Source organism: Dipodomys merriami, unplaced genomic scaffold (genome assembly GCF_024711535.1).
Source record: "Dipodomys merriami isolate MVZ:Mamm:240054 unplaced genomic scaffold, mDipMer1.0.p SCAF_3, whole genome shotgun sequence".
NCBI lineage: Eukaryota > Metazoa > Chordata > Mammalia > Rodentia > Heteromyidae > Dipodomys > Dipodomys merriami.
In genome coordinates, this window is record NW_027204492.1 from 33,040,539 (window position 1) to 33,112,627 (window position 72,089).

Consider the following 72,089-nt stretch of genomic DNA (forward strand, 5'->3'; position numbering starts at 1 on the left):
ATTTGAACTAGAAGTAGCCACTGTCTCTTTTCTTTCCAGCCCAAGCATTATTGATTTATATTTTCAGTTCAACATTTATATTTGAATATTTTCTTTATGAGTTTAGGATGCTTTCTGAAGTTTAGAGGTTCTTGAGTGAAAGGACTTCATGCATCATACTAAATGTTAAGAATAGTAATATGCAATATTAGTTTGTTGTCTAGGAGCCATTGACTATACTATATAGCTAAAGTGTGTAACAAACTAGACTATTCAAAGTTTGTATAGGGAAACTCTGATATTTCCACAATGACAAACTTAACTAATGCTGCATATCCCAGAAAGTATCCCATACTTAATCAGTGAAAGATGGGACTTTGGATAGAGTATTGGATCATGACAGCTTCAAATTTATGAGTTGTTTAATTCATTCATGGATAAATCAATCCAGAGGTTATAGAAACAGTGGCTTCATTATTAAAGTTAACTATTTTTGTCTAGTTTACTTAATCTCACCATGTGGTACCACACACTGATTTGGAATATCACCATGTGGTACCACACACTGATTTGGAATCTCTACCAGAAAGAATCTTTTTTCTTTTCTTTTCTTTTTTTTTTTTTTTTTTGGTCAGTCATGGAGCTTGGACTCTGGGCCTGGGCACTGTCCCTCAGCTCTTCAGCTCAAGGCTAACTCTCTACCACTTGAGCCACAGCACCACTTCTGGTTTTCTAGTGGTTTATTGGAGATAAGAGTCTCAGACTTTCTTGCCTGTGCTCACTTTGAAACGCGATCCTCGGATCTCAGCCTCTTGAGTGGCTAGGATTACAGGCATGAGCTACCAGAGCCTGGATCTACCAGCAAGAATCTTACCAGGTACATCTACTCTACTTTGAACTCTCCAGCCTTCAGAGTTAGAAGGGTTTGACAATTATTTTTATGAATTATGTAGTCAACGTGTTAAAGACTACCTAAGTCCTATTACATAACAACAGAAAATAGACTAAGGCAGTCTTGTGGTATGTCATTACAGTGATTTATGAAAATGAGGCCATTAAGTAGGGTAGGAAATGCAAGAAGAGGCCCAGGGAAATATTAAACTCAAGACCTAAGTCTGAAGTGTTTTTATTCACTATGAAACCATTTTCTTACATGACCATGGAAATGTGAAGCCCTTGCAAATACTTTTTAAGTTGCTTCTAAAAAAACTCACCCACGATAAAGCATTAGAAATGTTTTTAGTGTTTTCCAGGTATCTTACCTTGTTTTTATGCTTATTATGGTTTGAAACTCCTGTCCTAAGTCTCAAAATTTTTAATCCTAAGGTCTGCTCTTGCTCTGATTGTTCATCAAACAGTATTTCCTCTCAGAAATTTAGAACAAAAATTGCGAACAGTGGGTTGACTAGCTTACCAGATCTCTTACCTTTCCTTTTTTCTTTCTATCCTTAGTCCTCTTTGCCACATCAGGCTTCTTTGCCTTACTTCATTTCTAGGCCATTGTTTTATTGCAAGCAAATCACTTAATCTTTCAGTAGATCAATTTCTGTTTATAGGACAAGGATGAAAGGATTACTTCCTTCTGACCTTGAATAGATGGTGTAAGGATTAGTGGAGTAAACCACTAAAAACAGTTGAAATCCTTTAGGGAGAGAAATTCTAGAAGTATAATCCATTTTCCTCATTATTAGGCCTTGGTTGTATTGTAAAAAAAAGCCAACATTCACTTTTACAATCAGATGCAGGTGAGAAGAGTTACCATTTTTAAAGTAGGTATTTTTAAAACATAGTTCACCTATGTTTTTCAGAGTCACAAAATTATACATCTAAAAAAGTTGTCTTAAGTATGTACTTCTTTCGTAGAGTTTATAAAAGTGCTCATGAACTGTGTTTTTAATCATTTCTCTTTACTTTGTTGAAAAGAAAGAGAGGCTATTTTACAATTATGTTAGGTTGTCAGGTCTTACTGTTAAATGAATCAATACTGACATCCATCTTTCTTCTCTAAGATGAGAAGAGATGTTATTTGCAACTAAAGTTAGGAATAAAACCTAACTGGATTTCTGTTGGTGTTATTTTAAAATATTGTAAAAAAATGAATTACATCTTTGACTATATGATAGTCGTCTTCTTAGGGCATAAAGGAAAAGTTTTTTTATGTTTTCATTTGCTTGCTTATAAGTCTGGTTAGAGAAACAGATCAAAAGAAGATAAAAAGAGCTTGGTGGCACCCATGGATTTGGAAGTTATTGAAAAAAATGTTTTAGTTTTGAGATTCTTAATAGCAGAGTCATTCATTAGGAACTATTTATTCAGAAGTAATTATTACCATATGAACTTTACTTTGCTTAATGAAAATAATTTTATGCAGGACAATTGATGCTTTAGCACCTAATACAAACTTGTTGGAATTATTCAATAAATGTCAAGTTAATTTAAATTGCTAATTAACAAAAACAAGTTGTGAAACAGAAGATATTTAGCTCAATTTCCTTATTTTAGGACTGTTCATTCTGTTTGGAAACAGAAGAAAGGAAGTCAGTGATAGAAAAGCGAAAAATATAATTAGTGTTGGAGATGTAGCTCAGAGTTAGAGATGATTGCCCAGAGCATGAAAGACACTTGGGTTCCATCCTTAGCACTGCCAAAAAAGAAATTAAATGACAATAAGAAATATTACTATATTGGTACTTGTAAATCACAGCAATTATGTCACTTTCTATAGAAACATTCAAATTACCAGACCAAAATTTGCTTATTAAGAAAACTCAAGTTGAAAAAAAATCTATTAGTATCACTTTCAAACTTCTGAATTTACCACTGTTCTGGTGCTTATTTTGCATAGTATGTTGTTCACAGAATATTCGTTGCAAAATATTTTAAAGGACACAATATATAAAATATTTTTCTTTTTTTTTTTTTGTCGGTCGTGGGGCTTGAACTCTGGGCCTGGGCGCTGTCCCTCAGCTCTTCAGCTCAAGGTGAGCGCTCTACTACTTGAGCTACAATGCCACTTCCGGTTTTCTGGTGGTTTATTGGAGATAGGAGTCTCACGGTCTCTCCTGCCCGGGCTGGCTTTGAACCTCGATCCTCAGATCTCAGCCTCCTGAGTAGCTAGGATTACAGGCGTGAGCCACCAGCGTCCGGCTTAAAATATTTTTCTTAATACTTACAATTATTAGACACTTTAAAGAACTTTTAGACAAACAAACCAACAACACAACAATGAAGTGATATTTACCAGACACTTTGGGTCTGGTAATGATTTCCATGACAATAGCATTATTTTCTACACTGTAACCACTGATTTATTATGTTACTTTTCATATTTTTCTTTATTCTCAATTTGACAGCTGATTAAGAGCAAGTTTATTCTTCAGATATCATTAAACACATGATAATAACTATCAGTCTGATTTATAGTTGCACCATTCTACCTTCCTTCTTAGAACTTTGCAAACGAAGGATAAAAAAGAAGCAAGAAGTTGAATGGCCAGGTTTCTCTTAGAGAATTACAATATCTCTGTTTGTGACTTAGAACCTATACTTTATAAGTTTCCCATAAGAATCCCCCATTTGTAGGTACTAGAGGTAGAGACTAATATCTTCTCATGTAAGGACAGGCCTAGCAGAAGATAGCTCTGCACTCTTGTTTTCCCAAATACAATTTGACCAAAGAGTTCCTTCCTTAGAGCTATTTTGCATTTGAATTACATTCATACATAATTAGCTTTCATATATTCTATCTCTCTAATCAGGTATTTTGTGGGTCCTGAAACACAGCTGGTATCCTCTGAGGGCTGGTAGAGGCAGTGAAACCACTAATAGAATAAACACAAGATTCTGGCCATGTTAAGTACTGATCCATTAAAAAAATACAGGATTTCTTACATAAGAATAAGCAAGTAATATAAAGATTTATCCGAACATTGTTATGCAAAGAATTTACTTGTAGAATTTTAGTGATGTTATTATAAAAGTTCATTATTATCTAAGAAATTCCTAGGATATTTTGTCTTTCTTGTTCCCTAATTATTTCAAACTTTTCATGTCAATTGTAACTCTTCTATTTGCATTGTAAACATCACTAGCTAACATGTAGTGTGCTTGAAATAAAAATAAGGGAAATTAGTTGCAATTTAGAAACAATAGGAAATGTACTCATTACCTGGCTCATGTAACTGTAACCCTTTTGTACAGAATTTTTACAAAAAAATGTACAAAAAAAAGTAAAATTGGTATATACATATACACATACCGGAGTTCACTCTTTTTTATAAACAAAATCTGTATTACTTGCTGATACTAAATCTGAGCCTAGATAATTAGAACATATAAGGAAATGAATCAAAATAAATGCAAAATCACATAAACAATCTTAGCTGTACATGGAACCCAGACATTTTGTGTCTACAGTATGCTAAGAATGTGCCCCTGTCTCTAATAGTTTCTTATCTTACCTATTTGCTCCTGTTATATATTTTTGTAAGTTTAACCATTGCTCATTCAGTAATTCCTTTTACCCAAACATTTCCTTTGAATCAATGATATGTCAGAAGGAATGAGTTTATCAACTATTCATTATCATAGATACCAAGGGAACATGAGCATATCAAATTCCTGGTCATGAAAAAAATATTTTTCATAGGAAAGAGCATCTGCAGGGAAAAATATTATTTCATATGTTCATGTCAACATGTCAACATGCCTTTTTGACATTTAAATTTATTTTAATTTTGTCTTATTTTTACATCTCCAGTACTTAAAATATATAGTTTATGGTTTAAGTTTTCATTATTGTTATTATTATTTTAATTTTTTGTCTTTTTCGGGTTTTTTTGATATTAGGGATCGAACCCAGACTGTTGCACTTGTTAGGCAAGTGCTTTGCCACCAAGCTACATACCAGCTTCTTCTTGTTATTTCAATGTCGATGTACAGAGGGGTTATTGTAACATTTCTCTCAGTTTTTCCCTCCCAACCTCCCCACAAGTTGTATGATTCATTTTCAACATAATGTCCACTGCTGCATTTCTTCACCATTTGTCCCACCATTTCTGTGGTCCGCCTTTACCTTACCCAAAACAGATGTTTACATATAAGACAAAAGGTACAGAAAACAAAAAAACAACAAAGGGAGAAAAGATAAAGAAAAAACTAACAAAAATAAAGCCCTGAAGTTCAGAATCTAGCATGTGTTCCATGCTGACCAACTATCTCCACATTGCTTACTGTCTAAATTACAAGCAATATGTAAGTTTGAAATTTCTGATTCCCTTTGACTAAATTGTATGCTATGAATGTGTATAGTTTTGTACTATAGTTGTATGCAGGTCTCAAAGAAGAACGTCAATCGGTGATGCTTTTGGTGAGGTTGCTGAGAGTGAATTCTGCCACTGATTCCTCTATAATGAAAAACAATTGTAATGTTTGTGTGTTTTTTCGGGGGGAGGGGGTTGTAGGTCTTGATCTCTGAGCCTGAGTGCTGTCTCTCAGGTCTTCAGCTCAAGGCTCTAACGCAACCGCATCAGCCACAATGCCACTTCCAGTTTTATGGTAGTTATTTGGAGATAAGAGTATTACGGACTTTCCTGCCTGGACTGGCTTTGAATCGTGATCCTCAGATTTCAACCTCCTCAATAGCTAGGATTAGAGACGCCGGTGGGTGTCCAGCAACGAAAATGCTTTTGAAAATATTTAAAATTGATTTGCTTTAGTTAAATTGTGGGAAAAAGGTGAAAAAGTGCAGCAGTGGAACGCACTGGACATTGATGGAAGTGAACTATACAACTCGTGGGTGGAGGAGATGGGAAGGATGGATTGGGAGAGAATGAGGGAACATATTACACTGTGGGAAAGGTACTCATTACCTGACTCATGTTAAATGTAACCCCTCTGTATATTACCTCTATAATAATGATAAAGTAAATTTTAAAAACCACTTAAATATTTAAAAAATGATTCAACATGTCTTGCTGGTTCTGGCAGCTGCAGCAGATGTACTGCAGCTGTTGGAACCATTAAGAAATACCAATATCAATTTCCATGTTTTTTAAGTATTTCAACAAGGCAAATATTTACCTTTTTTCTCTTTTTTCATTGTTACACCCTCCTTTATTTTTCCCCTACCATCAATTTCCTCCTCACTTTCCCGAGCTCCTCCCTCTCCTTTCTGCTCCCCAAACTTTAAATTTCATTTTCAAGATACTATCTTGTACATCTTATTGTTACAATGGGTCATCCTGTATCCTTATTTCAGCATTTTGTTATTTCCCTTCCCCTACCCAAATTAGAAAAATGTATATACAAGATGCAGGACACCAGAATCAAATACAGTGACAACAGGGGATATACTATGGGGGAAAAACATACAAAGAAACAAAAAAAAATCACATAGTACATTACAAAGAACAACAACAAAGATAAAACTTCTTGTGTCCCTATCTTAGGGTTCCTTTCATTTAGCATCAGGTTATATTGTCATATGTACATAGCTTTTGACTTCTTCTGCTTGTCCTAGACATATAGTAGTTATTGCAGATAAGGGAAACCAGGGGACCTATGTTTCTTTGAGTCTGGCTTACTTTATTTAATATAATTTTTCCCTTTTTATTGCCAAAAGATTGAGACAGTGCTGTTTACCATCATAACTTTACGTTCTAGGATAGAAATGATTTTCTCTTTCCATTTGTTAGTGGAGTTCTGTCAAAATATTGCATTGCTTAAATAAAGTAATTATCTAAATAATGACAAATTTTTAAAGCTAGGTTATTCAGAATTGGCCTGTAAGTGAACATCTGCTAAAATTTGACTAAGTTTGAAATATAATTTTGGTCAGTAGTATGTCTTTAAATACCATAAGTACCTCAGAGTATTAGAGCATAAGTGGATATTTTGGAAAAGTTTGATTGACCAATTATATTTTGAGGGACTTGAGATTTTAGTAAAATCTTTAAAACAGTTCTTGTAACTTGGCAAAAATATACTCTCTGAGGGGGTAATGGGTGAACAAGTACAGAAAACTACTCTTTTATGAAGAAAAATTGTCAAACCAGCATAATACTAATTCATTTTTAAGAAATATACAATTTACAATTTCTTTCTTTTTAATCTACAGTGCCAAAAATAGTGAGAAACGAATTATTAGCTTGGAGATCATTGAGCCTAGTCTTTATCTCAGGATCATTCCATTAAACAAAACAAAACAAAACAAAAAACAAATGTTAGAATGGGGAGGAATGGATGTCCCAGGAATTCTGTTTTGAGACATAAAATATTTTAATGTTTTAACCTCATCTTGCCTTGTAAAATAATGAAAATGTTACCAAAGAACAGAAATATTTGCAACTTCTGTCAGGACTATTTCACTACAGAGAAAACTCTTTTGAAGGATACTTTTGTTTGTATCAAATAGGGAGAAATTAAATATTAGAAGTTTTGTAATTTTGCATGGGGAAATCAGAGCCATTCTTTATATGCAAAGTATGAACATTTTAGTTTGGATAATTAGAAGTTTTAGGTTTTGAAAGGAAGAGCAGATGGAGCAGAGGTCATAGAAGCCACAACTCAGCCTTGAATTGCACAGGAAGTTCTCCTAAACTCATTCCCAAACCACAGCAAAACTGAAGAACATTCCGAAGGATCCTCAGTTACTTTAATCTGCAGCAATGAAATGAGTTGTTCTAAAATAATGTCCTCTGAAGCTTCTGTGAATGCCAAGAATGCCTGGAAGGCTTACCAAGTAGGTGAGTCTTAAGATGCTCTATTGGAAATTCCATCTGAACTCGTTTGCTTACTGGATTGCCTGCAGCTACTTTCAGAGTAACAACTGCTAATGGTTTTCTGATTTCCATATTCTGAATAGCTTTCTTAGGAAATTTTAAGCCCCCCAAAAAACTAAAAAAGACTATTACTGGGAAACATTCTCAGCTCTTCTCTGTACAGCACATGAAAGTTTTGAGGGTGCTTGATGCAGTAGTAATAACAGTTTATCTAGCATACTTAAGAAACAGCTGAGGAATTGAAGGTTTCCTAGTTGCTGAGATAGTACCATAATGAAGCAACTTGGCCATCACATAAACAATATTCAATTTGATGTCAAAACATTAACATTAATATTTCAAAACTAAGATTGTTGTGGTACTTGTGACAAATGGAAAATCCTTTTAGTGTTGACAACATCCTTGTGTCCTGCCATGCAAAGGCATATTTTACTGACTACTCATGAGAAGTAGAGATAAAGTTAAGGAAGAGAAAATACTTAAAGGAAAAAACAAGAGCTAAAATGTGGTTCAAGTGGTACAGTGCTTAAATACCATTCATGAGATCCTGGTTCCCTGCTTCAATTCCCAGTACTGAAAGCAAAAATAAAAAAGGGATTAACTCTTAAGCATTCAACAAAATCGTACTGAAATTTCTATACTTTCTATGTCTATGGGAGGAGTATATTTCAAAATCCTCAATGAATGTTTGAACATTATGTATACTAGGTTCTTTTTTCTTTAACTATATACACTTATCCATGATATAGTTCAATTTCTAAATTAGTCACAGCATTAATCAATATAATAGAACCATTATATTTAATAAAAGTTATGTTGATGCTGTCTCCTCTCTCTTTTGAAATATCTCATTATATAATACTCACTTGATTTTAGAGCATGGATAACTGAAACCGTGTAGGTACTAGATTATTTGTTCCAACTGCCAGACTGGAAAAGATTTCCTTTGCTTAATGTTTTGAGTTTCTAAAATGGGAGTGGAGTGCAATCACTCTATTTTTCTTTCTCACTCATGAGTTCATTGACTTGTAAAGAAGGGCAGGTGTTTGGTTGTTTTTTTTTTAAATAACATGTAGTTCCATTCTCTCTGGAAAGGGTCTTTTCTGATTTAAATGCAGAAAGGAGCAATGTTGTTAAGAGGTAAAAGATGTAAGAGAAAGTTTAAAGTTGTGGCAATTGTTGAGACTTAAAGAATTTTTTTCCTTTTGTCTACGTGAGGTTTGAACTTGGGGCCTGGGTGTTGTCCCCTGAGCTCTTTTAGCTCAAGGTTAGTGCTCTACTACTTTGAGCTACAGCACCACTTCTGGTTTTCTGATAGTTAATTGGAGATAGGAGTCTAGGGAAAAATGAGGTGTGGTAAACTTACAGAAAATACAGGGGATATATTCCCTCATGTGCTTCCCTTCAGATTAAGGGAACAAAGTCATTTAGGGGAAAATGTAGATGAATGGATCAAGAAAATGTGACATATATACACAATGGAATTATATATATATATATATATATATATATATATATATATATATATATATAGAGAGAGAGAGAGAGAGAGAGAGAGAGAGAGAGAGAGAGAGAGAGAGAGAGAGAGAATGACATTGCCCCATTTGTTAGGAAATGGAAAGACTTGGAAAAAATTCTATTAAATGAAGTAAGACAGGCCCAAAGAAACATAGTTCCCATGATTTCCCTTATTTGCAATAACTAGTATATGTCTGAGTCAAGCAGAAAAGGTTAGATAAGGTGATGTGATGTTAGGGAAATGAACCCTAAGATATGTATTCGAATGTTTTTTCTTTCATGCGATTGTTTCTAACACATTTATAAGATTATTTCTTTGTTGCCTTGTATGTCCCTCCCCCACGGTATAACCCCTGCTTTCACTGTATTTGATGTCAGTATAATTTGTGGAAGGGAAGGGAAAAAACAAATCGTTTTAATAGGGATACAGGTGGACCCATTGCAACAATGAGATGTACAAGTTGGTATGTCAAAAACGAACTTTACAACTTTGGTGGGGGGGAGGAGGTTTGGGTGGGGAGGTGGGAGGAGTGTGGGGGATGATGGGAAGGGATGGGAAGGGGAAACAAAGGAGGAAGCTACAATGCTTGATAAGAAATGTACTCATTATCTTGCCCATGTAATTGTAACCCCTCTGTACAGTATTTTCAGAATTTAAGAAAAAAAAGAAACAGGATAACTTAAGGAAACTGAGGCCTGGTGAAGGCAACTAAGAAATAGACACAACTGGATGCATTCATTCCTTATGGATGCATTTATGCGTATGCTTTCCTGAGAAAAATGCTTCCTCAAACTTGAGTGCCCCCTTGTTACAAGGATAAGGATCTGTTTTATGGCAGGAGGCAATCTTACCTCAAAACTCAGAAAATAATGCCAAGTGTGGTTAGAGTAAAGACAAAGAATCCATGTTTGCATAACTTTGAAGCCAAACCCCACTGCCTTTACCATATAAATATCCCGACAGCTCAAGGAGCTGTCTCTCCCAATGAGAGCACCCACACTCTGTTAATGAGCCCCTGCCCTTCTGTTTGTGTTTGTCTGCTTTTTGTTTCCTGGTCTGCTTGCCTACTTGTTTACTTAATAAAGCTCTGCCAAGTTTTCTTACCATTATGACTTGTTCAGGAATTCAATGTCAAGGACCCTAAGTGAAGAATTGCTACATTTAAAGGGAAACTTCACTAAACTTCACCTCTGTCCAGTGACAGTCTCACAGACTTTCCTGCCCTGGCTTGCTTTGAACTGAGACCCACAGATCTCAGCCTCATAAATAGCTAAGATTACAGGTTGAAACACCAGTGCCCCACTTCTTCAGTTATCTGGTTGACAAACTTAGGCCATATCCCCATACTCTGAGTACACCATTGGAAATTTTATTGTTACAATATAACATTTAGAAGTATCAAGCAGTATGGTTTCTATTTTTCTACACTACCATTTTACCTTGAAGCTCTCCTCATCTCAAGCTAGTCCTTGACATTCATTGCTTCAAGATATAAAGGTTATAGAAAAAATATGGAGAAATAAAATCAATTTGAAGTCTGTTTTCGAACTAGTAGCACAGAAACTACTTAGAAAACTTCCAAAAGCTCAGGCAGGCATTGAGAATCAAAAGCCAAAACCATAACAAATTGATTCAAAAGAACAGAGTGTTACATAATCTCTCACACACTAAAGAAAAAAGATATTTTTTTTCTAAACTCAAGGAAGAGGGAGAAAGTAAGAAAGAGAAGCAAGCTTTTTAAAACTATGGATTTGGGATTGTTTTAAGTAATGGAGAACTTGCTAGCAAACACAAGGCTGAGTATAGTCCTCAATGAAAAGGAAAGAAGGAAGGATGGAAGGAAGAAAGGAAGGAAGGAAGGTAGGAAGGAAGGAAGGAAGGAAGGAAGGAAGAAAGAAAGGAAGGAAGAAAGAAAGGACAGAGGGAAGAGAGAAAGGTATGGTGGGAGGGAGGGAGGGAAGGGAAGGGGAAGAGAAGGGAAAGGGAAAGGGAAAAGGAAAGGGAAAGGAAAGTTTTGGTTGGTATTTCTGAGAATTGATCCTGAGAATTTGTCTCCTTAAGCTGTGTCACTGGTTTGTGATTGAGGAAATAGACATTGCAGATAGATTTGAAGTTTTGATTTAAGAGAGTCTCAATTCTTCACCTTTCAGGTAAAATTGAAGGTGCACATAGGTATTGAAAAATTCTCTGGGGGTGACATTGTCTGAAAAAATAACAGAAATGGTGATGCTCTGAATATACAGTAGCAAGTAAAAACTGTTCCCCTAATTTCTTGAGTCCAAAGAGAGAAAGGGAGAAAGCACTCAAACACTTCCTATGTCCAATGAGTGTGCAGTTATTTTAGCTAGGTAAGGAATAACAAACCTAAAATTATCAGAGTTACAAATATTCAGTGTCCTACATGGATCATTAACTGGCTATTATATACATTTTATCAAATGCCAGCAGAAATATTTGTCAACAACTACAAGTACAGACACCACTTCCCAACAATGGTGAATTCTTGGAGCTTTGATATAACTTCATGGAGAATTCAAATGAGGATAAGAAAACAAAAATTGACTGAGAAAAGCTTATAAAGATAAAATATTCAACAACAGAAAGACTAGGATGTCAAAATGTAAATTAGACTGCTTTAGCAAAGTAATCATTTTCACACCAATGTTTACATTGTATGAAGTTTATGATTCATATGACATAAAATATGAGCATCAAGAAAATTAATCTTAAACGATTAAGTAGTATGGAACTAATAATAACAGTATCAATGAGATCCTAGTAAATGTAGAAAGAAATTCAGCTAAATTTTTTATTTCAGTGGATGGTAAACATAGCATAGCTTTAAATGTATGTATGAAAATGGAATAATGAAACTCAATTATTTTAAAAGGGAAGAGGGATAATAAAGTAATAGAGGGGGTAAAAATGATCAAAGTGCATTATATACATGTGTAGAATTGCATGATAAAACTTTGTATTGTATTCAAGTTAATACAAACAAAAGCCCTATGTTTAAAAAGACAGAATATTGGGGTTGGGTTGTGACTTCGTAGTAGAGTGCTCGCCCAGTATGCATGAAGCCCTGGATCCAATTCCTCAGTACCATATAAACAGAAAAAGCTGGAAGTGGCACTGTGGCTCAAGTGGTAGAGTGCTAGCCTTGAGCATAGAGAGGCTCAAGGACAGTGCCCAGGCCCTAAGTTCAAGCTCCAAGACTGGCAAAAAATAAAGACAGAGTATTACCACATATATAATGGACCCTTTTTGCATTGCCTTAAAATTAAGTTATAATATAATCTGATTTATTCCATTTCTCACCATGAATTTCTTGAAAATGTGGCAGAATGTGACTTAGTGCTTTTGATTGCATACATGTATATGAAAGATTATAAATTGAAATTGATCCTTTGAGAACTTTTCCCTGATCTATCTATCTATCTATCTATCTATCTATCTATCTATCTATCTATCTATCTATCTATCTATCTATCTATCTGTCTGTCTGTCTGTCTGTCTGTCTGTCTGTCTGTCTGTCTGTCTATCTATCTATCTATCTATCTATCTATCTATCTATCTATGGTGTTCATTTAATAAGAACTTACATAATATTTGAATAAAATTTTCACATTTGTCTATATTTTGTGCATAAATTTATATAGGTTGTTCATTTTTAAGCTTTAAATTTGATTAGTATATTTTACAAACTTCTTTTGTATAATGAAGTAAATTAAGACTTGCTCATGAAAATGATCACGTAAATGACTTGTATAATGAAGTAAATTAAGACTTGCTCATGAAAATGATCACATAAATGACTTGATTGTTTTGATTGATATAGTGAGAATTAAGATGAGGTTTGATATTCATAAACATTTCAAGAATTCTGAGATATTCATGAAAGTCAGCAAGAGTTCTATAACTAAGAATAGGTGCTGAGAAAGAATACCTGAAGAGGAACTTTAGTGGTATTTTTCATTATTATTATTGTTGTTGTTGTTGTTGTTATTGTTATTGGTGGGGGAAGCAGTAACAGTAATAATAGTATCCTTAAGTACTTATACAAAGGGGTTGCCATTTCACAAAGCAATTTATGAATACAATTACAATACCTCTTGATTAATGTTACCTCTTTCAACATTCAGATCCATCCTTCCCAATGTACCTTTACTTACATTTCTTAATTTGGTAGAAAGTACACACACACACACATACACACATACAAATATATATATATATTGAATTCGTGACTGCATTTTCCCCTCTTTTTCTTTTTTGTTCATCTACCACTCCCCACTTGACCCTACCCCACCCCTTTCAAGTAGTGTTTATTTTGTTGAACTTTGACTTTGCCTTTCTAAGGAATTATAATATTTGAATTCTCCCTTAAATCTATCATATTTCAGTTAATTTAGTGATATCTTTATCAAGTCTCCAAACTCCTAAATTAAGAAACTTGTACAAAAGAAAGGACAAGATTTCCGTAACTCTAAAAACTAATATTTTGAGGAACCAGCACTATTTAAACACACACACAGACACACACACAAACCCCTAAAACAGATTTTTCCATGTAGTCCAATTTCAGGATTGCTTGAGCAATGTTAATGTTAGTATTACACAGTATCAGAATTGACAGATTTTTCCCAACAGAGAGTGCTGTAAACCTAAAAGAGGGAGCTAATTTGAAGGGTGCATAACATTTGCAAGCTCTTAGAAGCCAGGTCTTTTATGGTTGACCAAATAGATTTCTTCTTTTCCTCTGCCTTAATTGGTGTGGATCTTGCCATAACAGTTGGAATCTTATGGCAGATTCAGAAGCAGTTGTATAGTTTAACCATGCTATGGTGGCCATGCTATGACCACTAATTTCTCTAAGGAAAAGGTCTCTATTCTGTATAATTCCCGTTTTCAGAGGGAGATAAAAGGTGCTAACAGGACAGAGACTTCCTATACAGAATTCCAGTAATATTAAGTATGGTCACATAAAGAAATAAGCACATCTATCACCATACTTGAAACCTTTTGAAACATTTCTTATTAGAAATATCTGTTTCATAAAATGGAAACATTAGTGCAAAATAGATGATTTCAACAGAATTGAAGAATACTAGTATTATTTGCAACATGTTCTTTTATGTGTTCCTATTTAAAAATCAAGAACTAAAACAGCACAATAAGCAATTAATATTCTCTCATTGAATCATGTTGTAAGCAATTTTGAGGCATCTATACATTACTAGCTACTAGGAATGTCCAAATGACTTTGATGCTTTGTCGCTTCCTCTCTATATAAAAACACTATAGTTATTACCTGAAATTTAAGCTATACCTAAAAGGAAGAGAGAAATTTGTGTTCAGAGTTTTTCTGATTCTTTTTTTTACATCTTTAAGAAGAAATAAAAATTTACAAGTTCTATCCCAAACATTAGTAAATCTTTGGTAGTAATAAACAAGTTTCCACCTTTCAAAATTATAAATTCTCCTATCTCCTTAACAGGTAATAAATGAAATCATTCTCTATACCAGGTAACTGAGCATATGCAGATTGAAAAAATAGTGTTATTGCTTGTCTGGATAGTAGCAAACTTTTTTTGGTAATTAGAAAACTTTATTGTTTATAATATATTCACTTCATCAACAATTTTTTCAACAAATATTATTCCGGCTCTGGATGGAGCACTGGCCTAGTGTGTGTGTGTGTCATGGCCAGGTTTTCATCCCCCAAAGAGAAAAGAAAAAAAAGTCCTCCAATATAAACAAATTAATATTATGGAAGAAGCACAAACATCCTTTTCAAATGTTTCTTCCATGTAAATAAAAAGACTAGGGAAGGGATAGTGGGAGAAAACTAAGGAGAGGGTAACAATGTCCAACAAGAAAAGTACTCATTACCTTACTGATGTAACTGTAACCTCTCTGTACAGCATCTTTACAAGAAAATAAAACTTTAAAAAAAGACTGCTTCAAAAAAAGACAAAAAAAAAAGACTAGAGGGTTTGACTCATTCTCCTATTCCAGTGGCTTAGTGGTAGAGTGCTTGCCTTGCAAGCATAAGACCCTAGGTTCAATTCCTCAGTACCACATAAGCATAAAAAGTCGGAAGTGGTGCTGTGGCTCAAGTGGTAGAGCATGAGCTTGAGCTGAAGAGCTGAGGGACAGCGCCCAAGCCCAGATTTCAGGCCATACAACTGACAAAAAACAAAACTATACAATTTAGGCCAGCGGGGGGGGGGGGGAGGGAGGATTGGAGAGAAAGGGGAGGTAATTGAGGAGGTGAGAGGGACAGGATGGTAAGGAAAACCAAAGGAGGAGGCAACAATGCTGGATAAGAAATGTACTCATCACCTTGCTCATGTACATGTAACCCCTCTGCACAGTATTTTCACTATAAAGAAAACTTATTTCAAAAAAATAAAACAAACAAAAAACCTCAGTGTAATAGCCTTTTTTGAATAAAATCTTCTTTGATACCTTTAAGAAGGGGATAAAAGGTTAATTTTTAATGACATCAGTGATGGGGACATTCTGGAGATAATCCCCAACCTGTACAAAAAATCTACATTCATATACTTAGGTATTTAAACCGATGGAAATCCACATAGTGGTGATTGGATTGGAATGTTAATCTCCCATCAACTAATCCATTTTAAGATACCTAACTCAGCTCTATTCTTTTACATTTTAACTTCTAGAGAAATAGCAGAGGCCATAAAACAAGAATGATGAAAGAGCTTACTGGCAGTTGTTTTTTCTTCTCATTTATTTTGAAAGTCAGCTGCAATTTGTAATTTTCTTCATCTTAAAAAAATCTGTTCAAATGAGGAACAATATGAAATGTGTCAAAAATCTCACAATTGTGTCATCTGCAGGAGGAGCATGAAAACTTAATTGTTTTTTGTTGAATTTTAGATCACTATAATTTCAGAAGTTCTTGCCAAACAGATAACATTTCCTCATTTTTTAAAACCACTTATAGCCTTTTATTTGTAATAAAACTTTGGCTATCACATCCTAGAAATGATAAGATAATTTAAAGACTAAATAAAAAAATGCAATGTTTATAGATGCACAGAAACTGTCAAAATTTTTTAAATTCTTTTGATGGACATTATTCTCAGTATTTTGTGTGTGGTTTCATGCAATACATAAATACTTTCCTTATTAGATATCTTCTATATTACCACATGTATCATCTCATCTATATCAAATGCATTACTACAAAGACATAGCAATAAAAACAGGTTGGTACTGCCACAAGAACAGATCTGAGGACCAATGAAATAGGATTAAAGACCCAGAAATTAACCCACAGACCTATAGCCATCTAATCTTTGACAAAAGAGCTAAAGAAAATAGAATGGAAGAAAGACAGCCTTTTCACTAAATGGTGCTGGCAAAATTGGATAAACATCTTTAGAAAAACCTAGATCCATATTTATCACCCTGCATCAGAATCAACTCCAAATGGATCAAAGACCTCGAAATAAATCAGACATGCTGAAAACATTACAAGAAGGAATAGAGAAACTCTAAGGCTCCTTAGCACAGGTGAAATTTTCTTAATAGAAACCCAGAAACACAACAAATCAAAGAAAGGTTGGACAAATAGGATTGCATGAAACTGCAGAGCTTCTGTATGGCAAAGGACATAGCTAGCAAGATCAATAGAAAGCTCACATCCTGTGAGAAGATATTCACTAGCCATAAAATAGACAAGGGTCTCATATCTAAAGTATACTTAGAACTCAAAAAATTAAATTTCCCAACAACAAATCCTCAAAGAAACAACTGCCCAATTAATAAGTGGGCTAAAGACATAAGAGAGATTTCTCTGAAGAGGAAATAAGAATGGCCATTAGACACAAGAAGAAATGCTCATCTTCTCTAGCCATAAAAGAAATGCAAATAAAGACAACATTGAGATTCCTCAAAAGTTTTATGGAAACGTTTGTGGATAAATTTTACCATGGTATCAGAAATGCATCATCTAGAGAGTATATGTGCTCACATGGAACATTTCAATCTGTTTATGTTTTAGATTCTTTGGGAGGGTACATTAACTACAAAAGTAGGAAGATATGAAAAAATGAAGTTTCAAGATACTAATCACATCCTGAAAAAAATCCTGCCTGATTTAATAGACTTCCACTGGTCGCCAGAACTGAAATAATAACTGTGGAGAAGAAAAACAAAAGCAAAGCAGATTGTGGAGCTTTTGGAAATAGGTTCCTAATCTTTGCTGGTCCGACTTGTCTGCACTATTCCCTGTTGAAGTATCATAGTGATCAATTCTTTCTCTACCTCCATTCTGTATCTGGGACCTCTTAATCAGTTTTATGATCACAAATGTTATGAATAACTTAAATTTCTCCAATCTATGTACATATTCCTGACCTATCCCTGAAACTTTTGGAATGATTTTGTGTTATCTGGACATCTCTGCTTGGACATCCCATAAATATTTCAAATTTAACTTCATTCCTAACCAACAATGCAGTAGGATTCCCTTGTTGGAAGGAGTGAAAACTTGCTCAACCACTTTGGAAAGCAATATGGAGGTTCCACAAAAGACTCCACATAGAGCTCCCCTATGACCCAACAATCCCACTTTTGGGCATTTATCCAAACCATCACAAACAAAGCCATACTAAAGCCACCAGCACAACTATGTTTATCGCAGCATTATTTACCATCACTAAAATATGGGACCAACCCAGATGCTCCTCAGTAGATGAATGGATTAGAAAATGTGGTATATATAGTGGAATTCTATTACTCCATCAGAAAGAATGACATCGTCCCATTTTTTAGGAAATTTAAATCTTGGAAAAAGACTATATTAAGTGAAGTAAGCCAGACCCAAAGAAGCATAGGTCCCATGGTTTCCCTTATTTGCAATAACTAGTGTATGTCTAGGACAAGCAGAAAAGATCACAAGCTATAAACATATGACCATATAAATGTACCCCAAGATAGAGAAATAAATGGCTTTATCTTTCTTGCTGTTGTTTTTAATGTACTTATAATGTACCATGTGTTATTTTTGTTTCTTTTGTATGTTCTTCCCCAATGGTATAACCCTGTTTTCACTGTATTTGATTCTGGTGCCCTGAAACTGGTATATATATATATATATATATATATATATATATATATATATATATATATTCTAATTTGTGAAGGGGAAGGGAAATAATAAAATGTTAAAATAGTGGTATGGGTTGTCCCATTATAACAATGAGATGTACGAGACACTATGTTGAAAACGAACTTTACATCTTTGCGGGGCGGGGGGTGCAGGGGGAAGGGATGGCAGGGGAAAGACAATATTACCTATTTATCAGAAATTATTTGAAATTATCCACCTAAAATTGCATAACATATATAGTATAGTAAATAACATTTGGGATTTAGTTGCTGTACCTCATATATAAAAGGTATTTGAAGTTGGTTATGAACCTGAAGCTCATATCTATAATTCTTACTACTCGGGAGCCTGGAATAAATAGGTAATATTGCCCCTTTTCTAGATAAAGAGTTTGAATTTAAAACAAATATGATTTACTTTAGAGTCTATGCTTCCAGTAATGGCACTATGACTTCTCCTAATTCTCTGAATAAATGCCTTGTATAATTCCTTAAGGAGGAAATAAACAAGAAATAGAGGCCTGAAGAGAAGGTAGCCAAAAGGACAGCCCATAGTTTCTATTCTTTTTTATTTAATTTTAAAAGGTGAAGGATAAAACAATTTGTGTTTTGTTTGAAGAATATTTGTAGTACAGAAACACAACTTGGATAATCTATTAAGTTTCTGGTAACTGAATTCATCAGATTTTCAGTGGAGTAACCATGTTTTATAAAAACAAAGAAGTAATGGATAACTTGTATTATGGCCTTATTTACCCCATTTTGTTTTTGTTTTTCATTTTCTTAGTAGATCATTTAAAAGAACAAAAGTTTTTCATTTTGATGAATTACGAGTTACCATTCTTTTATAGATTGTAAAACATTCTTTATGAAACTCAATGTCACAAAGATTTTATCTTGTTTTTCTTTCAAATATTTAAAATTTTAACTGTTAAAATTATCTCTATAATACTTGAGATTTTTTACATTATTATGTGCATAGTTATTTTCACATAGATATTCATTTGTTAAAATGAGTATTCTTTGCCCATTGGATTTCCTTGGCAAAAAAAAACATTTGATTAAAATTGAAGAGCACAGATATAGAGGGACAAAAGGTGAACTATTTCATCAGTGATATTCACTAGACACTATGTTGAAAATGAAGTATAGAATTCATGGGGTAGGGATTTAGGAGGAAAAATTTTAAGGGAAAAAAAGGGAAGAGATGACACTGTTCAAAAAGAAATTTACTCATTACATGAGCCATGTAACTGTAAGTCTTCTGTACATCACCTTTATAATAAAATGAAAATTTTAAAATATAAGCATTTCACAGGTGCAGTAAGTCACACATATCACTGTAATCTCAGTATTTGGGAAGTGGAGTGCAAGAGGATTTTGGGTTTTTTCATGAGGCAACTGTTTCTTTGATCATCAAAGCTATGTGATTGAATGTCAAGTCCTAATTTGGAGTCAAAATATGATCAAATGATATAGCAGATAAAAGATGAAACATGTATGGAAAGTAAGGGAGTACCCTAGCATATTAAGGATTTTAAATTGATTTAGTTGTTAAGTAGACAATCTGTAGAGAAGGGTCTAGAATATAGCCAGACATTAGTATAATTTGTAGGAAGGCTAGATTTGAAATCCTTAGGGATTGTGTTTTATTGAGAATGACATAATAGACTTTCAATTAGTTTAAACTTTCTCTCCAGTTTGGACCATTAGTCTCTCAATGATGTGTATCTACTAGCCCTGCAGAATAATAAACCTGGAGAATTGCACCTAGTTAACAACTCCAAATATTAGATCTTTCTATTTCTTTCTAAGCTTGAGCAGATTTTGGAACTTTTTATAGATAGAAACTATAGTGCATATTTGAACAGAGATAGTATTTTAGAAGTTAGGAGCTATTTAATATTTAAGAAATAACTTTTTTGATGCTGGTAAAAAATTAATACAGTACCTTATGTTCTGTACGTAACTTCACTTCTTCACAAAACTTCTCAAAATAAAACTAAAGTGAAATTTTTATTGTGTATATATAAGAGAAGAGTTTGTGATTGGGGTACTTCAAGTTGAAAGTGGGAAGAAATTCTGATTAGTAGATGAAGCAGAGTTTATAAAGGAAACATATTTTTCTACTTTTTCTGTTATTGGCTTTTACACTTAACATTCTTATTACTGCAACAGAACAACTTAAGCTGGTCCATAGCAGATAGAATTAATATTCCTGTGAAGGACATAAAGCTTACTTTATGTATTTTGTTTATGATTAGAGGAAGCATTTGATGGAAATCAGGATGGCGTCAACTTTGATTATATGGCTACTACAGATAGTTAACCTTGGAGTATGACAAAAACAGTGGCCTCCATTTTAATTTTTGTTAACAAACTCATTTTTTCAATCATCCATACCTATGTCAACTGACCTCTTTAACTATATTTGTTATTACTTTTTGCCCGTATTGGGGCTTGAACTCATGGCTCTCAATCAAGCTTTTGCACACTTGAGCCACACTCTCAGTTCCGGCATTTTGCTGTCTAATTAGAGATGAGGATTTCTAAGACTTGTTTGCCAGAGTGTTTTTATATCCAAGATCCTCAGATTTCAGCTAAGATTATAGGCGTAAGTCTCTGTTGCCTGGCTCAACTATGAATATTTTGAAAATAGAACTCTGGAGACAGACACATAAGGAAATTACTTTTCTTGGAATTGGTGCTGTAGCTTGAGTGGTAGAATGCTACCCTTGAGAACACAGAGGAGTAGGGACAGCAACCTCATCCTGAGTTCAAGCCCTAGAACCAGTAAAAAATTAAAAAAGAAACAAAGAAACAAAATGAAGAAATTACTCTGTTATAGTAGAACTTCAGATATAATAGTAAGATTAGCATATAAGATATTGGAAAACAACTTATTCTTATTCTTCAACTTTACTTTGAATATCATTTATAATGTAAATGATCTTTCAGTGTGTGTTAAGCATTTATCTTTTCTCAAGTTGTTTAGTAAGTTGTTTTTCTTGTTTGCATGCTCTCGGCTCTTCTCACTTTAGAAGATCAGATTTATGCCAAAGTATAGCACTTCCATTATTAAGAAGCAGGGATATACAATTTTCTATCAAATAAAGCACTTTAATTAATGTTTTACCAAGGTTTATCTATGTATAGCATAGTAAAAAAAATCAGTTTGATATAAAGGAAAAAATACAGAATTTGAACTCCTGTCATATTTTCCTGCTTTTCTTCCATTATAATGAGAAGGATTCAGATTAGAGGAATTCTCAGGCTTCTTCCTGCTCCAATATTTCTCACATATGTACAAAACTTCTGTAATCTTAAAGATGTCCAATTTAAAACTCCAATAGTATTCCACATTCTACAATTTTTATCAAATGATTTATCTAATAAAGGCATTAGGGATTTACTTAAGTATATTTGTATTGAAATTGAACACCCTTCATGATAGAAAACTAAATACAAAGAAATGCATATCCAATACAAGAAGTATAATTGTATTGATGTGTACATTCTAGAGAAGATAATCCCTTAAAATTGGACTGCAAAGTAGTTTGTGTCCATATACAAAGCCATATTTTCATTAGTCAAACACCACAAAATATACAATGTACAATTTGGGGAAATTTTTCGACCAAAAGAATGATGAATCCTATTATTTAAGTAGTATAGATACACCCTTGGGGAACCCTACTGCATTGTTGGTGGTAATGTAACTTGTTCAACCACTTTGGAAAGCAGTATGAACATCATATATATATATATATATATATATATATATATATATATATATATATATATATATATATATATATATATATATATATATATATATGCAAGCTGACTTCATTTGCAGACTTGGATTTGAAATAGAGAAGAGCTCCTGCAGTTATCATTAAAAGTAACATCTTAATGATCATTCTCAAATACCCAAATCACACTTACCTTCCTGCAGTATGCTTATCTTATCACAAAAAATAATGCTTCCCTGAGCAATGGTTTCTAAAGGTACTTAATAATACAGGTGCAGTAGCTTATGCCTGTAACCTGAGCTAATGGAAACTTGTAACTTGAGCTACTTGGGAAAATCAAGAGGACTACCATTCAATGCCAAACTAAAAAAACAAGATCTCATTTCAATCAGTAAGCCCATCACAGTGGTATGTACCGATAATCCTAGCTAAATGGAAGGCCAGTCTTGGGCAAAAGGACTCCATCTGGGAAAAAAAAAAACTAAGCAAAAAGACAAGTTATGCCTGCTGAGAGGTCCCAAGTTCAAATCCCAATGTCACCAAAATATATTTTTAAGTTAAGTCAGCCAGAGAGGAGTCAATCTACATACAGCTTTAAGTCTGGTACAACACCAACACGTACAGCTTTAAATCTGGTACAACACCAATACATGGCACTAAACATTTAGTGCCACTTAACTGTCACGGAGAAGAACAGAAAATGTTTTGCCCATCCTAAATTAAGCCTTTTTCTGCCTAAATGCACCAAGTTTGCACAAGTCCTATTTCAAGTTATACATTTTTACTGCTTATGAAGCGCAGCTCAACCATATTTTGGGGAGTGAAGGAGAAATTGAGGGAGGCATAAAAATGGAGGGAGGAAGAGTGAGAAAACCATAGTCATTATTTTTAACATACTTTATGGAAATTGAACTACCTAACTTGAAAATAGGAATGGATGGGGGGAAATGGGAAAGAACAATAACTTATGGAATTATAATGAAATAAAGGGGAAAATAACAAAGGTTATTAATACAGTAAAATAGAATTTTGTCTCAAAATGTAAACTTGTTCAACCATTTTGGAAAGCAGTATGTAGGTACCTCAAAAGACCACACATAGAGATCCCCTATGACCCAGCAATCCCACTTTTAGGCATTTACCCATACGATCACAAACAAGGCCATATTAAAGCTACCAGCATAACTATGTTTGTTGCAGCATTATTCACCATGGATAAGATTATAGAACCAACCCAGATGCCCCTGAGTTGATGAATGAATCAAGAAAATGTGGTATACACACACACACACACACACACACACACACACACACACACAAACACACAGACACACAAAATGGAATTTCATGCCTCCATCAGAAAGAATGACACTGCTCCATTTGTTAGGAAATGGAAAGACTTGGAAAAAATTATATTAAGTGAAGTAAGCCAGGCCCAAAGAAACACAGTTCCCATGGTTTCCCTTATCTGTAATCACTAGTATATGTCTAGGACAAGCATTAGAGGTCAAAAGCTATGTACATATGATCATATAAGATGATGCTAAGTGAAATGAACCCCAAGATATGGACAAAAGAGGTTTTATCTTTCTTTCTGTTCTTGTTAATGTACTTATAATGTATTATGTGATTTTTTGTTGTTGTTGTTTATTTGTGTGTTCTTCCACTATGGTATAATCCCTGTTGTCACTGTATTTGATTCCGGTGTCCTGAATCTTATAGATACATTTTTCTAATTGGGGAGGGGAAGGGAAATAACAAAATGCTGAAATAAGGATACAGGATGATCCATTGTAACGAGATGTACAAGACACTATGTTAAAAATGAACTTTACAACTTGTGGAGCGGGGCAAGAGGAGGGGGGACTTGCGGGGGTGGGGAAGAAAGGTGGTAGGGGGAAAACAAAGGAGGGGGTAACAATGTTCGATAGGAAATGGACTCATTACCTTGTTCATGTAACTGTAACCCCTCTGTACGGTATCTTTTCAATAAAAATATATATCAAAAAAGAAAAAAGGGAGAAAAAAGATACACCCTTTGAGGATGAAATACTTGGGGAAAGATCTTCAATTTTGGTAGGAAAAAAAAGCAGTGTTATTAGCAAAGAAAGAGACATGAGAGTGCCCATAGATAGACTGTGGGAGCACAGCACAGACAAGCGGCAAATAACTTTTCATAAATATTTGGTTAATTTGTGTTTTGATCTTTGGAATTTGTACCTACAGTCTCACTGTACCAGGCACTGGTGGCTCATGCCTGTAGTCATAGCTACTCAGGAGGTTGAGAGCTGAGCATCATGTTTCAAAGCCAGTCCAGGCAGAAAGGTCCATGAGACTCTTTTTTTTTTTTTTCTAATAAACTATTCAGAAAAAGTCAGAAATGGCATTGTGACTCAAGTGGTTGAGCGCTAGCCTTGAGCACAAAAAGGCTCAAGGACAGTTCACAAGCCATGAGTTGAACACCAGGACTGGCAAAAAAGGGAGACATTTGACATTTGCGGAAAAGATAAGGCTTTTTGTTTTTGTTTTTGTTTTTAATGAAAACAAAGATTTTTCTTTCTTTTTGTTTATCCTGTGCTTTTGAGGAAAAAGTGGAGTTTGGAAAACAAGAAGTAGAAAGGAAATATTACCACTACTTTCCAAGGACACTATTGATTCATCTGTTATGTGTATATCTGTGTGTGTACACCTACATATACATACACACACAAAGACACACACACACATACACAAAGAGAGAGAGAAGAGAGAGAGAGAGAGAGAGAGAGAGAGAGAGAGAGAGAGAGAGAGAGAGAGAGAGAGAGAGAGAGAGAGAGAGAGGACAATACTATAGAAATATCTTATTGGCTATCCTTAGCAAGTACACTGAATAGATCGATAAACTCAAAAGGTACATTTTCCTACTGTCTATTATGTACTCTTTTTGTGGCATTAAATATCTAAGGTAACAGCAAGCCCTTTAGAAAATGAAGAATTTGAAACATAAAGTGGTAATGGGAAACATAATGTAGGTAATGGGAAACCCAGATAATTTTCTTTATCCCACAATAAACATCACATTTTGTGTGAATAGAAATAGGAAAATGATGTCTGCTGCATGTAGCTCATTTTCCTGCACAGGGCTGAAGAAACAACAATCTATTCTTAATTCTGAGAATACCTGCATGTAAACAGCTCCCCTACCCATGTTTTATTTATTCCAGTATTTGTCATAATCGTTTAAGACATTTATACCTTTGTCCTTTTGATAAGATGGGATAATAATGCCTAGAAACAGGTTCTGGGAGAAAGTCTATTCAAAATAGTATTTGTATTTCATCTCTTATGGTGGAGGACTTCTGTATATGATCAGATTAATGTGTTTACCATCGATCTTAGCCATTGAAAGATTAGGGGAATGATGTTTTATGATCTTTACTCATAATTTCAGAATTCACCATAATTAGTCTGTAGTCTGCAATGAATAGGTGGCTAGTCAACAGTAGAACAAGTACTGTAAGATGTTATGCAATGAGTTTGATTGATTTTTCCCCTAAATCTTCTGCAATGTTTAATCTACGGCTTCTGTACAGCTATCTATACTCAGAGTGGCAGCAGTGGCTCTCTTAGAAAGTGAGGGCTAGGAAGGTGGATCAGCGGTAGAGTGCTTCCTTTGCATGCATGAGGCCCTGGGTTCGATTCCTGTGCACCACATAAGGAGAAAAAGTAGGAAGTGGAGCTCTGGCTCAAATGGTAGGGTGCTCGCCTGGAGTTGAAGAGCTCAGGGGTGGTGCCCAGGCCCAGAGTTCAGGCCCCATGACCAACAACAACAAGAAAAAAAGAAAAAAAAAGAAAGTGAAACTAGGCCTTCTGTTATGGAAGGTTTCTAAAAATTAACCATCAGAAAACTGAATCATCATACAAATCATACAACTAAACCATTAACTTAGACATCACTAATGATTAGTTCTTGAATTTGTGATGCCTAAACATTGAGTGAACATCTGTACAACTGGCAGGCCATTATTCATCCTCTTACCTGAGCTTCAGCCTATTGGCACAAGGTAGCAATAGAAATAGAGCACATCATTCATCCCTTACAAAATCCATATCAATTCAGATCTAAAGTCATTTTCAATAGAGGCTAGACACATCAACCATTACAAACAATTTCCTACCTAGCATCACTGCTAACAGTTAATGAAATTTACTCTTTCTTGGAATGCTATCTACTTAGAAAGCTGCAACTAGTAGGATTGCAGTTCAAGTCTAGTATTGGAAAAAGTTCCTGAAACCACTATCAAGCAATAAATCTAGACAGAGGAGCATATAACTTATAATCACAGCTTCATAGGAAGCATAAATACAGGAATCACAGCCCTGGTTGTCCTTGGTAAAAATACAACATCATATTTGAAAAAGTAACTGAAGGGAAATATTTCTGGAGCAAGTCTGTCTCAACTGATAGAAGTCTGCTTAGCAAGAACAAGGATCTGAGTTCAACCCCTACTATAAACAAAAATAATTTAGTCTCTCATTATCCATATATTTTTATAGCATGTACTAGGTATTGTGTTAAGTACTAGAGCTATGGAATTAACAAGGGAAACAAAAGTTGCCTCATAATTTGTTGCACATAATCTAGTTTGGTTAACAGAAAATAACACAATAATCATAAATGTTGGGTAATTATGGATGTGTATTTAGAGTTCGTAATAATGGAGAATAGACACTATCTAGCTTGAGAGAATAAGATCAATTGTACAAGTTAAATATTGTCCAATTTGATGGAAAAATCCATATATTTATTGAAATTGTCTTGAAACTCAGTTACTTAAATAATCATATCTGAAATCCCACATAAACATAGTTATAAGAATTATTCAGCACATTCGTGAGAAGATAGATTAGAGAAATGATACACTAGAGAAGATACACTAGAAAAACCGTGTGACTGAATACAAAGAAGAATGGACTGTAAGACAAAAGAAAGGCTCTAAGGTTAGATGCATTTTACATATAGATAAATGATAGATGATAGGGGCTGGGAAGATGGCTCAGTGGTAGAGCACTTGCCTTGCATGCATGAGGCCCTGGGTTCGATTCCTCAGCACCCCATAAGCAAAAAGAAAAAAGCTGGAAGTGGCGCTGTGGCTCAAGTGGTAGAGCACTAGCCTTGAGCTGAAGAGCTGAGGGACAGTGCCCAGGCCCAGAGTTCAAGCCCCACGACAACCCCCCCCCAAATTAAATAAATTATAGATGATAATTAGGTAGAACATATATCCATACATGATAAAGATATAAACAGATACATAGATATGGCAGTATCGTCCAGATACTATATATATTCATGTATATTCATATATACATACATATATCCATATATATCAAATCCATATATATATATATATATATATATATATATATCAGCTGCATTTTACTCTTAAGAACTGCATCAGTCATTACTGTTATATAATACATAAGCACTTTTTAAAATTTAAACTGTTAATCAAAATTTAGGCATTGTTATTTTTGTTGTCAATGTTGTTGTAAATTTTGGATGATTCAGATGGTATATAAATGGATGTATTTACTTGTTTTCCTTGAGTTATAATTGTTCCATAAAATCCTCTCCAAACATGAATATCTCAATATTTAATTATCTTTTGGAACTTTCCTGTGTAATTTAGTTCCATTTATCTTCTGGAACTTTCCAAGAAATATATTCTAAATTACTATTTGTTGTGTAGTTCTATTTACAATGTTTAACCAATAATTGCTCTAATCTGTTTTGAAGTATGTAAAAGTGTTGTATGTCAAAACATGAAATAAAACAAATGGCAGCTATGAAAATTTTAGTTTTAATGTGTCCTTTAAAAATTTACCTTGTAACCAGGCATTTGTGGCTCATGTTTATAATCCTAGCTACTTAGGAGGCTGAGATGTGAGGGTCATGGGTTGAAACCAGCCCATGCAATAAAATCTGTGAGACCTTTATCTGCAATTAACCACAAAAAGCTGGAAGTAGATCTGTGGCTCAAGTTGTAGAATGCTAGCCTTGAGCATAAAAAGTTCAGGGACAGCACCCAAGTCCGGAGATCAAGGCCTAGGACTTGCACAAAATAATTATTTCATATCAAATATATAACATCTGGTGTAATAATGTCCCCAAATAATGATTTAGTGGTTAACAACAGATGTTCAAATAACCTGTTACTATAGAGAGTCTGACGGGAATAAATTTACAGTCATAATTTGACAACGACAAGTTAGTTCACTATTTTATTGAACTTACAGCCAATGAACTTAAAATTATTTGTTAGATTTTAAAATTAGTGACAGAGTTCACATGGTGGAAAATTGAGCTTAAAAATGACAATAATTCCCATTCTCTAGCAACTGAATAATAATTTGCTTTAATACTCAAAAGTTATCAGTACATATTCATTTTTTTGGTTTATTTATTTTTATTTTATTTATTTGTTTATTTATTTGTTTATTTATTTATTTATTTATTTATTTATTTATTTATTTATTTATTTAATTGTGAAAATACTGAACAGAGGGGTTACAATTACATGGGCAAGATAATGAGTACATTTCTTATCAAGCATTTTAGCCTCCTTTGTTTGCCCTTCCCATCCCTTCCCATCCTCCCCCTGCCCCCCCAACTAATGCCCCCCCACCCCTCACCAAAGGTGTAAATTTCGTTTTCAACATAACGACTTGTACATCTCATTGTTGCAATGGGTCCAACTGTATCCCTATTTAAACGATTTGTTTTTCCCCTTCCCCTCCACAAATTATACAGACATCAAATACAGTGAAAGCAGGGGTTATACTGTGGGAGAGGGAAATACAAAGCAACAAAGAAATAATCTTATAAATGTGTTAGAAACAATCCCATGAAAGAAAAAAAACCATTGGAATACATATCTTAGGGTTCATTTCCCTAACATCAACTTATCTTACCTTTTCTGCTTGACTCAGACATATACTAGCTATTGTAAATAAGGGAAACCATGGGACCTATGTTTCTTTGGGCCTGGCTTACTTCATTTTTTTGGGGGGGTGGTCCGGTCGTGGGGCCTGAACTCTGGGCCTGGGCGCTGTCCCTCAGCTCTTCAGCTCAAGGCTAGCGCTCTACCATTTGAACCACAGCGCCACTTTCGGCTGCTTTCTTTTTGCTTATATGGTGCTGAGGAATCGAACCCAGGGCCTCAGGCATGCAAGGCAAGCGCTCTACCACTGACCCACCTTCCCAGCCTTGGCTTACTTCATTTAATAGAATTTTTTCCGAGCCTTTCCATTTCCTAACAAATGGGGCAATGTCATTCTTTCTGATGGAGGCATAGAATTCCATTGTGTATATATACCACATTTTCTTGATCCATTCATCTACTGAGTGGCATATGGGTTGGTTCCATATCTTAGCTATGGTAAATAATGCTGCAATAAACATAGTTGTGCTGGGAGCTTTAGTGTGGTCTTGTTTGTAAACATTTGGGTAAATGCCCAAAAGTGGGATTGCTGGGTCCTAGGGGAGCTCTATGTGGAGTCTTTTGAGGAACCTCCATACTGTTTTCCAAAGTGGTTGAACAAGTTTACACCCCCACCAACAATGCAGTAAGGTTCCCTTCTGTCCACATCACTTCCAGCATCTATTGTTATTAGAGTTCTTGATTCTAGCCATTCTAACTGGGGTGAGGTGTTATCTCAATGTTGTTTTGATTTGCATTTCTTTTATGGCTACGGAGGTTGAGCATTTCTTCATGTGTCTATTGACCATCCTTCTTTCCTCTTCAGAGAAATTTCTCTTTGTCTTTAGCCCACTTATTTATCGGGGAGTTGTTTCTTTGAAGATTTGTTGGTGGGGGATTTAATTTTTTGAGTTCCAGGTATATTTTAGATATGAGACTCTTGTCCGTTGTATGGCTAGTGAAGATCTTCTGCCAATCTGTGAGCTTTCTATTGATCTTTCTAACTATGTCCTTTACCATGCAGAAGGTCTGCAATTTCATGCAGTCCCATTTTTCCAACCTTTCTTTGATTTGTTGTGTTTCTGAGTCTCTATTAAGAAAATTTCCACCTGTGCCAAGGAGACCTAGGGTTTCTCCTATTCCATCCTGTAATGTTTTCAGCGTGTCTGCTTTGACTCCAAGGTCTTTGATCCATTTGGAGTTGATTCTGGTGCAGGGTGATATATAAGGATCTAGCTTTAGTTTTCTACAAGTAGTTAACCAATTTTGCCAGCACCATTTACTGAAGAGGCTGTTTTTCTTCCATTCTATTTTAGTATGTTTTCTTGTAAGTAAAAACATACTTGAGAATTTTGACCAAGCATATATATATTCATCTCAGAAGTACAATTTTTATTACAATACAGTAATAATTAACTCTTCATATGCAAATTATAAATCACTGCCATTGACTTTACATTTTGATAAATGCAAATATGTTAAGACAAGCATGCAACGATTCTTTAAGGATGAAATCTGTGATGATTAGTTTGTGAAAATTAAATTTCAACTGCATATTGGACCATTTTCTTGCTTATTTTATTATGTTAAATAGCTATTTTAAATACATCTGTAATAAAGTGTTTCCAGAGTGTAATCCTAATAGTTCTAGATGCTGGAAATGAAGCAGTAGTAGGAGGTGAGGAAGAGGGTGAGATATCCAAGATGAATGTACATGTATAAAGGAAGAGGCGACCTTAATGCAGCTGTTTTATCTCAAGACTGAATACGAGGAAGACTGACTTTTAATATGGGTTCTTTCATCAAATGCATGCCTTGATTATATTCATCTGTTTAATGAGCAACTTTGATTAGACCATTTCTACAACATTTTGAACAGCTAGAATTTATAGTCTTATTGACAGGATTTTTTTTCTGATGGTCCAAGTTTTCTCAGAGTGCATCATATAAATATAATTTTTCCAGAATGATAACAGGAAAATAAAAATCCTAAAAGAGAATAACAATGAATTTATTTATGAAATGTAGTTACTAGAGTAATTACCACTATTTGAAGGATCCCAAGTTCTTTGACTAGTACTACTAATAGAGCATGTACTTTATTTGCCTAATATGATAGGAACCATTTTAATTTGTAAATAACAGCTAGAGCTTATTTCTAGTTGCATCAGGGCTCAAGCAGATTAATAATAATTATTTTTATTTTTCTTTCTACATTTTGTTTAAAATAGTAACCATGAATTTTACATGTTGATAAACTGTGAATTCTAATATAAAAGACATTAGACTAAAATGCTAAACTCCATATGATACTTTATCCAAATATGAACTTTAATCAAACAAGTGGAAGAAATAGTCCTAAGGTAATAGAACATTTGATGACTATAGAAGTCAGAAAACTCAAAAAACAATATGTTGGAAATGAACTTTACAACTTGTGGGGGGGCCATTGGAGGGGAGAGATACTGGGAGAAAAATGAGGGAATAAGAATGTTCAACAAGAAATGTACTCACTACCTTTTGTGTGTAATTGTAACCACTCTGTACAGCACCTTGACTTCACAGTAAAATTAAATTTAAAAAAAACCCTTAGATATTCAATTGATAACAGGTGCTTAATCTCAAAAATGTTATCCTATCATTCAGTATTGGTGAACTTTAGGGCAAATCTATGATCAGTCTCTAGAACTAAGAGGTAGTTTTCTAGTTTTACAAAGAGTACAAAACAGACTGTGTGAAAATATGATGCTAAATAACTAAATTTCTGCAGTCACCCATAAAGGAGAATCTAACAGGAGTAAAAACCAAACGACCAAATCATGGAAAATTGGGGACAGTGAATGGAGACAGATCAACATAAGGAGAAGGAGCAGAGAAATTGGACCCTATGGCTAACAATTCTCGTTTATTTTTTTAAGAGTACAGGAAAATCTATCTCATATAAATAAAGAAAGAGAAATGTAAAGGTGGCAGCCCATACATCTGTTGGGAAATGGGATCTAGCTGTGGGGTGACAATTTTATTAAAGTACTGAAAGATCAAACTTAGAAACAAGCACACAAATAAATAAATATAATCACAAAAATACCTTGATATATTGAATTCATGTAAGTAGTAAAAATAACTTTTAAATATTGAAACTAAGGTTTCTATATTGAAGAAAGCTATTTTCTCATATACAACAACTGAAACAGTTCATGGCATAAAGATTTACATTATAAGAAAAGCGCAACAAAGTGCCTCAAGCCAAAGAAATTCAAAATCTACCAAAAAATCTGAATCTATAAAGTAATACATGATTTAAAATATGCAAAATATTTTCACAGATATTTAGTGAGGTTAGGGTTAGAAAAGGAAGATATATTCATGAAAAGATAGTCAATGTGGAAATGGAAATTGAAGCCATAAAGTGACCCTGTAACTGGAGCAGCTTATATATATCAACTTAAATGTAAGAAAAGGTACAAAGTATCTAGGGAAACTAAAACATTGCAGTAATATTAGTGGAAATGTAAATGCTACATATGCTTTAGAAAATAATTTGGTGCTATCTTAAAATTTTGAATAGGAAGAACAAGCAATTCTTATAATCCCAGCACTCTGAAGACTAAGGAGGATCACCTGTTTGAAGCTCTCATGGGCTATATGCAGAGTTTTGGACAAGTTTGAGGCTATCTACATATACATTGTCTGAAACAAAGAAAGATATTGAATATACGCCTATCCTAAATCTTAGCTATTTCATAGCTAAGAACTTACCAAAAAAAAAAAAAAAAAGGGAAACCCTGGACAAAGGCAACATTTTGTTTTGCCATTAATGAATAGAGAACCAAGTTTAAAATAAATAAATAAAAAATATTTTTGAGCTTGTAACACATGAATGTAGTAGTCTTTTGTGCAACATTAACACAATAATTTGGAAAAGGTAAATGATATTTTAGTTCTTTCAACTTTTTTTTGTTTAAATAAGCAAACCTAGGTTCCTTATAAAGAAAAAAAATACATAGGGTTTCATTAAAGTTAAAAATATTTGCTCTTCAAGAAAAACAACAGAAAGAAGGACATGCTACAGACCAAAAGAAAATCTTTTTCTTTTCGTTTGAGACAGAATCTTACTATGCATTGCAGGCTAGATTTGAATTCATATTAATCCTGTATCAAAATTACAGGTTACATCAACAAATGTGTCTTAAACTCATACATCCAACAAAGGACTTGCATCTACAATCCATAAAATACTCTCAAACATTACAAATGATTAAAAAAAAGAACAGTGTGACAAAGGGTGAACCAATTCAACAGTTATACTCACTGACACTAAGTTAGAAACGAACTTTACAATTTTGGGGGGAGCTAAGGGGGAAAGAGGGAGAAAAAGATGGAGGGGTAGCACTGTTCAAAAAGAAATGTACTCTATTTGATTTATCTAACTGTAACCCCTCTATATATCTTCTTTACAATAAAATTTAAATTTAAAAAAATTATAAAATAATTTCAGGGTTGATGATATAGCACATGCCTCTCATTTCAGCTATGTGGGAGTACTTGCAAGAGAATTGTAAGTCTGAAACAAGTTTTGGCAAATTTAGCAATAGTCTATCTCAAAATAAATACGTAAATTAATTAATTAAGTAAGCAAAATGAGTGGAGGTGCAGCTCAAGAGATAAAGAGCCTGACTATCGAACATGAAGCCTTATGCCCAATCCCTAATACTGCAAGAAATAAATACATAATTAAAACTTTACTGGTTTTAATTTGAAAATATGCAAAATATGTGACTTCACTGAAGATGATACATGGAATGCAAATAAGTAGGCAAAATATATTCACTCTCACCTCTTATAATACCTCAAGTTAAAAAAATAGAGTAGTAATGATATCAATTGTTAGTGAGGATGCAGAGCAACCATTGCCACATCTAGGTTAGGAATATAAAATTATAAGCCACTCTAAGAAACAATTTGAGTTTTTTTTTAAATAAAACTAAGCATGCATAACTATGCAAGCCAAAAGTTGGATACTTGGTAACTTATTCCAAGAAAAGGATAATTTATATTCACACAGAAATCTGCACATTTTTTAATACCTCTGTTTATAAAAAACAACAAATTGAAGTAACAGAGATCCTTTGGTAGTTGAATGATAAAACAAGCAGGTATATACATATCCTAGATTACAGAGACAGAATGGGGGGGGGTGAGTGCCAGGAAAAAGTGCTAGCACAGGAGAGTGCCTTTGTGGTGATTTTTACAGTGGTTACTCACAGGATTTAATGGTATGGGACTATACAACACACACAAACATACATCCATACACATAGATACAATCAAATGACTACATATAAAAGCTGGTGGAAACTGAATGAAGTTGATATGTTAATAAAAACAAAGAAGGGGCAAAAATACTTGATATGAAATGTACTCATTACTTTACTCTTGTAACTGTAACCCCTTTTACAGTACCTTTACAATAAATATATATATATATATTAAATTAAATTAAATTGTATAAATGTCACTTTCTAATTCTTACATACTATAAATTTATGAGAAACAGTCTATGTGCTCTTTCTGCAACTTCCTTTGGATTTATAATTATTTCAAATGAGAAATTAAAGAAAAAAGGCAAAGGGAATAAATTGTTAGGATGGGGACAAATAGAAGTCTCAAACTTGGTTAACTTACTAAGAATTGTACAAGGTAAGTTCTGGTGGCTCATACCTGTAAACTTAGCTACTCAGAAGGCAGAGACCTGGAGGACTGTGGATTCAAGACACCATTGGTATATAAAAGTCCATGAGGCTCTAGTTTCAAACTAACTAATAAATAAAACATGTAAATAACGATATAACAGATGTCCCTGAACACTTAAGCTCTTTGCAGTGCTATGTAAAATAGCTAAAATACAGATACAATTCAGATGGTCTACAACACAAAAAGATCACAAAATATATGGAATAAAGCTACATCATTTGTACCTGGTAAGATAAGATGGAGTGAAATAAATGAGGCTCGGGAAGACAAAGGGAGCATGTATTCTTTCATACATGGATGTGAAACCTAAAATACAAACATGCACGTTTAAACTGTCAAACTGATGAAAGTATGATATACTCAGGAGTAAAATTCCTTGAATAAATCAATTGAACAATCAATAGTTTAAAAATGAATACCGGAAGCTGAAATATACCTTGACTGCACAGGGTGGTTAGAGGAGCAGAGCAAATGGAAAGAGAAATGGTGGGTGAATATAGTCATAATATTTAGTGTACACGTGTGAAAATAGAACTAGGAAACATTAGGAGATAGGTTAGCCTTGAATAGATTGGAAAAGTGTAGAATGACAAGAGTGACTGACCAATATGCACTGTACTACACATTTCAGGAATATTGGAAGGTCTTTTTGTTTAAATAATAAGTATGAAAAGGGTAGGACACAAAATTTTAAGAATAGCATGCTAATAATTACATGTTAAACAAGAAAATATACATAAAATAAAGGAAACATGCTTAACTCTTTACAAGTTTGGACTATTGATATCATTTTCAATTCTACTTCTCTGTAAAAATCTTAAAAAACTATTTAAATTACATGAGTCAGATAATGAGTACATTTCCTTTCTTACAGTATCTTTTAATTCTCTCATTCTACCCCAGTCTCTCCCTCCTGTTTCCAACCACAAGTTCACTTTCATCAGTGTCCAGTGAACAACACTACTGTACTTTTTTACCCTTTTCCTCTCAAGTTCTGTGCTCTCCCATACCCTCCCGAAGATATACAATTGAATACACTGTACATAAGGTAAAGAAGACAAAATAATCAAAAACTAAAGATGAAAATAAGGAAATGTTTTGTTTCTATATCTTGGAGTTTGTGTCAGTATGTACATTATTTTATATAAATATAAAGAGGCATTTAGACATTGTGCCTTTGTATTTCTCTCCTAAGAGTATCCTCTTTTGGTCTTACTGTGTGTATCTAGAATCTTTTATAATTTGTCATATCCCAGTGCATTTTAGACCTAACTTCTGCGTATCAGAGAGAACATGTGCCATTTTTCTCTTTGAGTTTGGCTCACCTCAGTTAGCATGATTTGTTCTAGTTCCATCCATTTCCCTGCAAATGACATAATATTATTCTTTCTAATGGCTGTGTAAAATTCCATTGTGCATAGGTACTACATTTTCCAGATCCATAAATCTATTGTTGGGTATCTGGGCTGTTTCCATATCTTGGCTATTATGAATGAACATGCAATGAACATGAATGTGCAGGTGTCTATCAAATACTGGCTCATTATGTTTAGGATAGACGCATAGGAGTGGTATGACTGGGTCATAAGAAGGTCTGTTTTGTTTGAGGAAGATCCAGATTGTTGTCCAGAGTGGTTGTACTAGTTTACATTCCCACTAACAGTACAGTATGACACCTCTATAATAAAAATAAAGTAATTTAACTCAAAAAAGGATCAGATCCAATATATAGACTAAATTGCAAAATATGGAAATGGACATGGAAATATTGACTTCTGGGAAGTCAAGAGTATTTATGTTTGGAAAAGTGAGATGTAAGGACAGTTATTGGGTAGAGGGGCATGTACTTGAATGGTGGGAAAATTCCCAATGCTTAATAAGACAGTAGGTTTACTATGGTCGAAAATTACTTGAGATATTTCAAAATAGCTGAGAGAGGATCTTGAATGTTCTTAACACAAAGAAAGGATGACTTTCTGAGGGGATAGATATATCAATTACTCTGATCTAATCATTACAGTGTATTTATATATTGAAATGTCACACTGGGACCATTAAATATGTACAATTACTACTTGCCAATTAAAATAAAAATATATTTTACAAAGAAAAAAGTATTTCAGGAGAAATATCTTTCAAGAGAAAATATAGACATTGGGTCTCATTATAAGAATTTTATTAAGAAAGTAATTTGTAAATTAAAGCACAAGCCCACAAAGATGTATATAATCATGGTTTCTGAGATCATGTGTTTTGAAATTTTTAACAGGTTTATTGAATGACTAGAACCCAATCCATAGACTGTAAGCAGAAACGAATTTATTTTTTTCTTTTAGTCTGTAAAACCTTCCCTGAGATTTTCCTTTCTTCCCACTCCTTAATGGAAACTCACTCATTTCCCAGAATTTTTCTTTTTGACTCATATCACACAGTGTTTCCTCTATTTTAATATTACAGGGTGTGATTGAATATTGTGGTTACATTACTTTAGTCCAATATAATCTTCAAAAGCTTACATTCTAATTTAATTTAAGGCTTTGTCTTTCTTTAGCTGGGGTCTGACCCAAATAAGAAGCCTGGAGGTGAGGAGCAGGGCACTTTAGATGGCATTTTTCAATTTCTAGTCTGTCTCTTTCCTACTCACTGTCCAAAGTTTCTGGCCCCTACAAATACTAGCTAGGAAGAAACATAAGAATAGCACATTGGGGTCTGGAAGGTGGTTCAGTGGTACAGTGCTTGCCTAGCATGCATTAGGCCCTGGGTTTGATTCCTCAACACCACAGAAGCAGAAAAAGCTGGAAGTGGTGCTGTGGCTCAAGTGGTAAAGCATTAGCCTTGAGCTGAAGAGGTGGGGGACAGTACCAGGCCCAGAGTTCAGGCCCCATGAACAACAACAACAAAAAAAGAATAGAACATTGGTAGATTGGGCTTACTTTTTTCTTTACATGGAAAATATACTACTATTGAGTCTATTACTTTAGGTATTATTTGAGGAGAGTTCCATATTAGAAATGTCCCAATTTAATCAGAAAAAAGAAAGTTTTCCTGAGCATAAGTGCACCTAGCAGAGGGTGTGATCTTGCATGCCAAACGTTAGGCTAATCCACAGCACATGATGCATTCTCTTATCAGATCACTAACATAGTACTGTTTGTGCATTTATCTCACTTACACACCAGATACCAAGACCCTGGACAATAAACTCTCCTTATAATCCTTATAATCTCTGTGTGCACAAGGCCACACATGACATACCACGTAGTTCTTCTTACTGTATTAGATCATTAATAAGCATTAGCTAAATAAATGAATGAATCTTTAACTTCTTTTTTAATATGTTTTTATTGTAAAACTACTGTACAGAGGGGTTACAGTTACATGACTAAGATAATGAGCACTTATTGAGCATTGTTACCTCTTTGGTTTTCCCCTACCATCCCTACATTCCCCACCTCTCTAACTCCTCCCTTTCCCCCTCTCCCCGAAGTTGTAAAATTCGTTTTCAACATAGTGTCTTGTATATTCATTGTTACAATGGGTCAACTTGTATCCTTGTTTCAGCATTTTTTAAAATAAGTTTTTATTGTAAAAATACTGTACAGAGGGGTTACAGTTACATGAGCAAGGTAATGAGTACATTTCTTATCAAGCATTTTTGCCTCCTCTTTTGTTTTTCCCCTACCATCCCTTCCTTCCCATCTTCACAGCTATACTCCAGCTCCCCACCCCCCCCACCTAAATTGTAAAGTTAGTTTTTCGACATAGCGTCTTGTACATCTCATTGTTGAAATGGGTCAACTTGTATTTCCCTTCCCCTCCCCAAATTAGAAAAATATATACAAGATGCAGAGTACAGGGATCAAATACAGTGAAAACAGGGGTTAGTCTATGGGGGAAGAACATACAGAAAAACAAAAAAATCACATAGTATATTATAAATATTTTTAAAACAATAGTAAGAAAGAAATACCATGTCTTGGGGTTCATTTTGCTTAACATCCTCTTATATGGTCATATGTACATAGCTTTTGGTATAAGACAAGCAGAATCTTCACCTTCTAATGCAAAAACAGTGTCTTATTTCCAATACTTTATGTTTGGATCATTTGCTATTTGAATCTTTTGTTTACTGCAAGCATAACAAGGATCTTCAAGATAGAAGGCTAAAACGGAGCCCAGTTGTGAAGGAATACAAAGCAATTGAGCTCATTTTGTTGTAAAAAATATAATAAATACAAATTTCAGGTTGCTTATAGATATTGTATTAAGGGAACATTTAAGATAATTCTGTTGAGTTAATTTAAAATGTCTGTTGTTATCTTGGTTCTTGTTTCTACTGTTTGGTTCATTAGTGAGAAAATTTAGGAGAGGCTCCATAGTCATAATAAATAAATTATATTAAACAAAACTCTGTTAATGTTCTAATGTGAACAAGCTGATAATCGATGAAGTTAAAAAGAAATCATAGACTTTGCAATGGAAGAAGGGCTTAGAGATCTTCTCCAGGTCATGTGATTTTCTGAGCACAAGTAGCTGTACAAAATAGACATAGCTAACAAAAAATAAATTATTTGCCTTTCAATATGTTACTTCCATTTTAGATCAATGAACAGTTTTGTAGTGAAACATAATCATAGATATTACATAAACAAGAGAAAGAAATGAGAGAAAACAGAAATGTATCACTCCTGGGGAGTAAAAAATGATATTCCCTAGGAAAGAGAATGTTTACAAAAAAAATTGAAACTACTCCACCACAAGTCTTGATGGTGATGAATTATAAGAATGGATCAGAGAAGAAGAGGAGGGAGAATGCAGTCATAAATTTCAATTCCCTACAAAATTAACAAAATTTGGGAGAATGGATGAATTGGGAGAAATGGGGAGAATGATGAAAAGGGTGATATTGATCAAGCTTCCTTGTATTCATCAACTGCTTTGTTGAATGGCAACTCCATTGTACAACTACTTAAAGATAAGTAAAAGTAAAACAAATGGACATAGATGTGTAAAAAACATCAAAAGTAGCTGACGAGATGAGATAAAGAGAAGCAACTTAGAAGAAAGATGCAACACCTCTTGGCTACAGAAAAAGAGAGAAACAGATGAAGTTAAGGGTCATAGAGAAATAAATAAAATTCAACCTTCCCACATTAAATGGAATATTGCATTGATTAAAAGGCATATATATAATCTGAGAATCGTGGTACACTCCGTAATCCCAGCATGATGAGGAAGTGTAAACTAAGGCAAAAGGATAGAAGATTTAAATCAGAGTAGCCTACATATGGAATTCCAGACCAGCTTATGCTACTAGCAAGAAAGGATGATTAATCCCCTTCCCTCAAAAAAAATCAGACCCGAACTCTGACACATACTTTATTTTTCATTTACTGTTGGTAACCAAACATTTTATTAGCAAGTATTGTTTGTCTATAAAAGTAACACATTCTACAAGAAAGCACCAGACTATATATCAAACTGTTATCAAAAGAAATAATGAGAATTAAATTTTCTTGGAGAACAACAACAAGAAAAAATATCTCTAGAAATAAAAGCAATGAAACAAAACAAAGCATGAAGCATTAAAAAGTTATGGACACTAGCATCAAATTAATATTTTGTTGTGTTTCCAGGTCTCTATTCAGAAAATTTCGGCCTGAGCCATTACAGGATGGAATAGGAGAAACCCTAGGTCTCCTTGGCACAGGCCGAAATTTTCTTAATAGAGACCCAGAAACACAAGATATCAAAGAAAGGTTGGACAAATGGGATTGCATGAAGTTGCAGAGCTTCTGCATGGCAAAGGACATAGCTAGCAAGATCAATAGAAAGCCCACAGAGTGGGAGAAGATCTTCACTAGCCATACAACGAACAAGGGTCTCATATCTAAAATATACTTGGAACTCAAAAAATTAAATCCCCCCAACAACAAATCCTCAAAGAAACAACTGCCCAATAAATAAGTGGGCCAAAGACTTAAAGAGAAACTTCTCTGAAGAAGAAAGACGGATGGCCAATAGACACATGAAGAAATGCTCAACATCCCTAGCCATAAAAGCAATGCAAATCAAAACAACATTGAGATACCACCTCACTCCAATTGGAATGGCAAAAATCAAGAACTCTAATAACAACAGATGCTGGAGGGGATGTGGACAGAAGGGAACCTTACTTCATTGTCCGTGGGAGTGTAAACCTGTTCAACCCCTTTGGAAAGTAGTATGGAGGTTCCTCAAAAGACTCCACATAGAGCTCCCCTATGACCCAGCAGTCCCACCTTTTGGCATTTACCCAAATGTTTACAAACAAGACCACACTAAAGCTACCAGCACAACTATGTTTATTCCAGCATTATTTACCATAGCTAAGATATGGAACCAACCCAGATGCCCCTCAGTAGATGAATGGATCAAGAAAATGTGGTATATATACACAATGGAATCCTATACCTCCATCAGAAAGAATGACATTGCCCCATTTGTTAGGAAATGGAAAGACTTGTAAAAAGTTATATTAAGTGAAGTAAGCCAAGCCCAAAGAATCATAGATCCCATGATTTCCCTTTTTTGCAATATCTAGTATATGTATGAGTCAAGCAGAAAATGTCAGATAAGGTGGTGTTAGGAAAATGAACCCTAAGATATATATTTCAAATGTTTTTTTTTCTTTCATGAATTTGTTTCTAACGTAATTATAAGATTATTTCTTTGTTGCTTTGTATGTCCCTCCCCCACAGTATAACCCCTGCTTTCACTGTATTTGATGTCGGTATAATTTGTGGAGGGTAAGGGGAAAAACAAATCGTTTAAATAAAGATACAGGTGGACCTGTTGCAACAATGAGAAGTACAAGTTATCATGTCAAAAACGAACTTTACAACTGGGGGGGGGGAGGATTGGTTGGGGGGGTGGGAGCATGGGAAGGGATGGGAAGGGTAAACAAAGGAGGAGGCTACAATATTTGATAAGAAATGTACTCACTATCTTGCCCATGTAATTGTAACCCCTCTGTACAGTATTTTTACAATATTATATATATATATATATATATATATATATATATATATATATATATATATATATATATACTCCAGCATAAAAAAACATGATAAAAATTTGGATTAACGGAATGAAAGAAAAAGCAATTTAAATGTAAATAATATTTTAATAAACATTTTCCCCTTAATTTCCTTTATATATGACAGATTAAGAAAATCTGTATAACCCTATCCTTTTTCAGAAGTAATGTATGTTGATAATGTACACATAAGTAGCATAGAAAATGAGAATTGGATGAGCTGAACTTTATGTTTGCAAGGTTTCTACATTTTATGTGAAGCTATGCAACATTAAATAGATTGTGAAGCATTAAAGATGCAATTATAATCCTTCAGTACAGATTTTGAATATGCTATCTTGGCCTAGTTTTGAGGTAGTCAGTTTTCCTTCTTCAGCAGTCAGGTAAGCCAATATCTCCAAGAACCTTTCTTTTTATATAAAAAATTCTTACTGTTATTTTATAGGTGATGTATAGAGGGCTTATAGTTTCATAAGTCAGATAAAGATTACATTTATTTTTTGACATTGTCCCACCTTTCCTGGTTTGCTCCTAGTTTTTCCCTCCTGTCCTCAGCCACAAGTTGTATAGTTCATTTTCAACTTAGTGTCTAGTGAGTAGCACTGCTGCATCTATTCACCCCTTTTCCCTCCATTTCTGATGCCACCTTACCCTCTCAATGACAGATAAATGAATAAACAAGACAAAAAGAAAAAAAAGAAAAATAACAAAAAACTTCTTGCTTCCACTTCCTGGAGTTCATTTTGATAAATATTATTTTATATGATCAGAGTTACACAGGCATTGCACATTTGTGTTCCTCCTTCAGTTTCCCTGTGTGTGAGTACCTAGTATCTTGTATAAATTATCCTGTACCAGGGTATTTTAGATCTAACTTCTGCATATGAGATAATACAGAAACCATTTGTTTCTCTGAGCCTGGCTTACTTCACTTAATATGATGTATTCTAGGTCCATCCCCTTCCCTGCAAATGGCATACTATTATTCTTTTTTTAATTTTAATTTTTATTATTTTATTGTGAAAATACTGTACAGAGGGGTTACAATTACATGGGCAAGATAATGAGTACATTTCTTATCAAGCATTGTAGCCTCCTCCTTTGTTTCCTCTTCCTATCTCTTCCCATCCTCTCCCCGCCCCCCCACCCAATCCTCCCCGCTAACTCCCCCCGCCCCGCACCAAAGTTGTAAAGTTCATTTTTCGACATAACGACTTGTACATCTCGTTGTTGCAATAGGTCCACCTGTATCCCTATTTAAATGATTTGTTTCTACTGGCTGTGTAAAATGTCATTGTGTATAGGTAATATATTTTTTGGATATCCTCATTTACTATTCTGGGGCACCCGGGCTATTTCCATATCATGGATATTGTGAACAGTACAACAATAAACATGGGTATGAAGATGTCCTTATATTATCCTGGCTCATGATGTTCTGGGTAGATACCCAGGAGTGGTATGACTGGGTCACAGAGAAGATCCATGTTATTTTTTTGAGGAACCTCCAGACTGCTGTCCAGAGTGCTTGTATTAGTTTACATTCCCACTAATAGTCCAAGCACCTTACGTATTAGGTACTTAGATTCTGGCTAACTACTCACTTGCTTCAAACAGATTTTGGTTTGGCAAGTTCAAATAATTTCAGCAGGCTCTGTGGTATAGGAGCTGTTCCTGTTCATATTGTACCTAATCATGGAGCATATGTACAAGGACATATACACTGATGAGAAATAAGAAAACTGTATTGATGAGAAATAATAAAACTGTATTTATAGAAGACTTTATTGCCTCCATGCAAATCCTTCAGGAAGAATTCATAATATGATCATATACATAAAAAAACTAAAAAAATTCAATTGTGCTACTAGAACTAATTATTTAAGCAAGACCACAAGATTCATTATTAGTATATTTTCTTGTATAATTAAAATCTTTATTGAAAGATACAAGTGAAGAAAACAAAGAACAAACCACAGACTGGAAAAGTGTTTTCAAATATGTAACCGAGTTTACAAATGGAGTATGTAAACAAAATATTAAACAGTAAAATTAAAATTGATGAAAAATTTGTATACTTTAGCTAGGATCTGTGAGTGAAGTGGCAAATGGTCACATAACAGGTGCCCTTACTAAGCTTCAGAAAAATATAAATTAAAACCACAATATTAAAAAAATATACTCACTAAAATGGCTAAAATTCAGAAGACTGATAAATAGTATTGCTATTTTGTGGTAAGATAGCAACATCTCATTGGAAAATAGTTTGGGAAATCTTTATAAAGTTAAATATATTGCTGAATTCTGCTATCTCATACCTTTAACCCTAGCTACATGGGATGCTGAGATCTGAAGATCATGTTTTGAAGCCAGCTTGGGCAGAAAATCCCATGAGACTCTTACCTCCAATGTGCTTCCAAAAAATAGGAATTAGAGCTGTGATTCAAGTGCTAACTTTGAACACAGAAACTCTGGGACAACACTACCACTATGAGTTCAAGTCCCAGAATAGGTACAAAACAGAAAAAATGTAAAATATATTTATACAATCAAGCAAAATCTCACTCCTAGGTATTTAGCAGAGAGAAATAAATGCAGACACAAAAGACTTTTATGTGAGTTAAGGTTACATTATTCACAACTGTATAATTCATGATTGTCAAATATGTGAAATAATTTCCATGGACACGAAGTACTGAATACATTTTAAAAATCAGAGTAAATCTACAGAATTGACAGTCCTCAATATAAAGGAATGTTACACATAACAATATGAGTCATCTTAAAAGCATTTTGAGTTGGAAAACAGATGTTCATGGATACATATTTACTCAGTTGTTTGGAATTCTAGCGAAGCAAAAAATATGAGAAAACTTATTTGTATAATACTTGGAACAAGAGGTTATATTTAGTGGGATGGGATCTAATAAGAGTGATAAAATTTTATGGTAAAAATGTTTATTGGTCATATCATATATGTATACAGTTATATACATAAAATATAACTTTGTCATTTACTTTACATGTTATATCTCTATATAATGATGGGTGAAAAAAGGAAATTGAAGCAGAATGAGGTAAAAATGATGTAATAGAATTGATATAGCATTTAAGCTAAGACAATGCTGTAGATTTCAATCCCTAAAGAAGAAATGAGATATTTAATACACTATGTTGAAAATGAACTTTACAACTTGGGGGAGGAGGAGGAGTTGAGGTGGTGGAGATAGAAGAGATGGTAGGGGAAAAACAAAGGAGGGGTAACAATGCTCGATAGGAAATGTACTCATTACCTTACTCATGTAACTGTAACCCCTCTGTACAGTATCTTTACAATAATATATATATATATTATATATACATATATATACATATATATAGACAAAATTTAAAAAGGGAGTATTTATATCCAGAAGTAATCAAAAACAATTTTTTTCTGGACTAAAGATGATATAAACCTAAACAAATTTAAAAGAGCTGTTGTGATATATTAGTTGTCTACATTGAGATAGCCTGAAAAATACAAAAATTATAGTGTCAGGTCTTCTGGTTATGCAAAAAATTCGAAGAAAAAATATCAAGCCAGAAGGAAGAAGCCTTCTCCACAGCCACCTGGCAAAGCTATTCAACAAAACTATGTTTTAACTGATACATAAAAGCATAAGATTATTATTTTCATATTGCCTTATATGATGCGAATTTGAATGATAGTAAACCTTTATATCAAATTAGAATTGTCTTCTAAGGTAATAGATGAAATTTCCAGCACTATGGATTCACATGAATTTTCTGGTTTTGAATTAATGAAATAGCCTCCCATGAATGAGAGACTTTGTTTTCTTTTTTTCTTTTCTAAAGGTTATTAGTAGATTTACGACATCATTTGTTTGCCTTACAAAATTATCACCAAATGCAAATGGCTGCAGCCAGCTAATGAGAAGGGTACATGTTTACCCTGTCATGTTCCATGAATCTTCCCATGAGCTTGTGACTCTCTACCCATGAGTGGAAATTATCATTAAATCTTGCTGGAAGATCATTACCTGAGATGTGTTTTTTAAATCATACAAAATTATATTAGGAAGAAAAAGCAAAGCACAAATAGTTAATGTAGTATAGACTTGTGTAGCCAAAACAACACCATTCCTAGGAAGAGCAACATATGTTTGTGAAATCATCTGGAGTGCTGGGGTAGAGTTCACCGCTAGAAGGCACAAGGACCTGAGATTCAATTCCAGGATGGAAATCACTCAATCAATCAATTGAAATAGTACATTTATAATTGAATATCTACACTGACTCCCCTAAGCTCTGAGCCTAAAAAGAAAGTAACACAAAGTCAAGGACCATAAAAGTACTTTTAAATATCCTCCCTACTAGTTTTTGCTAAGATGACAGATATTAATTCTACTGCACACACACATAAATGAAAGCTATAAAGATAGACATACATATTGTATATATAAATATAACATAAATAGCATGTATGTTGTATATAACACATATTAATTAGCTCAAACTTGGTGATCTTTACATAATGTATATACATATCAAAAGATTAAGTTATATGATTTTAGTATGTATGATTTTTATATTGCAAACAGTTACTGGAAGTCAAAAAATGTTTTCTAAAGATGAGCAAAGCAGCAGAAACCAAATTCAAGAAGAAGATATAGGTCATTATGAAAGTAAGATAACTATGGAAAACATATACATGCATACACATATAGAATATATATGATATGTATATACTGATAGATTAAATGTATGTATATGAATGCATATATGTGTGCACATATACACATATATGTATATGTACATAAATCAAAACTAACAAAAAGTGAGGAAAACAAACCATATAGAGAACAAACCTAAAATATATAACATATTCTAGATAGTGTAAAATATTGTGAAATAACTTAGCAAAATTATTAATTGTAAAGGCAAGTAGAATTAAATCACCTACTAGAAGAACATTAGATTGATTTACAAAGTTAAATCCACAGTTTACTGATATAATAACATACCTGAAAGAAAATAATTAAAAAGTCTAAATGTAAAGTGTTGAACACACACACACACACATACACACACACACACACACACACACACACACACACACACACACACAGAAATGCAAGCAGTTAAGTAAGCCCAATGATTCCGATGAGACAATGATACATTAAGTAAATTCAAATCAAAATATACTTATTTAACAATGTAAAAGAGTTAAACAACATAATGTGTATGATGAACTAAAGACTATATCATAATACATTCTCAGAATTTTTCATATATCAGGTAATAAGAAAATTTTGGTAGGTTTTATAAACAAGAAAAAATAAAATTTATGTTTTCTGGTCAGGATAAAACAAAGTTAGTATTTCAATTTGCCCTTTCCTTTTCTTGCTCATTTTGAGTCATGTTTTCATTATTTTGAAGGGGGGTAATATGTTATTACCTTTAATGTACACCTGATACCATAAATTTTACTGTATCCAATGCTGTGTATTCTTTGTTCCAATGTATATGTTTAAGCTTTGTTCTGGAATGAAGTTAATACGAATCATTTTAATTCTTTTAAATCTTGTTTTCAAGTTAGGAAAGTCAAACGAACAGGTAATCTTACGGCAGACATAAAACTCATCTGAGCAACCTGACCTGTGCTTAAGGTTCTCTTCTCTGTTGAGAAGGACATATATTTCACATTTTTTGTTTCTTTGGGTCCCTGTTTTTCATTCTTTTTGGTTCAAATATATTGTATTGGTTTAAAAAATCATTTCCGTTGGAAGAGCAAATCTAATGACTTTTGTAGATGTACTCTTAAATGATTTTGATTTCTAAGGATGTGCCTTACATATTCAAAAATAGAAATTAATGAAAAAATAGTAAAACTAGATACTAAAACTGAATTTATATAAAGGCAAATGAACGTAATTGTATAAAATTGATAACTGCAGAGGAAAAATGTCTTTTAACATTTAGACACAGTATATTCCAAACATCAAAATGACCACAAAAAAAACCTCAGGCTTTTTAACATTTATTGTTAGCATTGATATTGTGCAATAATTTTGCAAATTACTAAACACATTGAAATTTCTGAAAACCAATTTTTATCCTTATATGATAAGAGAGGTAGAAAATGGAATATGTTTCTCTTTCCTCCTTATGTAGAGAAATATAGACATCTTTATAAAGCTTATGTCTACCGAAAGATAACCAACAACTATAATTATCTTTACTCCATGTTATTTTTAAGTTTTAATTTTGCTTACAATGACTCCATATTCAATTGTTGGGCTTTTCAAATTTAATGTTTTCATGGATTCAACATGGTTAATTGTTTATAATTATGTTCTCTTTTCTGATGCCCAAATTATAGATAATAAGCTAGCCAATTTAAGGCATTTTAATCTGACTTTGCCCTTGTAGTGATGCCATAACCATTTTTAAGTAATTCCTGCTTTCTGAAATAAAAACAAAGAAATGAAAAGAAGAATATGTAGGAGCATTTGATTTCCCTTATCTTGGCAACTTACTCAAGTTATTCTAGAATTTGAGACCAAACCTTCTCAATTTAAGACTGTTATCCAATATCTTCAAATTTTCTTCCTACATAAATATTATTTTCTACATAACATGTCCTTCTTGAATCATAGATTACAGTTCTGTAGTGACTTTATACACATTTATTTCCAGGTATGTTATTACTTCCTCTATAATATTGAAGTTTCCATAGGGCTGATGTTTTCTCATTTACTTTATAGAGGATTATTTAAAAAAACAAAATACTTCCATTGCTGATTGCATAAAACAGGTGCCCACCAAAGAAGAGCCTCTATCTAATAGACAATTAAAGAAGATTTAATAAAGAAAACAAAGATCCTATTTGCATATCTGGAGGCAAAGTGTTTTTTTTTTCCCTTTCTAACTCTCTAGAATTTAAAGTAGAGGTCAGTGAGGAATCTGCATTAAGAGAGGAGGGATAGACTTCATCAGAGGACTAGAGTGAGTGAGGCAAAGCCTTACAAGGATAAATCAGAAATATAAATATTCAAATATAGCATTTCATGTGCCTCTTGCCTGCTCTGGATTCCTATCACCTCTAAATCCAAGGCTAAGAGAAAATAACAGCTCAATTCCTCCTCCTCAATTCCTCATCCATGATTGAAGTCACCATCATGAGCTCAAGCTTATCTTTGATCTCATTAACATAACCACTTTCAGGCAAAATGACCAGGAAGTTATACCGTCAAGATATTTTTAGTGCTGAGATAAACATAGTTGTGTTGGTAGTTTTAGTATGGTCTTGTTTGTGATCATTTGGGTAAATACCCAAAAGTGGGATTGCTGGGTCATAGGGGAGCTCTATGTGTAGTCTTTTGAGGAACCTCCATACTGCTTTCCAAAGTGGTTGAGCAAGTTTATACACCCACCAACAGTGCAGAAGGGTTCCCTTTTGGCCACATCCTCTCCAGCATATGTTGTTCTTAGATGTCTTGATTATAGCCAAGATAGGGACACAGAGGTTTTATCTTTGTTCCTGTTGTTTTTAATGTACTTAAAATGTACTATGTGATTTTTTTCATTTCTTTTGTATGTTCTTCACCCATGGTATAACCCTTGTTTTTACTGTATTTGATTTTGGTACCCTGCATCCTGTATATACATTTTTCTAATTTGGGGAAAGGAAGGGAAATAACAAAATGCTGAAACAAGGATAATGGCTGACCCATTGTAACAATGATATGTACAAGACACTATGTGGAAATTGAACTTTACAACTTGGCTGGGAGGGAAGAGTGGTGGAGGTGGGGAGGGAAGGGACGGTAGGGAAAAAACAAAAGAGGGAGTAACAATGCTTAATAGGAAATGTACTCATGGAACTGTAAACCCTCTGTATGCTTATCTTTACAATGAAAATATATATAAAAAAAGATAGAGAGTTCCGGAAAAATGGCAGAGGAGAAGCTGGAGACTAAACAAGCTCTCACATAGAAAGCAGTTTTAGTGTTCCAATGAACAGTCCTAAACCAGAGAATCACACCAAGTGTACCATCACAGTACAAAGAGTTAGACCAGAGAAGGAAAATTCAGACAAGGAGACAGATCTGAGCACTTGCCAGCAGCTGCCGCTGTGGTGACAACGGTGGCGGTGGCGGCCGTAGCTGCCATACCTGCAACATAGACAGTCCGAGACAAAGGCACCAGACATGGCAGGGGAGCGGATTCTACTCAACACCAACAAGAACTTACAAGGAGCAGACATCTTCATTCTGCAGTTCGCATACCAGAGACCACCCAGGAACCAAGACTTCAGCATGAGTAGCAGCCTGACATCCTCACTCCTGCTCAGGAAGCAGAGGAGGGAAGGCCACCTCTCCCCCCCACTACTGGAGATCTCCATCTTTGATACTGACAAAGGCCCAGCTGAGCAGCTAGCTCCAACTAAGGCCTTGGAATAAAACAGGAATCATTTATCAGGTCACAGGAACCTAACCTGACCTGCTAGGCTCAGCTCCACCCAGGGAAAAGTCACCCAGCCACCAGCCCCAGGAGTGGCTTTTTTCCCTAGGTAAACAGAGCCAGAGGCTGCCCCTCCCTAGAGCAGCCTTGACAATCAATTGAAATTCAGTAAACATAAACCCTGAGAATGGCTCCAGGCTGGGCTCTGTGAGTTTCTCAGCAGCTAGCTCCTCAGGGAAAAACTACTGTCTGCTGAAAGGCCTCAACTCTACCCAGAACCTAGCCTCATCACAGCATCTCCAAACTAGAGGAAACAGCCATCTCCCTCGTTTGTGATACTCAAAGCAGATCTTCCTCCCATTGAACTAACTTGGGAAGAGGATCACAAAATCCTGGGTAAAGCAGAGAATTTTTCTGCCTGCTCAAACAAACTGACTTAAGAAACTATCCAAGTCACAGGAAAATCGAACACCACAAGCAGACCAGAGACTACAAGAAACTGGTTACAGACACAAGGGAGATACAGGATTGTAGTGACCGCCTACTCGACCAGCGAGGAAAAACGACCACCACTCCAGGAGTCTTCTCAGATCACGCTTTATTGGAGAGCCTTTTAGTTGTAGGAGAGCTTGGGCGCGAGAGAGCGTGCACCCGAAATACAGCCGCTTATATAGGGAATTCGAACACGGGTCTTTTCTATTGTTGGTCGCCTGCCTTTTACCGTCACCAGGTGTCATGGGATTGGCTGGGGACACTACCTTGCTCGCGCACGCGCACAGCCCAGGCGTCCCGCCAAGCACCGTCTGGAGTGGTAATCCTCAAAACTGCAAGGGAGTGGGCGGAGTCTCGCCTCGGCTCCCTACAGTTCCCCCTTCTTTGTTTTATGGCAACAGGTAAGAGTAGAGGTTGGGCCTCTGTCTAAGACATTAATGAGAGGACCTTGCACTGGCCTTCGCCTGAGGGGCGCCTTCCCCAGTGATGACCAGGCCCGTCCGATGCCTTTTTTGCAGAGGTGGGATCTTGGGCATCAACCCACTTGCAACCCAGCATGCTCTTCTTGAGGAGATGAGAACCATCTCCTCAAGTGCAGTGCACTTGCCTTGCACCCTGTCCCAAATTGCAAATTGCATACCTGTCCCGGTGCAATGGGATCCCCTGATCCCTCGGGGTGCTAAGGCTATGCAGAACGGTAAGGCTTAACTGCCTCTTAGGGCCGACAGCCAGATCTGGGGTGAGGATCCACTCTCCAAAGCGGCTAATGCTTGCAAGATAACAACCTTGTCCCTTCTGGTTTGGGCTCGAAGGCGACAGACCAACCATAGGCAAACCACGCATCCTCCCAAGCAGCAGGCTAAAAACATTCCGACTCCCACCCGCTCTTTGACAAAGGACACCGCAGAGGCAATCCAGTCAGTAAATTGTGACAGCCCACAGCATCATCGGTTTAGCTATCACAGGGATTGCTATTAGCACTGTTGCTAACAGCAAGAAGATCAGCTGCATCTTCAAGAGCGGGTTCTGCTGCAGTCTCCACCGGCCTGGTCAGTCTCGTTGGCACCCAGTGAGGTACTTCTTGACTCTCTGGAAAAACACAAACAGCTCCCCTGGATCTCGTTATTACCGGATCCGGTCCATACCATTTATTATTAATAACATCCTTCCACATGACCATGTCTTTAGTATCCATGGAGTCTCTTGTCATATGCCGATCTGCGGCAGACTGATCGTTGTCATTTAGAATTAAAAAATTAAGGGTAAAGAGCGCAAGAGAAAGTCTTTCCCTGGGGGACGCGGACTCAGCAACTCCCCCTTTTTGTTTTTGAAGCATTTCTTTTATGCTTCTATTAGCTCTTTCCACTATACCTTGTCCTTGAGGATTGTAGGGCAATCCGGTGGTGTGGGCAACCTGCATTTGTGCGCAAAAGGCGCGAAAACCATGGGAAGTATAAGCAGGGCCATTATCCGTCTTGAGTCTAAGGGGCTTTCCCCAAGCTGCCCAAGCTTCTAAGCAGTGTATTCTGACGTGAGACACCTTTTCTCCTGCCAAAGGTGTGGCATGAATGACACCAGAAAAGGTGTCCACAGACACATGTAAATATTTCAACTTACCAAATTCCGTCAGATGAGTAACATCCATTTGCCATAGGGCATTTGGTCTCAACCCCCTGGGGTTTACCCCCACATGGGGAGGATGAAGAAAGGTGACACAAGATTTACAGGCTTTAACAATATCTCTTGCCACATGCCTGGACAAATTATATCTTTTCCTAAGGGTATTAGCAGGTACATGATACAATCTATGAAAGTCTTTTGCCAATTCTACAGGATCAGCAGCGACCAGAGCCATAGCCCGAGTTGCCTGGTCCACCAAATCATTACACTTTGCCATTGGGCCCGGCAACATAGAGTGGGCACGAATATGTCCAATATAAAAGGGATGTTTTCTGTTTAAGATAAGGGATTGAATCTGTAACAAAACATTAGAAATTGTACTGGCCTGCTTAATTGAAGCAGCAACTTCAAGAGAAGCAACGGCATTTACAACATATAATGAATCAGAAAATAAGTTAAAAGGTTGATCAAATCTTTTAAAAACTTCAAGCACAATTAAACATTCAACAGCCTGTGGGACATTCGGCCGAAAATTAAAAACTACCGGCTGTTTGTGTCCTTGAACAAAAAAGGCACCTTGTCCAGATTTTGATCCATCCGTAAAGATGGTCAGAGCATCAGCCAAGGGCTCCTTTGAAGTGACAACAGGAAAATACACTAAATTTTTGTTAACTATGGCAAGCAGAGGATGCTTAGGATAATGATTATCAATTACATTTGGAAATGAGCAAACAAGAATTGCCCACATATCCATTGTGGCTGCTAAAATTTCAACTTGCTCGCCATCCAGGAGCGGACCTTACATTCCAGCCTTTTAATAATCATGAAATAGGGCGAGGATTCTCTCTGGCTACTTCCTGCTGACAAGGGGCGTCGACAATAGGGGTAAAAGGCTGGAATTTGGTCTCCTCCCAGAGAAGGTAGTGAACAGCAGCTGTCCCTTGGTTGCGTGAGTCCTTAGATGAAATCTGGAGAAGTCTCATGAGCATTGAGGGGCTGGAAAAAAAAAAATACTAGAGAGCAAATAAATGGCAAGAGGAAGGACTTGGGGCTGAAAATGTTGGTAGAAATGTCCCTAGTTACTTCTGACATCTGGCGACTAGGTAGAGAATTCAGGTGACAAAGGCAAGAATATAAATCCCTGTTCAGTTAATAGGTAGACAGGTATAGACATTGGATGGGCAGGCTTCTTACTTCTACTGACCTCCCGGCTCAGGTTAATTTTGAAAGGGCAGGCACAAAGTAGCTGATGTGACATCATCTCCTCTTACTCCTTTCCACGTTCCCTTGTTCCCTAGACTGGCTGAGTCTAGGTGCTCGTTGCTGGGATGGCTTGTCCCAGTTGGTATTCAAGATTTGAACTCAAGGCCTGGGCACTGTCCCTGAGCGCTTCCGCTCAAGGCTAGCACTCTACCACACTGAGTTATAGTACCACTTGCAGAGTTTAGCTGGGAGATGGAGTCTTAGGGATTTTTTAGCCCGAGCTGGCTTTGAACTGAAATCTTTGCCACAAAAGCCCTTTATTATTTTCAATTAAAGCAACATGGAGATCAAGTAGAATAAGTAGAGCTTACCTGGTTCTTATCAAGAATTGACCAACAAATATTCTGAAATGACAAAACTCATTAGATGTGATGAAAATTTTAGCATAGATATGCCCAGTATTTTAGAACCATTTAGTCAGTAGTAGAATACACAACACAAAACAAAAAAGGCAAAACTTAAAACCTAAAATTTCAACTTGCTCACGGGTATATGGAATAATTAATTTATCTGGAATTTTTGCAAAATGCATTAAACAATACTTCATACCCAAAATTGCCTGTTTAGCCACTAATTCAGGAAAATATTGAACAGTTTTTGCTCCCACAGAATTGCCGTGGAGCCACAATAAGGGGCCATTTTGCCAAAGAACCCCCGTGGGATAATTTTTTGTTTTTAATATACATAAATCAATAGGTAATTTTAAATCAACCCGTGAAAGTTGAGCCCTAGACAAAGCTGCCTCAACCTTTTGTAGGGAATTTAGTGCTAAAGGTGTCAGGGATCTAGAGGAGGTGACTTCAGGGTCGCCCTCCAAAATAGCAAATAAAGGTAACAACTCTGACCGAGGGAGATTAAGAAACCCCCTTATCCAATTAATATCTCCTGCCAATTGCTGAAAATCATTAAGTGTTTTAAGATGACCAGTTCGAATGGAAAGTTTTTGTGGTTTAATCTCAGTAGGGGAAACAATGGTTCCCAGAAATTGAACAACACTAGTCTGCTGAACCTTTTCAGGGGCAATAATTAATCCTTTATTAGCTAAGGTCTCCGTTACCTGCCCAAACACTTTATGAAGAGTCTCTACCGAGGGAGCAGCCAACAAGATATCATCCATATAATGGACAATCCGTACTTTTGGAAATTTTTCCCTAACAGGGGTTAATGCAGCCCCCACGAACAATTGACAAATTGTTGGGCTATTAGCCATCCCTTGGGGGAGAACTTTCCACTGATAGCGAGCATCCGGGGTTTCATGATTAACCGAGGGCAAAGTAAAGGCAAAGCGCTCCCTATCCTTTTCATAAAGAGGTATGGAAAAAAAGCAATCCTTAATGTCTAAGGCCAGAATAGGCCACTCCCTAGGTAACGCAGACAGCAGTGGAAGTCCCCTTTGGATGGGTCCCATAATTTGCATCTGGGCATTTACTGCTCTAAGGTCATGTAATAATCTCCATTTTCCGGAGGCCTTTTTGATAACAAAAATTGGGGTATTCCAAGATGACACTGAAGGCTCAACATGCCCCAGCTGCAGCTGTTCCTGGACAAGAGTTTGAGCCGCTTCCAATTTTTCTCGAGAGAGGGGCCACTGAGGAACCCACACCGCCTTTTGTGTTAACCAAGGTATGGGTACCACACCTTCAGTGGAAGCTTTGTTTTCAGAGGCCCCTAAGAAAAACCCAAACCCTTCCTGTCCTGTTTAGGAAGTGGCTCTATCGGCTCCTTGCGTCCTTGGAGACGCCGACCAAGCCCCAAGGCTGGCACAAATCCTTGCTGTTTCATCATATTCTGACTGGCCTCAGAATAATCATTAGTTAAAGTTAACTTTAGCTGTTGCTGCACATCTCTTCCCCAAAGATTGACAGGGACGTCTACCACAAATGGCTGCATTTTTCCAACCTGGCCTTCGTCTGTTCTCCAAGTCAATTCTTTCGCACTTAACTGTGGGGCATCAGCATAGCCCAGCCCTTGCAAGGTCTGGGAGGATTTCTGAGTTGGCCATTGCTTTGGCCACTCCCCTCTTTGGATGATGCTTCGATCTGCCCCTGTATCCACCAGTCCCTCAAATCTTTTCCCTTCTACTTGGAGAGTTAACATGGGTCTTTGGTCTAAAGTTATGGACAGGCATGTAAGGTCGACTCCAGTGGAGCCTAGCCCTTTATCTCCTCTCTCTATCTCCTTAGCAGGGAAGTTGCCATGAAGAGAAGGCAAAAGCAGGAGCTGTGCAATTCTATCCCCGGGAGAAATGGACACCACTCCATGGGGGACATGGCAGAGGACCTTGATAGTCCCCGTATAGTCAGGGTCAATTACTCCCGGGAAAATTATTAATCCTCTCATTGTGGAGGAGGAGCGTCCTAAAACTATTCCTACAGTGCCTTCATCTAGGGGTCCTGTCATGTCTGTCTCCACAATCTGGACTCCCATCTGCTGTGTTAATACCCGTCCGGAGGTGGCACAGAGGTCCAACCCTGCGGAGCCTGAGGTTGCTCTTCTTGGCTGGGGGGTTGTAGCAGGTGCTGTCCGGGAGCCAGAGTCTGAAATGCCCCATAAACTTTCGGGCCCTGGGGACGAGGGCCCTTCTCTCCGTTTTTTGGCTCCTGTTCCGAATTAGTGTTTGGAGTAATTTGGGGGATAAAATGTCCATTGATGTCTCTAACTGACCTGCATTCGTTGACCCAATGCTTTCCCTTTTTACAACGAGGACACACTCCTGGAGTCCTTGGCGGCCTGGGTATGTTTTGTGCAGGACCACCATTTTGTGGGCATTGCTGTCTAAAATGTCCCAACTGACCACACCGGAAACACCCTTTTCCTTTACTATCTTTTGCGGCCCCGGCAGCCGACAAGACAGCAGCTGCCAGCCCCGCATTGGTCAGGGGGCCACCTACTTCTCTGCAGGCTTTTAACCAAGCTTCTAGGCTTTGGGTTCTTACTGGGGTAATTGCCCTCTGACATTCCTTGGTGCTTTGTTCAAAAATGATTTGTTGTACAAATGGCATGGCTGTTTCCAGATTTCCTAACACCCGCTCGGCTGTCTCTAGCATACGGGCAACAAAATCAGAAAATGGCTCATTAGGGGCCTGCATGATTTTTGTTAGATTGCCAGCCACCTCTCCCTTGTTTGGGAGGGCTCGCCAGGACATGTAAAAAACCTCGTTTACCTGGCGGTATACTTCAAAGGGATATCCTGTCTGGTCTACCGAGTAGATTCCCTGCCCGAGAAGCATGTCTACGGTCCAGTCCGGGTGCCCGTCACGGACATTTTGTCTGTATTGGGCTTGAGCCTTGTCTTGAACAATAGACCGGAGATCGAGGTACTGCCCATGATTAAGGCAGGTACGGGCTACCTCAAACCAGTCCGTGGGCGTCATGGCATTGAAGGTCAGTCTTCGGAGCAAGGCAGTGGTATAATTAGCCGTCACTCCATAAGTCCGGACTGCCTCAACTAAATCCTTAAGCTGGGAGTAGGAAACCGGCTCAAAATTTCTTTCAGCAGTAATCGGATTTTCAAAAACTGGGAAAGCAGCTGCCAGCTGCGACCAGGTATTTTCTTTAATAAAGTGACTCTTCCCTGCCGGCGGGCACGGCGGGGGGGCCGACGGGTGAGGGCCAGCTCCGTTTCCTCTCCCTGGCTGTTGCGGTACTCCCACCCCTAGGGGGCGCCACCCTCCATATCTGTCTGCCACGTGCTCCGCCGCAGCCTCTTCTAACTCTTCACTATCAGCTGGATCGAGCTGCTCTCCCTCCTCCTCTAACATTTCTTCCTCTGAGTCACTCACAAGATTACTATATTCTTGGTCCCGCCCTTCCACATGTAGGGCTGAGAACCGGTTTGCTTTTAAAGAAGGGCGCGGGAATCTCCTTGAGACCCCCTCCTCTCTGAAACCCTTCTCCTTTTGTGAGGGCTGCAGCCCCTCTCGCTTCAATTCTTTAGGATCCTTCTGTCTTTTTTCCCTTTTTCTTTTAGGCCTCTTTTCCTCCCCATTACTGTATACTGACTCTGATAGACTATCCTGTTGCTGCGTTAGTACTTTGCGTCCTTCCTGGATTAAATCAAACCCTCCCTCCTCGAGGCAAGTGCGCACCATCAAAAAGACAAGCCACAAGGGAAGAAGCAATGCAAGCAACCAATAAATGTCTAAATCTACAGTGAACAGCATACCGGGGGATGTTTACCAACGTCTCCTCTCCGCGTGTTGAGTTCTGGCTCCAATTCGGCCTCTCGCGCGGGTCCCGTCCCAGGTTCGTTCCCGGGTTTCAGCACCAGTTGTAGTGACCGCCTACTCGACCAGCGAGGAAAAACGACCACCACTCCAGGAGTCTTCTCAGATCACGCTTTATTGGAGAGCCTTTTAGTTGTAGGAGAGCTTGGGCGCGAGAGAGCGTGCACCCGAAATACAGCCGCTTATATAGGGAATTCGAACACGGGTCTTTTCTATTGTTGGTCGCCTGCCTTTTACCGTCACCAGGTGTCATGGGATTGGCTGGGGACACTACCTTGCTCGCGCACGCGCACAGCCCAGGCGTCCCGCCAAGCACCGTCTGGAGTGGTAATCCTCAAAACTGCAAGGGAGTGGGCGGAGTCTCGCCTCGGCTCCCTACACAGGATTTTCCCATCCCCGGCCCCCCCAATAAATCAAAGAACTCTTTTTTTGTGCCTTTTATAAAAAATTTGTTTTCTAAAACTTTTTAAATTTTTAACTTTGAAAAAATTTTGTTTTCTAATAATTTTTTTCTTCCTCTTATAATTTTTAATTTAGGAGTATATGTGTGTGTAGATTTTTTCTTTAAAATTTTTTTTTGTTTAGCCCTACTGACCATTTGATTCTTCTTTTTCTTTCCTTCTCATTCTTTTCACTTTTTCTTCTCTTTCATTCTTTGAGTGACTTAATTGCTGTTCTGCTCATCCTCAGATATAACCGTAGTCGATTAGACCTTAGCCCCCATTTGTGTACATATTTAATCCAGAAATTTATTACTCAATTTAAAACCTCTTAGACTTAAATTCCTTAATAGCAGTACTACCTTTTATACCTATATAATATTTTAAGCATTTTTATTTTTAAGTTTTCCATATCTCCTTTCTATCCCTCCCCTTCTCTTATTCTATCCACCTTCTTCTCTGAAAATTACGTTTTCAACTTTACATAATTTTTAAGTCTTGCACTTTTTAATTTTTGTTTTTCTACTTTTTTCTTGTCTATATTTCTCTCTCTCTCTATTTTTCTCTCCACTATCATTCTATCCAACCTATTTCCCGCTTTAGTTAACTCTCCCACTGCCTTTCACATTCTGCTATGCCAATTTTTATCCATGTCTCTCCCTAAACCTAATACTTTCTGTTTACCAAATTCTTCTTTGCCGTTCGTAGCCCATTAATACATAGTTGTTTGATGTTGAATAGATATATCTGTTGAACTAGATTTTATCTGAAGACTTTTGACTGTGCAACTACAGACTTTGGTTGATGCTTGCCTTAAAATAGTGTGCTACCACAAAACGGGTATTGCTTTCATCCCACATGGGCAGAGCAACCTGGAAAAACACGAGAAAAATGGCAAGTCCAGGTATCTCAACTTCCACTCATGATAATCAGGGGACAGAAAAGATAATGAATAATCCAGAGGAGAGTTCCCAAAGAGCTCTACAAACACTATTGTTAAACATGGTAAATGAAAAGATTGAAACCTGCAAAGGACTTTGTGTGAGTGTGATAGGGAGAGAGAGGAGGCAAAACAAAGGCATATCATAAGTGTGAGGAAGCTACTCAATGATTGATACAGGAATTGCGTGAGCAGCTTGAGAACACTCAGAGAAATAAAGGAATGGCGAGAGCAGGCGGAGATCAGTCAAAGAGAAAGTCAGGAATAGCATGAGCAGGCTGAGAACACTCAAAGAGAACTACAGGAACTGCGTGAACGTGAAGAAGCTAATGAAAGAGTAATACAGGAATTGGGAGAGCGGGATGAGAATACAGAAAGATCACTAAAGGCATTCATGGAATCCATAAACAGAGAGCTGAAAGAATTCAGGGAGAACAAAAAGGGAATGCTGAATGGAACCCAACAGAAGGAATGGGAGTCCAAGGAAACCATAACCAATCAAATAAGTGCCTTAAGAATAAACACTAACACCAAATTAAGGAAGTAAAAGAGTTCATACAAGATCTAAAACAAACCTCCAACAAAGAATTTGAAGCCATCAAAGCCCTCCAATTAGAACGAAAGGAAATAAAAAAAAGTAGAACATCTTGACAGTAGGTTAGACCATGCAGAAGACTGAAACTCGGGAATTGAAGACAGCCTAGATACTACAGAGAAAGAACATACAACCATACGAGACAAGTCCAAAAATATCATAGATCAATTCAACACTTGGAAGACACCATCAGAAGTCCGAATCTGAGGTTAATGGGTGTAGAGGAGCACCTAGAAACAGAAGTTAATGGTCTAGGAAATTTACTTAACAGAATCCTAGGAGAGAACTTCACAAACATGCAAAAAGATAGGCCTATTCAGATACAAGAAGCTTTTAGAACCCCAAATAGACCAGACCAGAATAGTACATCCCACCGTCCCATTATAATCCACACAGGATCAATTCAGACAAAGGAAAACAGCCTTAAAGCTGTCAAGGAGAGTTGCTTGGAAGATGGCAGAGGAGAAGCTGGAATCTGAACAAGCTCTCGCATAGAAAGCAATTTTAGAGTTCTAGTGAACAGTCCTAAGCCAGAGAATCACACCAAGTGTGCCATCACAGGACAGAAAGTTAGACAAGAGAGGGGAAGCCAAGGAAACATACCAGCTGCCGCTACGGCGGCACGGTCGCGGCGGCGACCACCGCCGCGGGTCATACCTGAGACACAGAGAGTCGGGGACAAAGGAGCCAGACGCAGCGGACGAGCGGATTCTACTCAACACCAACAAGAACCGACAAGGAGCGAACATCTTCATCCTGCTGTTTGCAGACCAGAGACGACCCAGGATCCAAGACTCGGCGTGAGTACAAGCCCGACATCCTCACTCCTTCTCAGGAAGCAGAGGAGGGACGGCTACCCCTCCCCCCCAGCACCGGTGATCTCCATCTTGGATACCGACAAAGCTCGGAGGAGCTGCTAGCTCCAGCTCAGGCCTTGGAATAAAACGAGTCATTTAGCAGGTCACAAGAACTTAACAGCGAAGTGACCTGCCAGACTCAGCACCATCCAGGGAAAAATCACCCAGCTCAGGCGCCAGCCATTAGAGTGCCTTGCCTCACTGGGTAACCAGAGCCAGAGGCTGCCCCTCCCTGTAGCAGCCACCACAATCAATTGAAAAACAGAAACCCTGAGAATGGCTCCAGGTTGGGCGCTGTGATCTTTATCACAAAAAAGCCCCAGGGAAAAGCTACTGTTTGTTGAAAGGCCTCAACTCTACCCAGAACCTAGCCCCATCACCACATCCCCCTCTTTTGTGACTCTCAAAGCAGATCACCCTCCCAGAAAACTAACCTGGGAGGGGGATTTCAAAATCTTGGGTAAAGCAGAGCATTTTTCTGCCTCTTCCAACCAACCGACTTAAGAAACCAGTCAAGCCACAGGACCTCAAGCTGACCAGAGACTCCAACAAGAGACTGGTTAGAGACAAAAGGGAGATACAGGATTCTTCCCACTCCTCCCCCCCAAAAAAATCAAAAGACTGGTTTTTTTTTCTTTTTTTTTATTTTTCTTCTTTTCTTTTTTTGCTTGTTTTTTGTTTTTTGCTACCTTATATATATATATATATTTTTTTCCCTTCTAAAACTTTTATTAATCTTTAATTTTTGCCTCTTCTGAAAAAATAATTGTTTTCCAGTAACTTTTTTTTTCTCATCTTATAATTTTTATTTTAGGAATATGTGAATGAGCGTTTTCCTTTCTTTTCTTGTCTTCTTTCTCTTTTTCTTTCTTTCTTAATTATCTTTTTGTTTTTTGTCTAGCTCTACTGAACTTCTGATCTTTTCTTCTCCCTTTCCCATCCTTAAAGCTTTTCACATCTCCTCTATGTCCCTCCCCTTCTCGGAACATATTCACATTCCTCTCTAAATAGACGGTCTTTTAACTTCTATAATAACATTAATTTTTACGTTTCTATTTTTTTTCTGGTCTCTTTCTCTCTCTACTTGCATCCTACCCAACCCATTTCCTACATTGTGATTAGGACATAGTTAACTCTCCCTGTGCCTCCCCACACCAATCTATTCCTATTTTTTACCCACATCTCTCCCTAATCCTAATAATTTCTGGTTTTCCAAATTCTTTTCTGCGGTTCGAAGTACTTTAACATATAGTTGTTTGATGTTGAATAGATGTATCTGTTGAACTAGATTGTATCTGTAGACTATTGACTGTACAAACGCAAACTTTGGTTGATGGTTGCCTTAAGATAGTGTTCTAGCATAAAACTGGTGCAATCTTCATCTCAAATGGGCCGAGTAAGCCGGAAAAACACAAGAAAAATGGCAAATTTGGGTATCTCAATTCCCAATCTTGATAATCAGGGATTAGAACAGATAAAGAATAATCCAGAGGAGAGTTCCCAAATAGCTCTACAAACACTAATAGCAAACATGATAAATGAGAAGTTTGACAATGTACAAAGGACTCTGTATGAGCGTGATAGGGAGAGAGAGGAGGCATCCCAGAAGTTTATAAAGGAATATCATAAGCGTGAGGAAGCTACTCAAAAACTGATACAGGATTTGCGCGAACAACTTGAGAATGCTCAAAGAGAAAGGGAGGAATGGCGTGAGCAGGCAGAGAACACTCAAAGAGAACTGCAGGATTCCCACGAACGGGAAGAAAGAGAACTGCAAGAATCCCACAGACGGGAAGAAGCTAATCAAAGAGTAATTCAGGAATTGAGAGACCAGGTAGAGAATACACAAAGATCACTAAAGGCATTCATGGAATCCATTAACAAAGAGCTGAAGGAAGTCAGGGAGACCACAAAGGGAATGCTGAATGGAACCCAACAGAAGGAATGGGAGTCCAAAGAAACCATAACCAATCAACTAAGTGATTTGAGAACAAACACTGAACACCAAATTAAGGAAATAAAGATATTCATACAAGACCTAAAACAGAGCTTCAACAAAGAATGTGAAGCCATCAAAGCTGACCAATTAGAAGGAAAAGAGATAAAAAACAAAGTAGAGAGTCTTGACAGCAGGTTAGACCATGCAGAAGATCGAATCTCAGGGATTGAAGAAAGCCTAGATATTATAGAGAATGAACATACAACCATCCAAGACAAGTCCAAGAAATATGATAGGTCTATCCAACACCTGGAAGACACCATCAGAAGGCCCAATCTAAGGATAATGGGTGTAGAGGAGCACCTAGAAACAGAAGTTAATGGTCTAGGGAATTTGTTTAACAGGATCCTAGCAGAGAACTTCCCAAACATACAAAAAGATAGGCCTATTCAGATACAAGAAGCTTTTAGAACCCCAAATAGACCAGACCAGAATAGGACATCCCACCTTCATATTATAATCCACACAGGATCAACCCAGACCAAGGAAAAGATCCTTAAAGCTGTCAAGGAGACAAGGTTAATCACCTATAAAGGGAAACCAATTAGAATCACCTCAGATTTCTCAAAAGAGACAATCAAAGCAAGAAGAGCCTGGAATGACGTATGCCATGCCCTAAAAACAAATAATTATCAACCAAGAATACTGTACCCAGCTAAACTCTCCTTCATAACTGAAGGCCAAATAAAAACCTTCCATAGCAAAGAAAAATTGAAACAATACATCTCCACCAAACCAGCCCTACAAAAGATTCTTAAAGATGTCCTACACATAGAAAACCAACAAGACTGCAACAAAGGCCAAGAAACTGCACCCAAACTGAGAATCCAAGAACCTTAGGAAGAACCCAGTTTCCGCAGCCCCCAAGAAGGTAGATAAAATGGCAGGAACTCTCAAATACCTCTCAGTACTATCTCTTAACGTTAACGGACTGAACTCTCCAATTAAGCGACATAGACTGTCTAGTTGGATTAAAAAACAAGACCCTTCTATCTGCTGCCTGCAGGAGTCACATCTTGCCCATAAAAACAAACACATCTTCAAAGTTAAAGGCTGGAACAACATCTACCAAGCAAACGGCCCTCATAAACAGCCGGGAGTTGCAATCCTAATATCAGATAAAATAGACTTCAAACTAAAATTCGTGAGAAGAGATAAAGAAGGTCGCTACATACTAATTAAAGGATCTCTCCTTCAGGAGGATATTACAATTCTAAATATCTATTCGCCAAACAATTGAGCACCCAAATTTATCAAAGAAACACTACTTTCCCTCAAATCCCATATAGATCCAAAGACATTAATTGTTGGGGATTTTAACACACCACTCTCCCCACTAGATAGATCAACTCAGCAAAAACTCAACAGAGAAACCGCAGATCTAAACAGCTGCATAGATCAACTAGACTTAACAGACATTTACCGAACATTTCACCCAGCAGCATCAGAATACACGTTCTTCTCAGCAGCACATGGAACGTTTTCTAAAATAGACCACATTTTAGGCCACAAAGCAAACTTGTCTAAATTCAGAAACATTGAAGTTATACCTTGCATTCTCTCTGACCACAAGGGAATAAAATTAGAACTCAACACCAAAAGCCACCAAAGAAAGTCCGGTACCATATGGAGGCTGAACAACACACTGCTGAATCATGAGTGGGTCATGGAAGAGATTAGAAAGGAAATTCAAATGTTCATGCTATTCAACAAAAATGAACACACAAATTACCAGCTCCTCTGGGACACAGCAAAGGCAGCACTCAGAGGCAAGTTTATAGCTCTGAGCTCCTACATCAACCAATTGGAGAGATCGGAAACTAACAATTTAATGACACATCTAAACCTCCTTGAAAAAGAGCAGCAAGATAAACCCCAATCCAGTAGACGGAAAGAAATAATCAAAATTAAATCAGAATTAAATGAATTAGAATCCAAAAAAAACTATAGAAAGAATCAACAAAACAAAGAGTTGGTTCTTCGAAAAACTTAAAATTGACAGACCCTTAGCAAATCTAATCAGAAAAAGGAGAGAACACACCCAAATTAATAAACTCAGAGATGAGAATGGAAACATCACCACAGAAACAACCAAGATTCAGAACATTATAAGGGAATACTTCTCAAAACTTTATGCTAATAAGTTTGAGAACTTGACAGAAATGGACCTTTTCCTAGCAAATATTGACATGCCAAAACTAAACCAAGATGAGTTAAACCAGCTTAACAGGCCCATATCAAGCATTGAAATAGAAACAGCAATAAGAGACCTCCCAGCTAAGAAAAGTCCAGGACCAGATGGTTTTACAGCGGAATTTTACAAGGCCTTCAAAGCAGAGCTCACACCAATACTCCTCCAACTCTTCAATGAAATTGAAAGATAAAGCTCACTACCGAACAAATTCTATGAAGCCATCATAACCCTCATCCCAAAACCAGGCAAGGACTCATCAAAGAAAGAGAACTATAGACCCATTTCTTTGATGAACATTGATGCAAAACTTCTCAACAAAATTTTGGCCAATCGACTTCAACAATTCATCCAAAAAATCATACACCATGATCAAACAGGATTCATTTCAGGGATGCAAAGCTGGTTCAATATACGCAAATCAATTAATATTATACATCACATCAACAGGAGCAAGAATAAGAACCACATAGTTATCTCAATAGATGCAGAAAAGGCATTTGACAAGATCCAATACCCCTTTATGATGAAGGTTCTGGAAAAATTAGGAATCCATGGAACATTCCTCAATACAATAAAGGCTGTATATGACAAACCTACAGCCAGCATTATACTCAATGGTGAAAAACTAAAGCCATTTCCTCTTAACTCAGGAACGAGACAAGGATGCCCACTCTCTCCACTTATCTTCAATCTAGTATTAGAATGCCTACCTACAGAAATAAGACAAGATGCAGACATAAAGGGGATCCAAATAGGGAAAGAAGAAATAAAACTCTCCCTCTTTGCAGATGACATGATCTTGTATTTAAAGAATCCCATGGACTCCACTCCCAAATTACTCAAGCTGATTCAAAACTTTGGCAAAGTAGCAGGTTATAAAATTAACCCCCCAAAATCAATGGCTTTTCTATATGCCATCAATGAGAAAAGTGTGGCTGAAATTAGGAAAGCAACTCCATTTGTAATAGCCCCACAAAAAATAAAATACCTAGGAATTAACTTAACTAAAGAAGTGAAGGACCTCTATGATGAAAACTTTAAAATCTTGAAAAAGGAAATCAACACAGAACTTAAAAAATGGCAAAACCTCCCATGCTCCTGGATTGGCAAGATTAACATCGTGAAAATGGCAATACTTCCCAAGGCTATCTACAAATTCAATGCGATAACTATCAAAATTCCACCCTCATTCTTCAAGGAAATAGAGGAGGCAATCCAAAAATTCATATGGAACAATAAAAGACCCCGAATAGCAAAAACGCGCCTCAACGGAAAGAACACTGCTGGAGGAATATCAATACCAAATTTCAAACTCTACTATAAAGCCATAGTAATCAAAACAGCTTGGTATTGGCATAAGAACAGACCTCAGGACCAATGGAATAGAATTGAAAACCCAGAAATTAACCTACAGACCTATAGCCATCTAATCTTCGATAAGGAAGCTAAAACAATAGAATGGAAGAAAGACAGCCTCTTCAGTAAATGGTGCTGGCAAAATTGGTTAACTACATGTAGAAAATTAAAGCTAGATCCTTATGTATCACCCTGCACCAGAATCAACTCCAAATGGATCAAAGACCTTGAACTCAAAGCAGACACTCTGAAAACATTACAGGATGGAATAGGAGAAACCTTAGGTCTCCTTGGCTCAGGCCGAAATTTTCTGAATAGAGACCCGGAAGCACAACAAATCAAAGAAAGGTTGGACAAATGGGATTGCATATGGTTGCAGAGCTTCTGCAGGGCAAATGACATAGCTAGCAAGATCAATAGAAAGCCCACCGATTGGGAGAAGATCTTTACTAGCCATACAACGGACAAGGGTCTCATATCTAAAATATATTTGGAACTCAAAAAATTAAACCACCCAACAACAAATCCTCAAAGAAACAACTGCCCAATAAATAAGTGGGCGAAAGACTTAAAGAGAAGCTTCTCTGAAGAAGAAAGAAGGAAGGCCAATAGACACATGAAGAAATGTTCAACATCCCTAGCCATAAAAGAAATGCAAATCAAAACAACATTGCGATATCACCTCACTCCAGTTAGAACAGCAAAAATCAAGAACTCTAACAACAACAGATGCTGGAGGGGATGTGGACAGAAAGGAACCTTACTTCATTGTTGGTGGGAATGTAAACTTGTTCAACCACTTTGGAAAGCAGTATGGAGGTTCCTCAAAAGACTTCACATAGATCTCCCCTATGATCCAGCAATCCCACTTTTGGGCATTTACCCAAATGTTTACAAACAAGACCACACTAAAGCTACCAGCACAACTATGTTTATTGCAGCATTATTTACCATAGCTAAGATATGGAACCAACCCAGATGCCCCTCAGTAGATGAATGGATCAAGAAAATGTGGTATATATACACAATGGAATTCTATGCCTCCATCAGAAAGAATGACATTTCCCCATTTGTTAGGAAATGTAAAGGCTTGGAAAAAATTATATTAAGTGAAGTAAGCCAGGCCAAAAGAAGCAGAGGTCCCATGGTTTCCCTTATTTGCAATATCTAGTATAGGTATGAGTCAAGCAGAAAAGTTCAGATAATGTGATGTTAGGAAAATGAACCCTTAAATATGTATTTTAATGTTTTCGTTTCTTTCATGCATATGTTTCTAAAGCATTTATATGATTATTTCTTTGTTGCTTTGTATGTTCCTCCCCCACAGTGTAACCCCCGCTTTCACTATATTTGATGTCAGTATAACATGTGGAGGAGATGGGGACAAACAAGTCGTTTAAGGATTCAGGTGGACCTGTTGCAACAATGAGAAGTACAAAATGTCATGTCAAAACCAGCTTTACAAAGTCGGTGGGAGGGTATAATTGGGTGGGGGGAGGGGGGAGGCTGGGAAGGGAGGTGAAGGGTAAACAAAGGAGGAGGCTGCAATGCTTGGTAAGAAATGTATGCATTATCCTGCCCATGTAATTGTAGCCCCTCTGTACAGTATGTTCTCAAATAAAATAAAATAATATTAAAAAAAAAAAAAGCTGTCAAGGAGAAAACATCAATCACCTATGAAGGGAAACCAATTAGAATCACCTCAGATTTCTCAGCAGAGACAATCAAAGCAAGAAGAGCCTGGAATGATGTATGCCATGCCCTAAAAGCAAACAACTATCAACCAAGAATTCTGTACCCAGCTAAACTTTCCTTCATAACCGAAGGTCAAATAAAAATCTTCCATAGCAAAGAAAAATTGAAACAATATATTTCCACCAAACCAGCCCTACAGAAGATTTTTAAGGATGTCCTACACGTAGAAAACCAACAAGACCACAATAAAGGCCAAGAAACCGCACCCAAACTGAGAGTCCAAGAACCATAGGAAGAACCCAGTTGCCACAGCCCCCAAGAAGGTGGATAAAATGGCAGGAACTCCCAAATACCTCTCAGTCCTATCTCTCAACATTAACGGAATTAACTCTCCAATTAAGCGACACAGTCTGCCTTCAGGAGTCACATCTTGCCCATAAAAACAAACACTTTTTCAATGTGAAAGGCTGGAAGAAAATCTACAAAGCAAATGGCCCTCATAAACAGGCAGGAGTTGCAATCCTAATATCAGATAAAATAGACTTCAAATTAAAATTAGTGAGAAGAGATAAAAAAGATCATTACATATTAATTAAGGGATCTCTTCTTCAGGAGGATATTACAAATCTAAATGTCTATTTGCCAAACAACGGAGCACCCAAATTTATCCAAGAAACACTACTTTCCCTCAAATCCCACATAAATCCAAAGACATTAATTGTTGGGGACTTTAACACACCACTTTCCCCACTAGATAGATCAACTCAGCAAAAACCCAACAGAGAAACTGCAGATCTAAACAACTGCATAGATCAAATAGATATAACAGACATCTACCCAATATTTGACCCAAGAACATCAGAATACACGTTTTTCACAGCAACACATAGAACATTTTCCAAAATAGACCACATTTTAGGCCACAAAGCAAACTTCTCCAAATTCAGAAACATTGAAGTTATACCTTGCATTCTCTCTAACCACAAGGGAATAAAATGTCAACTCAACACCAAAAGGCATTAAGAAAATCCTGTAACACATGCAGGATGAACAACACACTGTTGAATCACGAGTGGGTCATGGAAGAGATTAGAAAGGAAATTCAAATGTTCATGCTATTCAACAAAAATGAACACACAGATTACCAGCTCCTCTGGGACACAGCAAAGGCATTACTCAGGGGCAAGTTTATAGCTCTGAGTTCTACATCAATAAATTGGAGAGATCTGAAACCAACAATTTAATGAGACATTTGAGCCTCGGGGAAAAAAACAGCAATATAAACCCCAATCCAGGAGATGGAAAGAAATAATTAAAATTAAATCAGAATTAAATGAATTACAATCCAGAAAAAAACCATAGAAAGAATCAACAAAACAAAGAGTTGGTTCTTCAAAAAAAATTAACAAAATTGACAGACCCTTAGCAAATCTTACCAGAAAAAGAAGAGAACACACCTAAATAAATAAACTCAGAGATAAGAATGGAAACATCACCACAGAAACAAACAAGATTCAGAACATTGTAAGGGAATACTTCTCAAAACTTTATGCTAATAAGTTTGAGAAGTTGGCAGAAATGGACATTTTCCTAACAAATACTGACATGATGAAACTAAACCAAGATGAGTTAAACCATCCTAACAGGTCTATATCAAGCATTGAAATAGAATCAGCATTAAGAGACCTCCCATCTAAGAAAAGCCCAGGTCCAGATGACTTTACAGCGTAATTCTAAAAGGCCTTCAAAGCAGAGCTCACACCAATACTCCTCCAACTCTTCAATGAAATTGAAAGAGAAAGTTCACTACCAAACTCATTCTATGAAGCCATCATAACCCTCATCACAAAACCAGGAAGGGACTTATCAAAGAAAAAGAACTATAGACCCATTTCTTTGATGAACATTGATGCAAAACTTCTCAACAAAATTCTGGCCAATCAACTTCAACAATTCATCCAAAAAAATCATACACCATGATCAAACAGGATTCATTTCAGGGATGAAAGCTGGTTCAATATAAGCAAATCAATTAATATTATTCATCACATCAACAAAAGCAAGGATAAGAACCACATGGTTATCTCAATAGATGCAGAAAAAGCATTTGACAAGATCCAACAGCCCTTTATGATGAAGGTTTTGGAAAAATTAGGAATCCATGGAATATACCTCAATACAATAAAGGCTGTATATGACAAATCTACAGCCAGCATTATACTTAATGGTGAAAAACTAAAGCCATTTCCTCTTAACTCAGGAACAAGACAAGGATGTCCACTCTCTCCACTTCTCTTCAATCTAGTATTAGAATGCCTAGCTACAGCAATAAGACAAGATGAAAACATAAAGGGGATCCAAATAGGGAAAGAAGAAGTAAAACTCTCCCTCTTTGCAGATGACATGATCTTGTATTTAAAGAATCCCATAGACTCCACTCCCAAATTACTCAAGCTGATTCAAAACTTTGGCAAATTATCAGGGCGTAAAATTAACCCTCAAAAATCAATGGCTTTTCTGTATGCCAACAATGAGAAAACTGTGGCTGAATTTAGGAAAGCAACTCCATTTGTAATAGCTCCACAAAAATAAAATATCTAGGAATTAACTTAACCAAAGAAGTGAAGGAACTCTGATGAAAAGTTTAAAAAGTTGAAAAAGGAAATCAAAACAGAACTTAGTAAGTGGCAAAAACTACCGTGCTCCTGGATTGGAAAGGTCAACATCGTGAAAATGGCAATACTTCCCAAGGCTATCTACAAATACAACGCGATACCTATCAATATTCCAACCTCATTCTTCAAGGAAATAGAAGAGGCAATCCAAAAATTCATATGGAACAATAAAAGACCCCGAATAGCAAAAACGATTCTCAACAGAAAGAACAGTGCTGGAGGAATATCAATACCAAATTTCAAACTCTACTATAAAGCCATAATAATCAAAACAGCTTGGTACTGGCACATGAACAGACCTCAGGACCAATGGAATAGACTTGAAAACCCATAAATGAACCTACAGAACTATGGCCATCTAATCTTGATAAGGGAGCTAAAAAAGAGAATGGAAGAAAGAGCCTCTTCAGTAAATGGTGCTGGCAAAATTGGTTAACTACTTGTAGAAAACTAAAGCTAGATCCTTATATATCACCCTGAGGGGATGTGGACAGAAAGGAACCTTATTGTATTGTTGGTGGGAGTGTAAACTTGTTCAACCACTTTGGAAAGTAGTTCCTCAAAAGACTCCACATAAAGCTCCCCTATGACCTAGCAATCCCACTTTGGGGCATTTAACCAAATGTTCACAAACAAGACTACACTAAAGCTACCTGCACGAGTATGTTTATTGCAGCCTTATTTACCATAGCTAAGATATGGAACCAACCCAGATGCCCCTCAGTAGATGAATGGATCAAGAAAATGTGGTATATATACACAATGGAATTCTATGCCTCCATCAGAAAGAATGACATTGACCCATTTGTTAGGAAATGGAAAGACTTGGAAAAAATTCTATTATATGAAGTAAGCCAGGCCCAAAGAAACATAAGTCCCATGGCTTCCCTTATTTGCAATAACTAGTGTATGTCTGAGTCAAGCAGAAAAGGTCAGTTAAGTTGATGTTAGGGAAGAAATGAACCCCAAGATATGTATTCAAGTGTTTTTTTTTCTTTCATGCATTTGTTTCTAACACATTTATAAGATTATTTCTTTGTTGCTTTTTTTGTCCCTCTCCCATGGTATAACCCTTGCTTTCAGTATATTTGATGTTGTTATAATTTGTGGAGGGGTAGGGAAAAAACAAATTGTTTAAGTAGGGATACAGGTGGACCCATTGCAACAATGAGACGTACAAGTTGTTAAGTCAAAAATGAACTTTACAACTTTGGTGGGGGGGAACAGGGTTAGGTGAGGTGGTATGGGGAGTAGGGGATGGGAAGGGGAAACAAAGGAGGAGGCTACAATGCT